At 41.0% G+C, this 72,089-nt stretch overlaps 1 protein-coding gene across 2 annotated transcripts; it reads right to left on the minus strand.

Annotated features, from left to right (window-relative positions):
- Window positions 1–15,153: 15,153 nt before the first annotated feature.
- Window positions 15,154–28,232, minus strand: LOC125706817 (sal-like protein 1). Of its 2 annotated transcripts, XM_048973658.1 has the most exons (4): window positions 27,448–28,232; window positions 17,937–21,307; window positions 16,371–16,853; window positions 15,154–15,637 (listed from the first exon to the last, which is right to left on the minus strand). In XM_048973658.1, the coding sequence occupies exons 1-3, from the start codon at window positions 27,518–27,520 to the stop codon at window positions 16,413–16,415; spliced, it is 3,885 nt and encodes a 1,294-aa protein (XP_048829615.1). In that variant the 5' UTR covers window positions 27,521–28,232; the 3' UTR covers window positions 15,154–15,637; window positions 16,371–16,412. The 2 variants fall into 2 exon arrangements, with proteins under 2 accessions (XP_048829615.1, XP_048829614.1); XM_048973657.1 differs by having other exon boundaries at window positions 15,154–16,853.
- Between the last annotated feature and the right edge of the window lie 43,857 nt (window positions 28,233–72,089).

The raw sequence follows: 72,089 nt of genomic DNA on the forward strand, positions 1-72,089 counted from the left end.
CCCCCTCCCCCCCAGAACCACTCTCGAATAAAACCAAACTGGGTCTTCAAGAATAATGCTGCAGTCGTTGCCTGGGAGTCCAGCCGCGCCACTGCAAGTCACACATCCCCAGCTGCAGCAAATACGTGCGTCAAAACACATGCATTTGCTTGAGGAAGGCCAGGGGAATCACCACCACAGCAAATTAGTAGCTCGAAAATGAACACCAAGATCCAGCAGCTCTTACGTTACGATTAATAATGTTAGGCCTATTTATACTTTTATACTTTGAGTGAGCATGCAGTATCTCCATTAAAATAATTGTTCAAGTTTTACTGTCAGCATTTTTCGATTCTTCGCCCTCCACTCCTATGATGCCGCTAATGTTTAATACTGATAACGTTTAAATATCGGCCACCGTTACCGGTACGTTAACCGATATATCGTGCATTTCCATATATTGTTCCTTTTTCATAATGAAAATATGGAATGGGAAATATGCAGCATTTTCCTCTTCACATTTCCGTTGCAGCTATAACGAGGCAAACAAGAACATCCAACGTTAACAAAATAAATCTAAATGCTAAGGGTAATAATAGTGTAATACGGAAAAGTCCCATAACGATTAAAATAATTATTACCCATAATTAATTACTGGATGGATGTACAGAACACACAGTATAGACATTATTCTCTCCCAATCGCAAAGCATGTTACTTACAATACTCAAACACCAAATAAAAAACTGCATGCCTATTAACACCCCCTATACACCCCCGGTCAAAAAGAAAATAATGTCACTACAAAGTATTCCTGCGCACACCTCTCCCTGGCATGGAAGTGAGTAATTTGTGCAGAAGTGTGAAAGGGGAGCAGCCGCGAGACCGGCGTCGCGAGGCCCTGCGCGCCGCCGGCGCCCTCAGCACCTCAAACTGCAACCAGCGTGCATTTCCAAGCCGGGTTCGCGTGCCCTCTCACGTGGAGTTACGAAAGCACATCCGCAATTCCCTTCCTGCTTCCCACTTGTACAAATCTGCTAATCATCATTAAGATCTCATTATAATAAATGATGCCTTGACTCTCATTCTATTCCTACTAATACATTATAATCAGGGATTCTAATGTTGTAAAACAAACACCACATAAACGATAGCTGTATACTTATGTGAAGAGAGTTTTTCCTAAATACATTTACAGGAACATTTTACATTAACCGTACCGGCTAACATTTGAGACTTCTGTGCAGATTAAATCAAATTGGTTGGGATTCGTTTTTAGATTAAATTTAATTTATTTTTTTTAGCAACTTAGGATCTCTGTACATTAAGAATATTATGTGAATTAATTCACATAAGTTTACACTATAAAAACTTCCCCAGGGAATAATAATAAAAAAAAAAACATCAATGAAAAGAGTTTTCATAGACACCACATAGACTGTACTCCACATGCAACATACGGAGCTGCACACACAGAGATTACAGAGAGGCTTTAGACAAAGTTTGGGATCTTGGAATGGGAATGCAAATACTTCTGGGGAAAAAAAGTCTCACAAATGCCTTCCCAGCAAACACATTTAAAAAAAACAGGCAAACCAACATCACCAGGAGATCCGTGTGAGTGCAGACAGGAAGCAGAGGCGTCGAGGCATGGGAAGGCAGGATTGCAAACGAGACGACGTGATTAACATTCGTTAATAAGCTGGGGCAGGGCCGTGCCAGGGACTGGCAGACTGCTCGCCCTGAAACACACTGTTCCACCAGCAGGGCCACACAAGACCACAACGCCCGAGCCCACCAAACACTGCGGAATTGCACTGCCATTGTCCCTCGTCACATGGCCGGCAGCTTACAGAGCTCGCATTGTCGTCCTCCCCCCCCAGGGTTTTGATACCACCAGACCGTGTCAGAGCAGCCACAAAGGGTTAAGAACATGGAGCAGCCTTCCTCCAGCACATCTGCCCCCACCCCCTCCCTGTGTCACAGGTTTGTTTAACTTAAAGCCGGTTCATTCATGTGGGCACTGCATGGGCTTGAATGTGATTTCCTCCACCATGCCTGAATTCATCTTTAAAAACATCCTGTAATACTAAACTTAGAGACCTCGAAGCCCCATTGAGAGCGATTTAGGTGTCGGAGTCTAGAACAACCTTATCAGAAAAACTGAACCCCGCAATTTAGGAGCAACATTCCCCTGTAGTTTCACGTCCAGGAGCAGCTCAGTTTAAACCCTTTAATCTTTAATTTAAGTACAAGCCATCTGCTTGATATTTCATATCTACAGTATTAGCAATTACTTTATCCATTACAATGCAGTCCTTGTCTTGTAGTAACGGTTTCAGGTCACAAACCAAGACAAAATCAATGGATCCTGCTAAAGGGCCTTCCCTTCATCTTAATGACGCCAGCCACACTGCAGTCTGCACTGATCTTTCCTAAACTTTCCAAACATACTTAACACTAATGCTTGTATGTCCACCACAATTTCTAGCTGAAACTGTCAAAAGGCCAGAAGACGTCTGTTTATCTGGGTCGTCGAGGCCAACGTTAATAGCACATAAATGTACACAGGGCAGATTACTATTGGCAATGCCAGATCTTCCGAAACGGACGCCCTCACACAAACCCAAATCTGACGGCTCAAGTCTCTCAAATATACAGGGGTGAAGGTTCTGGAAAGGAGGGCAGGTGGAGATATATGGGAGGGGGTGGCTTGGTCAGAATCAAATAGCATGGCCCCACACCTCGGATAGTGGTGGGGGCAACTGACATGCAGCTCCTCAAATTCCAGGGAGTTACTTAGAGTAAACGTGGGAAAATTCCCATAATTACCGGCACCCTCTCCGCTATGATCACCAGTGCGAGACCAGCCTCCCTGTATACTGCAGGACAGATTACTCCCCTCCAAATAAAAGGGGGCATTAAAAATGACAAAACCTTTGGAAGGATGGAAGAACAAAGGGGGTGTAATAGAAACATACTGCTATGAATGAACCTGTTTCTTGCAGTCAGTCTTACAAATAAATCCCTGAAACACAAAGCACACATCCCAGGCAGCAGCTAGGAGGCGCTATACACAGACGTGGCTGGTGTAGTCACTGAGTGTGACCAGCATGACTCACTCCAGGCACGTCGACGGCAGACCAACCTCACGGCTGTAATCTGCATGATGTAGGTAATGCTGACTGCGTGATGGGAGCATTGACAGGCGCCGACTTGGGAGTGTGTCTGCGGTCTGTTCTCCACCGTGAGATTACCAACAACCCTATCAATGTGCATGCGGGGACAGCGGCCATCTGGTCCACACACAAGCAACATGCTGCACGCCCCCTTGTCACGAGCATGTCCATATGACTGAGGCAGTGTTCCTCAATCCAATCCTTGGGAGACCCTCAGACAGACCACATTTCTGTTCCCTCCCTGGTCCCAGGACACCTGAATCAAACAATCAAGAACAAGGAATACCTGGTAGAGAAGAGTTGTGAGCTGGGAGGAGACAAAAATGTGGACTATCTGGGAGGGGGGGGGCACCAGCAGGGTTAAGAAACACTACTCTAAAGGGATTTGTTAAAAAGGGTCTTATTTGTGTATGGGACTGCAGGACACACAGGTAACATTTGATGGGTCTCTCAAAGCCAAGCGTCACTGTAACTGGAACAGCGAACAGTAAAATGCTGGCATTTGATTGGCTGTTCCTACGGTGTACAAGACCGCATCCTGGCATACCACCTCAAGGAGGTAATCCGAGCAAACGGCAAGTGGGAAGAGTTGTAGCATTCAGGAACTGCTGCTCCTGCATTGAATTCCTCTCCACACCACCACCTCACCTTCTGGATGGGTCACTCCATCTGTGGGTGCCTGTGGTGGGATTTTCTGCCTACCTCTGACATCTTCCTGGTGCACAGGCAGCTGGCTGCTTCAAAACCCCATTACCAAGAGTTCCGAATAACCACAGCATGTCCGCCCATAACCCCACAGAATGTCAGAGATTAGAAACATGCAGCAAAGTCACCTTGCACTCATACAGCCTGCGTTGGAAAATAAACAAAATGCTTTAAAAGTTCAGTAGTGCAAAGCGCCGAGAATGATATAAACTCGCATTTAACAGCAGATTCGATGGATTAATGCTGTGCGCTCTGAGCAAACATCCCAGCCTCTGTGCTAATTAATTACAGGCTCGAAAAACAAACTTCACAGGCACAAAAGCTTTAAATTCTTCTCCCAGAGAAATTGTGGGAATGTAGAAAAACATGAAGGTGCTTACAAATAAGGAAATGCATCCTATCAGTGACTGAGAAAAACCTGCCCATTGCATTAACAGGTGAGGAAAAACAGGAAACTCAAAGACGTGTTAGAAACACGTCCACAGTGCCCAAACTGAACACGTTAGGCACTGCATGCACATAACCTAAGAAGCTGCATTTTAAGCACATGGCCTGACAGATCTGTTATCAAAGCTGTGTGTAAAATGAGGGTGAGCGTTAAGCGGATGGTAACTGGCAGTCATTGTCAGGCCCCGGAGAGTCAGGCCTCACAGAGGCAGCTGTACAGAGTTACAGGGCTAATTTGCTGACCCCGAGCAGCGCTGCCCTTTTTTATATAAATGAAGGAGCTTTTTCTTTTATAGGATAACAGGAGGTATCGTCTTTCCCTGGGCCAGAATCATTAAGTATTAACACAATGTGTTATTATTGTTTTTTCGTATTGAAATGTAAATTCTGGGAGCAGTGTGACCCACATCACTCGGGAAGAAAAAGGGCAGTGTTCTCATTTTGCAGACCGTGGAAACCGGCACTCGTCACGTTAATCTTCAACTCCGGTCTTCCGCCCCAGCTTAAGCAACTCAGAAGCTCTGTCGCTGAATTTTAGTAAAACATTTTACCAGTACATTAAAAAAATAACTAAATAAAATCGGAGAGTCCCTTATGTACCTTTAGGATCTCAAAACACACTAAATAGTGGCTACGTCAACTGACCCCCCCCCCATGTTTTTCACAATACAGAGCTACAATTTAGTCATTAATCCAGACGAGAATTCAAAATCAAGTTTGCCAATTTTAACTAACTGATTTAAAACTAAAATTTAAAAAGGACCCCCCCCCAAATCATCAATATTGAAACAAAATAATGACAAATAACAAACAAAGACCACAGCTGAAGCACAGTCTTTGGATGTAGTGAAATGCTTGATCAACTGTACGCAAGTGAAACGGAGAGAGAGGAAGTGGACGTACTTTTAGATTGGGCTACAACGTAACAATACAGGGAACTTTATCATAATCACACACAATGCATGTTGTGGACATGGTGGCTGTTTTTCCCGATTTGATGAGCGGCTCATTGTGTGGGTAATCAGGCACTTGTTGCCTGTAAAAACAATGTTTGTAAAGCCGTGCAAAGTTATTGTACTTAATTCACTTGAAATTAACACACACAGGTGAAACCATCACAGAAGTCTCATCCAATACACTTTTATCGATTATTCCTTTATTGATGTGTCTTTACTGCAGATGTCGGCTGCTCCTTCACGATCCAAATCTCCTGTTTCACCACATCCCATAGCTGCCCTATTGGACTGAGATCTGGTGACTGTGGAGGCCTTTTGAGTACAGTGAACTGTCTGAGGCTGCCACGAAACCAGTCTGAGATGATATTAGCTTTGGACATGGCCTGTTATCCTGCTGGAAGTAGCCATTAGAAGCTGGGTACACTGTAGTCATAAAGGGATGGACATGGTCAGCAACAAAACTTGGGTAGGCTGTGGCATTTGAACAATGGTCAATTGGAACTAATGGGCTCAAAATGTGGCAATAAAATATCCTCCACACCATTACACCACCACCACCAGCCGGAATTGTTGATCTCATCTGACCAGGCAACATTTTTCCAATCTTCCATTGTCCAATTTTGGTGAGCCTGTGCCCACTGTAGCCTCAGTTTCCTGTTCTTAGCTGACAGGAGGAGAACCTGGTGTGGTCGTCTGCTGCAGTAGCCCATCTGCTTCAAGGTTTGACAGGTTCTTCATTCAGAGATGCTCTTCTGCATGCCTTGGTTGTAACGAGGGGGTATTTGACTTGCTGTTGTTGTTGTAACAACTTGAACTAGTCTGGCCATTGTTTTCTGACCTTTACCATCAACAGGACATTTTCGAACCGACACTCACTGCATGGTTTTTCCTTTTTGGCCCATTCTCTGTAAACCCTAGAGATGGTTCTGCATGAAAATCCCAGTAAATCAGCAGTTTCTGAAATACTTTCACCAGCTCGTCTGGCACCAATCATGCCACATTCAGTCATTTGAAATAAATCACCTTTCTGGTGTTTGATGTCAACATTAACTGAAGCTCCTGACCTGCATCTGAATGATTTAATACAGACGCTCCTCTACATATGAACTTTCAGACATATGAACGAAGAGGACTGTAAGTCCAAATTGCGTTCATCTGGGCTCCCGTTTCCTGTCCGCAGCATCAATTTCTTTTTTCTGCGCGCCAATTCCGCCTAGTATGACATCTGGCCGCTTGCTCCCGCTGCGTACCCTTAAAATGATGTTGAATAATGACTTACGAACATTTCAAGTTACAAACAGCCGTTCAGAACGTATCTGATTTGTAAGTAGAGGGGCGTCTGTACATTGTGCTGCCAACATATGAATAGCTGATTAGATATTGGCTTCAACGAGCCGTTCAACAGGTGTACTAAGTGGCCAGCGAGTAGAGTCCTAAATTAGATATTATACATTCACCCACACTTTCTTCCCTTCACACTTAAAATTACTGTTTCATCATCACTCACTTCACTCAGTTTTTCCGATATTTCACCAATTATTTTTCACCATCTCATTATTTCCACATCCATTCGACAACATCCGTTCACACTTTGCACTTTGAACAAAGTGACTTCATTTTATCATTTGAGTTGCGACCAGTATTATTACAAGAATTCTCTAAGAATGGACTTAAGGTAAAACAAAGGACTGGCAGTTATTTACTTAGTAACAAATTTCATACATCAAAAAATGAAGTGCTGAGCTTGCAAGTTCCGGAACCCAGACTACATGACGTACTCGGGGCATGTAGGACACCTCATGTGAGGACGAAGAGCGACGCAGTAGTGCAGGTGGCAGTTACAGGTCATGTGTGCTGAAAGGTCACTATTGACCTGAAGGAGCTGGAGAAGAAGCCTCGTGTTCCGTGTGCAGAGGTGAGGCGTCGCACGTGCTCCCTGACAGCCTTAGACACACGAGGGCCCAAGTGCAGCGAGAGATTCACTACATGCCACAGCTGCTCAGTATATCAGTGCCTGGTGCCCTCGGCCGACTGGACACTAATAAGAAGAGCCATGGGTACAGTTCAGAGAACACACACACACACACAGACACACACACACAAAAGGAATACTGACGTGTGACATACAAACCCTTAAAACATGTTATTTGGTTGAGGTAATCATCATAAACATATGCAAGAAATTATTCTAATTTTAGCAACGGTTCAAATACATTTTTAAAACTCCGGAGAACACCACTTTTGTCTGTGTTCTTGTTTAAATCCCAAGCTGAGAAACTGAAAATTATACTAAAAGAAACATACTACAGGTTAAGACTGCAGAACTTTAAAACTAAAGTCTTGCTTCAGTCAAAATTCTGAGCTTTCATTCATGTTGTACTCCCACATTTGCTGGTGAAAACATCACAGTAATTTCCCCATCATTAAATAGTTGTTGGATATACTGGACTTCTCCGCTTCTCCATGATCAACTCACACGTCAGTGGTGCTCACCTCTTCACTTTGCATTATCAGTAAATAACACAAATGCTTTCCCACAGTCTCTTAAACAGATTATTAGCACATATCAATTACTCTCTGTCTTTTACAATTATTTCCATTTTAAATGCAAATTTTACTCATTTTGTGTTTACAGCTGTTTCCTTGTTACATTCATAACAGGGGGGTTGTATTATCAGAAAATTCTCTGTACATCATGCATCTGGCAAATAAAGCATTGGATTATGTTTAAGGGATTATGATACAAGATCCTTAAATGTCATTTAATATATAGAGAGGGTCTCATTTAAAAAGAACAGACCAATTACAGTTTGGGTTGGCATATACCATTCAGGGCCTGAACAAATTAAATATTCATATATTACATTACCATACCCAAGCAGTCTGGGTGGCATTTCCTGGGCTAATTGAACATCAACAATTTTTTAAGCAGTTGATGGCAATTATAAAAACCATGTATAGTTTTTCTTTGCTAAAATTATAAGTCTCTAAACAATGGGAAGGCATATTGCTACAGACACACCAGGAGACGCAGTGTCCGATGTACACCTCACTAATGCTGTGTAGGTCCCACTTTTACCTCCAGAACCACTTCAAAGGATGTCGTGCTTTTCAGAGAAGACGTGTTGAACACCACTGTCACTGTTCAGCAAAGCCTGTGGCCCTGAACGCTGTCACCAACAACGCGTTTTGTACACTAACTCGATGTTTATTTGTTTATCATGCCATTCTCTGTATAGACTGCAGTATGTGAAAATCCCAGAAGGGTGGCCATTTCGGAGGTGCTGGAACCGCCAACAAACATAACACATTTAAAATCATTTGGCTCATGCATCACTACCTACCAAGTACCCTGCTGTAGCTGCTTTCATAAAAAGCTCAATATCACATCTGCTGCTAACTGTCTTTTTGCACGTTTCATAAGCTGCTTTAAAAACACGCCTCCTCACTCCGTCACTGTTACTGGTCTTTTGCTGCTTTTGCGCACATTGCACATTGTACTGAGGTTTACTATTTACTATTTTTAGTACTATTGATATTTATCTTATATCTTTATACTTTTTAAATATTTTTTATATTTTATATTTGTACTACGAAGATGAGTGAGAAACAGCATTTTGATCCCCTTGTATGTTATGGACATATAGTGTATTGCCAAAAAAAGGCTATTTGATTTGATTCGATCATAGTCATTTTAACATTTAGCCAAACAGTTACTGACCCTCTTGACTCCATTGGTGTGCTGTATGCATTCAATTACAGACAAATGATTCTGCGCTTGGAGGAACTGGCAGTCTCTGTTAAGGAGCAATGGCCGTGCAATCGTAATATATGAAAGACAGGATCTGGAGGTTTTGTTCAGTAAATGCTATACTGGCAGAAACAGATGTGAGGGTGAAAAACATGTATATATTCCATTATACATACCTGTTTGTGGGATCAGAGCGAACCTTAAGGACATAGCATGAGGCAGTGAACACACACCAGATAGCTGTAGACAGAAGTCTCACAAGTAACTAGAGCAGGCAGAGTAATCCCTCATACATGAGTATTCCACATTCTGAAATAATGGATCCCACCTAAAGCAGCACACGTGTACTGCATGGTTTATGAGAACAGCCCCAAAACAGTTTACTGTTACATTAAAAATTGTTATCATTAAAACATTGTCAAGTAGTTGCATGACTGATTTAACACATGCAATGTTGACAAGATGGATTCAACAGACAACAAGTAAAGACATTTCATTTCTCACGAAAAAAACAAAAATTGGGCGAACCCACCTAAACTTGCAGAAGTTCTGCGCATCTCTGTAAGGGCTGAAAGTGGCATTTTCCCAACACGCTCCAGAGCTGTAGAAGCAATTCTACATGCAGCACGTGTAGGGAGCAGACAGACAGGGAGACCGTCACTATGCCATCGTATTCGAATTCACAGCACGACAAACAAAATCATAAACTACACATTGTTTGCATAACACATGATTACAATAAAACTTAAAGCTGTCTGAAAGACTACTACAACCTCAGGGTTTTCAGACAAACAGTCCAAATGTACAATTACACACATATTATTACACACACTAATGCGTGCTGAAAATTAGATTATATTTCAGAATTTTGCTTCTTAACTTTTACATTATTATGTAAGTTATTGATGGTCTTTTTCAAACAGAGCACTGGGTAGGGAGCCGAGCAAACTAGATGACAGACTATCTTTCAACATTTACATGAAACACCTGTTATTGCAGAACGGAGAGCATTACAGTTCTCTCTGGTTTTTTTTTTGTGCTGAAAACATCCAAGAAAGCATCCAGTTACCAGGTTATAAAACTATAAAAAGATATCTCCCTCGCATAAATTAAAGTTAGATTGTGATGAAGTAATCTAATCTCCGAAATGAAACTGTACACTGGTCTTTGTGTGTTTAAGCTCCGAAGCAGACAGTTTGGGCTAAGGTTACGGGTTGTAATTCTGATGGTGAAAGAGACAAAAACCACCTATTTTATCTTCAACTGGGACTCGAGAAAAGAGACTAGAAAGAGGATCTCTCCATTCGACAGTACAACGACATACCATTAACTGTAAAATGGAAGTACAACTTTAAAAAGACATTCAGACAGATGGAGCCTTAACAGACAGTTGTAACGTCTCTCAGTTCGCTATGCCGTTTCTACTTTAGTACATTTCTACCTCACAGACTAGCCAGTTTTGAATGAATTCACCCACCAAACATCCCCCTCCCCCAATTTAACAAATTAGCATGAAAATGAAGGAAGTTTCTCTCTCACAATAGGAGAAAACGGAGAACACAATTAGAATGGCTCTTTAATTTTGCTGGTGATGATAAGTTGGGGACAGTAATGGCAGTGGCAATAAGAGAAGCACAACACGCACATTCACCTGGCCAGCGCGATGGGTTCCGCCTGGCTGTAGGAGATGGAGCTCTCTGCTCCACCTCTGCAAGACTCCCCTCCACCAACTCGGACACTTATACAACCAGGGCTGCCAGCTCTCACGCATCTGGCGTGACACTCACTGTTTCAGTCTTACACTCACGCAAGAAATCTTACAACGGATCTATATTGTTCCGTTATAAACCTAAAATTAGCTACATCAAAAGTCCTGGGGTACTTTGCAGTTACAAGGTAATAAAACTGTTACATACATGTAAATGCCTGTGCAGACTTGTCTGGAATTGAAAATCTCACGCCAGCCAGCTGACCGAAGTTGGAAACTTTGCGCAACAGTTCTTTAATAAGCCTCTGTGCTATAGCAGGAGCTGAAACTTAATGAGAGGGCATCCGATTTTTATTCAGTCACACTAAATGGGAATCGAGACACTGCAGGCGCAACAGCAAACGGACTTATTAGATCAACTGTCATCTGGAGACAGCCTAATACTCTATTTCAGCAAACGATGTTCATGTTGCCGTTGCAGTGTTTATCCATGAGCTTACGCGGTACTACAACAAAAAGGAGTTTTCAAGTTGTATATGTTGTGTTGTTTTCCGTCTGCTTTTTTAAACCACTGAACGAAGCGGTACCGACAGAAATCAGTTTGTCTTAAGTGCTTTGCGGACGTGGCTGCTGATCCAGAAAGCCAAAAGAAACATTACCTGCATTGAATTATGGCAGTTAGCTTCAATGTTCAAGAAAACGGCCTGACATTTGGGATTTCCTCCCCCGAGGGCTGCCGCTCCATGCTGCCACACGAGTGCCTGAGTTATGTGGCTTAAACGACTGCATGCTTAACAAGGCCTAGGGAAACAACAGGGGCTGCTCTTCCCGCAACTTAACAAGCATAATTCATGGTAATCCTCTGCTCCCCCTAATAATGCTCAGAGTCGCAATTCCCACCAAGTTTCCCGGAGCTAGACCCAGCTGTGATCGCTGCTCACATATGTATGCGGCGCTTCTTAAGAACTTCAGAGTAACATGCCCCATTAAGCTACAAGACAGAGCAGGCATTTTTTTTTTTTTAAAAAAGGAACAAAAATCAATACACATAAAAACGACACCCGAGGTGACTGACGGGATATTTTAAGCTTGCATATAGCAGCAGGGTCGGTGCACTACAGGTTACTGCTCATTCAGGAGATCTTACATACAGCAGCATCCCTGGCCACCTTTATACACTCGGCACAGGATCTGATGGCGCTGCGCAATCGCCCTACAATTCCTTCACCCCCTCCACCAGTCCGATCTGCCGGTGGTGGCAGCCCAGCGGAAACGATCAATTCAGTACATCGGGCCACCTGAGCTTGAAGCGTTTCTGTATTACTCTACAGCTCCTCGATCGATATGCGACCATACGTGAAGTGCAGGGGAATCGAGACTGGAGAAATAAGGGGTCATTCACTGTTAGTCACCCGTCGGAACATTCCTCGTCTTTTTTATATTTGTCAAATAAACGTTAGTAGTGTATGCACTAATCCCGCCTTTGTACATTTGTCCACGACTCATAAAATGGTCACATGTGCTAGGGGTAGTTACTGTCCATTCATTACCAAGTTCCTAGATGTAAAAAATATGTAAAGCCATATGTTGATGTCGTATCATGGGTCTCGAATAAATGTAAACATTTCAGGAGACAAACCTAGAAACATCATTAGTCCCTTTACACGATAGCAAACTAGACATTCAATATGATTTCAAATTAAGTTTACTTACAATCAAGGCTGATACGTACGTTCGGAAACACTGAAATTTCTTTTTTTTTTTAAAAAAAGTTTCTCTTGAAATTTAATTGCTCTGGTCCTATAACTGATAAAATATTGCCCAGGCAAGTTATAAAATTCGTCAGTTAATATCACAGTTACGCTCAACAAAGTAGGTAAATGCATCTTCTGTAGAGTTTTTCCCCCATCGTCTTGCAAATAAACTGCCTTTAAAGATATGAATTAAATAGGCATCTTGTTGTGAGTCAAATTACTCCTCTGCGGTAATTACATTTTTACTCGGACACTTTCCTGTTTTGACTGTAAAAAATGAGAGTAGGGGATATGGTTATGGACCATTACAAGAGCGGTACCCGGGATCATAAAACCCAGGGAATACTTAACACTAGCATTATGCATTTCATCGGCAGTGGAGTGCTAAACATGTTACTAACTCGCGGCCCTTCGAGGGAAATAAAACAAATAAATACTTAAAACTATAGTGCCATGCAAGCTTTTGCACAATCATTGCATGGCTATTCTGAAAATAGTGACCAAAGGCAGCGCGTTCGTTGCATTTAGTCAAAATGGATATGCGTTTCCTGCAAACCTTTCTTTAGTTTTAATACAATATAGCAAATAAGTAAACTGCATGATTGGTTTAACAGAAGCATCGTAATCCATAAGGATTCTACAAAGGACTCTACAAGAACAACATTCGGGTATAGTTAAAAATAAAACGAGGCCAACCCACCAAAACTAATTGACCGCCAGCGCGTCCTCGCGAGCTTTCCAGCAGGCGATCACCCACCCACCTGCTTCTTTCCTGTTGGAGCGACTCTGCATGTTACGCGTGTGTCAAATTCAAGCAAATTGAAAGATCAAATACATTCACTACGCCAAGGATCTTCCTATACAAAACCAGAACACAATAAACAAAAAGTATTACATTAAAGTTGCCAAAAATCAGAACAAATGTTGCTAAACGAATTGATGATGAAAGCTCCTGATAGGTTAATATAACACCGGCGTTTTAAATTCTGAAATGGTTTTTCGTATTACACAATCAATGAATCCTGAAATAGTGATTTTAAAAAATATATTCAATTAATTCGACTTATTACCAGATTTTTGTTAAATGTATATATTGCAATATATAATAACCCCCTAATTTAGTTTATAAAATGTGTGAAGGGACATGTAACGTGTTTCATTTCATCCCCTATCTTTCGGAAGTCATTTAGCAATTTCATAAACAAACCCTGCGACGCTCATATCTGAGGACGTTCCCGTACGTTTAAACTAAATAAATGAACGATACAGAGCAGGTATTTATAGGGTTGGTAATAAACTATGCAGAAGCTATGATCTGTACAAACAAAGCGGGACCAGATGTTATTGTCTAACTGAACAGGCTATGGGGGAAGGGGCTGAGGTGGGGGCAGGGGTGGATCTATCGGCAAAACCCCGGACCTTTACTAGGAGCATTTAGCATCTAGATCTAAAAAGTATTGAGAAAGCAGAAGAAAAAAGATGGTGAGGAGAGCGAGAGAGAATGCGGCCTCGAATCAGCAGATCCCGCTTTTCAGGAAGCGCAACGATGTGTAAAATTAAATGCAGCTGTTGAATAGAAAGGAAAATATGTCTTGTATATTTAAAAATATACCCGCTTCTATACTGATATGTTAACATGTCACTTATATCATACTATACTTTAAGGGTATGTATATGAATACTAGAATTCCTGAATTTTAGGGAGTGAATCTGAATGTTTTCAAATACTATGTATAGCCTAATGCTACGTTAAAATATCAAACAGTACTTTAATATATTCTTATATAGCGCGTTTACGTAATCTTACACACTGCAGCACATATAGCATAATGCTTCATAATAGTTATTAAAGTTGCAGATATTTTAAAGAAACAAAACAACGAAACTCCGACAAGGTAAAAAATAACTAAATATAAAAATAAGCAAATACTTTAACGTCGATTCCCACCGTGTATAGACTTATACTTGGTTTCTACTAATAATCAGTTATGCAAGTGTGGGTTATATAATAAGTCAAAACTATTCCACCAATACAATTACTTTACCTAGTTAATTCTGTGGTCTGAATTCAGAAGGTGATGACCTGTGAATATAAGTATGAAACATTCAAAATATAAATTTTACACAAAATGAGTCCTAATAAATGGGATTGTTTTATAAGACGCATTATTTCATATTAAATATCCTCCGTGCTGACAGCAGGAATGATGGAAAGACTTTAAAACTAAGCTGTAAAAGTTTTTTTTTTCTTTTTTTAAGCAGACTTTGATCATTAGCGAAACCCACAACCTAACTGGATGGAACAGCCAGGGTGCCCATCTTTTGAGAGGGCAGAGACTTAGCAACTCCCCACCTTCAACCCCCAAAGTGAAACTGGGTTGTGAAATTTGCTGGGGGGGGGGGGGGGGGGGTGACGCTTGCCTGTGGCACCACAGGGGCTGTGAGTGGCACTGCGCTCTGTAAGCTGAAACTAAACGCATAGGCCTGCGTAAGAAGAGCCGAAGACACCTATGCTGGAATTCCATGCAAATTCAACGACAATTACATTAACCAAATGCATTATATAGTACACGAATAGGGTATATCAAATAAAAGCCGAGAATTAAAAACTACCCACACAACATTTATTTTGCAAAACTGATGTATTTGACTATTAGAGTATAGAATTACAGTATTTCCGTTGTTAGTAGGTATTAAACTGTAGAGAAACCGGACTCATAAAGATCTTCCAACTTTCCAAGAATGTGCGTGTAACAGTCCAAGTATTTTCAGACCTTTCATCTATAATTGTGTATATATACTGTATATACACATATGTTTATAAAAACATGTATTCATCCCCTGCTCAGGAAGGACTTGTTTTGTAATGAGTATATGTACATCCATAACTGACGGTACTTACAACAGCATCTACACGTCCTTTTCATGTGGTGTCCATGGAGGTGCAAAGACATAGCAGCAACGTGGAAGTTCAGCACTTTATACACATGAAAAACACCGATAAGGTATTTTTTTCCTTCGTTCTCGGGTCAAACAACTATGCCAAGAATTCCTGAAAAATGTTCTCCTCTTCATGAAGTTTTTGTTTCTAAATCGAATGCACCCCCATACAAAAATGACAGTCAAAGCAACTAAAAAAAATCACAGCAAGAAAAATATCTGAAAACAAAACCATTGAAGGTTAAAGTTCAGCATAACCCATTTTTCTCTTTTTCTTTTTCAAATGTAGTGGTATAATTATTTTTTGGTACTAATATTTGAGAACTCTTTTTTTTCTCTGCAAAATGAAAAGTGAAATACAATGACAAATTTGTTGGAATCGGTCAATATTCATCTACATACTAACTGAAATAAGTTTTTTAAAACTTTTTTTTTTAATAAAAATTACAAACTTAATAAAATTAATGATCAGGTAAGTTTTGTTCCTTGTTCTTTTTCTTGCAAGATAAAACATGTACATCTGGATGGATCCCCAGAATCAACATATACTATGTACATCCTTTACGTTTTGTTTAATAAAGATCTAAAACATTATTTGCACACCAAATATTATGTATTTATAACAAACACACTACATATACAAAATAATTTATAGCCAAGGTGAAGTAGCCTAACCTAAGCAGATGTATATGGAAAAGTTGACTTTTCTAGGGATATTTTCAAATTCTTCATACAAATCCATTCAGGACATGAAACAGGAAAACCAGTGGGACTGTTAATGCTTACACTTGATTCCAAGCGACATCATAATCATCACTAATAAATAAGTTCCGTAAAACCATAACATGTTGTACATTGTACAAAACGTTAACAATAATGTTGTACATTGTACAAAGGAAATTAACATTTTCGTTTGTTTCAAAGGCAAAAGACGTTCTTTACTGTTCCTTACATGTATTGGGATACACATCTGGGACTGTCACTCTCCGCGGGTCTAGTTGGTGACTATCTCTTTGTTGTCTTCCATGAAGCGCGTGAACCGGAAATGAGCTCCACTTTCCACACCTGCCATCTTCTCCAGGCTGGCGAGGGCGGCATTGGGTTCTGCGCTGCTCAGCCTGTCCAGGCTGCCCGTCAGGCCGCCGACGGGAGAATTCCCTCCGTTTCCAATGCTCCCGGAAAGAGGAGCCAGTCCCCCGTTCTGGATGACTGAGATCTCGTTGGTCTTCATGGCCAGGCCGTTGGGAAAAGCCGTGGCATACTGATTCCAAAAGTTCCCTGGTTCCCCATTGCTTGCTCGGGCTGTGATGTCCTTATGGAAGATCTCAGGAAATTTGACAGGGTTGGTACCCAGGAAGGCCATGGGGCCATCCACAGAGAGCCTGCGACCCCGACGGACTTGGGCACTATTCCACATGTGCGTTCCCATGTGCACCTGTGCAATGAGACAGCGAATGGGGCAACATATTAGCTACATTAAAAATAAAACACAGACACTTGTGTTACATTGTCTGTAGTTTGCTTATATTTACATAATCTGTAACATAAATTCATTTCTAAGTCTCTAAAATTTGTATTACGAAACAGATGATCAGTGAATCACGCAGCATCTCGATCAGATGATCAACACGAAAACCTAAATATACAGTGACAGTAAAGCATGTTCAATTGTTTCTTTTTACAAAAATTATTTGAAATTGTATTGTATAAAGGGTGCAATGGGCAATATAAAACAGGACCTTTAAATACAAAGGGTATTCATTTACATTGACTGAGGTAAGCTCTTTAAATAGACAGATTTCCCCTCTTTCTCCTCTATTGATTGTTCTGAGGTTGTGCCGCATGTTAATAACTTTAATGAGTGCTTGCTGGAGACACCAGCAGACAGATTCAAACAAAGGTTGTGTTACGTGTCTGTGGCTAAATGCTCAGGGCCTGATTATTAATTTTCCATTAATTAATGCCACACTGACATGCTATAAAATGTAAACTGTGACTAAGTCTTTAGTTTTACCCGTACCACCCATTTTATACTGCTATTGGAAAATGCACCTGTTTTAATATCTGCTGTGCAACCCAACAATACTATGGTTAGCAACCGCTATCGTAATTATTATTAATAATAACAATTCATTTTTAGTTAGTTGCACAGCTGCATGCTTTAGTATCCAGCTACTTATCCATCTGTCCATTTTCTGAATCCATTTGTCCTATTCAGGGTCACGGGGGATCTGGAGCCAATGGGCACGAGGCAGGGAACAACCCAGGATGAGCCGCAATCCCATCATAGCACACACACACACACCATCCACTCACACATGCACACCTACGGGCAATTTGGTAACTCCAATTAACTCCAAAACAACCACGATGCCAGCATGCAAACTCAACACACATGGAGCCATGGTGGAGGCTAGGACCCTGGTTCTAGAGGTGTGAGGCAACAGTGCTGACCACCGCACCACCATGCCACCTGCAGCTACCAGCACCCACCAGCGCCACAAAGAGACACGCTAACCTTGAGATTGCCTTTGGTAGTGAATGCTCTGCCACAAATGGTACAAGCAAAGGGCTTCTCTCCTGTGTGCGTGCGTTCGTGGATCTGCAGAGCACTGGAGGAAGAGAACATCTTCCCACAGGTGTGGCAATAGTGCTGCTTGGGTGTACGACGAGGTGGAGCGGCTGGGAGCACAAGGGACGTGGCACCTGAAGAGTTCACCACACCCACTGCAGGGTCTTTGCCATCATGGGAGGAGCTGTGCAGAAAGCCATTGACCTCTGTCTTGATCATGGATGACAGGGACCCAACAGAGAGGACCGACGGGGTGGGGCTAGAGGTGAGGCTAGGATTGGACGGCTCAAAGAGCTGGGAAGGCAGGTCTCTCATCTGGTGCGTCAACATGTGTTGCTTGAGGTTGCCCTTTGTGGAGAACCCCCGATTGCAGGCTGTGCAAATAAATGGTCTTTCTTTGGTATGGCTTCGGTAATGGATGTCCAAGGCACTCTGACATGCAAATGTCTTGCCGCAAATGTCACACACCGTGTTCTTGAGGGTGCCACGCTCTCGGAAAGGGAAAAGCATGCTTAATGGGTCTTTTGAGGGGTTGCAAGACGTTAGGTCCAAGGCTGTCACACTGGGGAATTGTATGAGCCTGGTGCCTGAGTGTTCTAGCAGTAGAGCTCTCTGTTGCCTTTCCTCATAGCTGGGGGATGTGCGCTGGCCAGGGACAGAATTGGTAGGGGAGGGTGCTTGCATGGAGGAGGTAGATTCAGAGATAGCGGGGCTCCCAGTACACTGACTCTCAATGTCCTCTGCAACAGGTGATGAGTCATTACTTATGCGATCTCCCTCCATTATACCATTTTCCACCAACTTTTTAGCCTGCAATTCATCAATCAGCCCCTGCTGGGTGATCCGCTTCTGGTTCTCCAAGCTGGCTATCCCCATTATTTCCGGTTGTATGGGAGAGGAGCACAAACTCTCCTGGGAGGCATCCGTTGACTTGGGGGTGTCAGGGATCCCGTTCTCAGGGCAATCCTCCATGGTCTCATCCGAAAAGTTTTCAAAATCGTCAAAATTTGTCTCCTCAAGTGATCCTGTGTCAGACTCCATGGATTCTGGGTAATTTTCTGGCAGGGGGGTGTTGGGAATCTGTCCGCCCATGTGCATGCGGATGTGCTGCTGCAGGACCACAGCATTAGTGAACTTCTTCTGGCAGATGGGACAGGAATGTTGGACCCTTAGTGGCGGCATGGCGCGATGCACGCTATAGTGCGTTTTGAGGTTGCCCTTTGTGGTGAAAGCACGGCCACACACCTTGCATTTGAAGGGTCTCTCCCCTGTATGTGTGCGGTAGTGCATCTTCAGGGCACTCTGGCAACTCAGCACCCGGTGGCAGACGATGCACTCGTTTGGGTCCGTCACCTTCTTGTCGATGTTCTCCACTAGCTGCTGGAGCTTGGACGTCTCAGATGATTGTATGGGGTCCAGAAGGCCGGCAAAGGGAAACTTAGCCTTGAACTGCTCTGACATCAGAGGCATGAGTGGATTGGTAGTCACAGGGAGCCTATTTGGGGAAGTACAATCTGATGTATTCTCTGCTGTACAACTGGTAAAGAGACTAAAAGTTTGATCACCCTCTTTAGCTTTTCCCTCTGAGGTAGGCCAGTTTCCCCTGTTTCCTTCTTCTGCTACACTGTCAGTTCCCTTTGCGGAAAGCTCTGTGACTCCCGAGTCACTTTTAACAGGACTGGAAGGGTTGGTAATTGCAATAGAGTGACACTCCTCCTTCTTAATGAAAGGGGGCAAACACGGAATCGTTGACGGGAGCAAGAGGCCTACTGAAGTGGTCAAAGTAGACAGAACAGGTTTACTGTCCAGCCAGGTGGTGACTGGTTTTTCCGGGGGCATGGACATGCCATATGGGATACCAGTACTTGTTGGAATATTATCCAGATGTTCAGGGACTGGGTATGGATTCATCTCGATGTGGGGGTACTTCTCTTTATGCCGTTGAAAGTGGACCTTCAGGTTGCCGCGGGTGGAGAAGCGGTTCCCACAGATGTTGCACTTGTAGGGCCGCTCGCCAGTGTGTGAACGCAGGTGGATCTGCAAGGCACTGTCGCTCCCGAACACCTTGGCGCAAAACCTGCACTTATGCTTGAAGAAGGCCTCCTCCGGGGCGCCCTTGGGCTCAAAGGCGGTGGATCCGTTTGGCTTGCCTTTCCTCTGCTGTGCCAGGGCGGACAGGGAGCTCAGGTCTTCCACCATTGTGCTGATGCTAGGTAGCGAATTAGAGAACAAGGGGGTAACAGAGGGGGACTGAGGTAGAAGTGGGTTTGCCCCAGAGTTTAACAGGCTACTTATTCCGAACGCCTGTGTATTTGTCAACGGCAGGTTGCTGGGTAGAGGATGCACCGGCTGTTTTTCAGAGGGCTGCTCGCTAAGTGTTACTTCTGCCATCGTGCCAGTGTTCTGAGAGGATTCTCTGCCAGGGGGGATGTAGCCGCTACCAGGTTTACTCTGTGGTAGCTGTGCTGCTGTAGCCATTTGCTTGAGGCTGCTTATGTCGGCCGACTGGCTTGCCAAGCTTTGCGCTAATCCTGCAGCAGCAGCCAGCTGCTGGGAGAGATGAGAGCTGAGGGTGGTCAGCGGACTCCCGGGTTTCGGTATCGCACCTTGAGAGGAGATGAGGGGCAAAGGTGTCTCAGGGTTCTGGGAGGCCAGCAGTATTATTTGATGACGGATTTGCTCGATTAGCTGCAGCTGATGGACCTGCTGCTGCTGCAAGGCCAGGAGCTGCTCCATTAAGGCCGGGGCCTCCATCTTGCTGCCGCCTTTAGAGCGGGTCTCCTGGGAGAACTGGGCTACAGCGACTTTTGTGCTCTGCAGGTTTTCAATGATGACGTTGCTGCTGATCATGGAAAAGTTGCCCGGTTTAGTCAGGTTGTCCATTTGAGGTGAAGATGCTGATGCCTCTATGTTGTCCACGGATTGGCTGCTGTGGGCGATGACACCGCTGCTGTCGTCAATGATGGGACTGCAGTTATTGCTGCTATGGTTACTCGGAATTTTGGGGGCTTCCATATCCATCGACTCCTCTTTATTGAGCACACAGGGCTCGAAAAGGTCCCGGCAATCACCATGGTCTGCTTTAATAGCCACGCTGATCATCTGCTCGTCTGGGTAGACAGAAGGTGAGCTTGGGGAGAAGGCATCAGACGGAGATTCTGGATTCTCATTCACTATCAGGACTAGCTGGTTCTCGGTGCAGTTCTTCTGGTGCTGTTTCAAATCGGACAGCTCAAAGAACTCTGCACAGCAGCAGCTACAAACGTGTGCATCAGTGTCCTTAACAGGGATGACATCCGAGTAGGGTTCCGCGTCCCCTGGAAACACAACAAAGTACAAAAATATTACTCCATAGAAATATGCTGTAGTTGGAGATGTAGCCTCTCCTGTTTACATTCCTTTGCTAGTAAACCTATTTAAATTTAAACTTCCCACAAGGACAGAGAGGAAAACCTAAATACTGTGCTTCAAGTAGAGAGATTAAAAAAAATCAATAGCACTTCACAAGTATTGCTTAAAACGGATCTTTTAAAGATGTATGTCATTTTGTCAATCCCACTATTTTAGATAATCATTTTTCTTCAGATAATCCATCAAAATATAAAGCATTATGAAGTGCAGACACTGGGACTTAAATTTCAGGAGGGGTATTGATTTCCAATTTTTCATACTCTTCATTGTTGACTGGCCCACTGGGTGCAAAACAGCCATCTGAAGGATTTATTAGACTTTCAAGCTGCTGTCAGGTCTGCTTATTTTCAACTATTTTCAAGTATATCCCTGTTACTAAACTAATTTGTAACCATTCAGGCTACAATCAGGGTCTGACAGGAACAACCTTTGGCGTGGAGATTGCGTCCTGTAGCCAATCGGACATTTTAAACAACTCGGCTAAATCTGAACCCAGGGGGGGAAAAAAAGACTTAAAAAAAAAACTAAATCAATTTGAAATGATTATTTTTCCAACCTACAAAGCTAAGTTACACCATATAAATAAACTGTTAAAATGTAATTATAAAAATCTAAATTCCTTTTAAGAAATATAGTAATACTTATTACGTAATATTATTCAAGATTATTTACAATACTAGTGTAAAGACAAAGTCAGGAGAAAAATATTTCCATGGGGATCAATAAAGTCATATCATTATTCTATTTTATTCTAAAAATATATGCATCTGGTCCAATCAAAAGGCAGACTGGAGACTGACTATCAGATCAACAAGTTCAGCAGCACAATACTACACGGTCAACTCAGTGACCCCTCAAAGCAGATTTTTAATGCTAGGATTACCTTGCTAGATTTGGCCTGCACTGAAACATCAGTCATCCAAAAGCAATCAAAATGCAGCTTTGCACTGTCAAACCGCACAAGAAATATATCCAGACACCTTTACAATATTACCATCAAACTACCTGCATAAATGCTGGTTGTGAGAAAGAATTCTTGCAGATTAGCAGAAGTGCACTGGTTGCATTACAAAACTTGCGTTCATTCAGGTTACGCAAGCATGATAAATTCAAAATAGAATCAAAAATCACGGGACAAATCAGGAAAGAACAAACAACATCACCTAAATATTTAGAAAATCCCACATTATCAAACGAATATTTTTGGGAAGTTTTCCAAAACAAACATTACATGTTATGCATATGTTATACCTGTGAGAGGACATTGGAAATGGTACCTGATGTCAAGACAGGTTTTAAAAAATGAATAAATAAAAAATAGTGTCCTCAGTATCTTAATGAAAATGCCGTGTGAATTTGAAAAGAGCAAGTTGCGCAGGTATTGGCAAAAGCATAAAGCAGTATTTTCCAAATGCACAATGCACATAAATTCACACTAAATTGTGCTTTGTGATAGAAAATACATGTAACTAGCAATTCACAAAAATTACTGAGTTTGATTCGTGCAAATTCACAAGTTAATATTGTCAACTACACTTTTTGTGGACAGAGACTTTTAAGAATAAAGGACAAGGACATATAAAAGTGCGCAATAAAGTTATTTGTCCAATAAATCCAGTAATATACTGGTAAATAAGGGGCAAACTGGACAGCCCGACAAACGAAGCGATCTCAAAATAGTTTAATGCTGTTTAGCTGAGTCAACATTTTGGAGAAACCTGCATTGCAATTTTAAATCTGAATGATGGATTCAGAATGCAAAACAACCTGCTTAACTCAACCAAAAAACATTATATTCAGACTGCTACATGCATCGTCTTAAAAATAAAAAATCTGAATTCATCAGCTGTTTAAAATCTGCCCGTCATCAATGGAGCATGATTATGAAATCTGACGCAGGGCAAATAGCTAACACAAAAAAATTTCAGCGTTTGTACACTTGATTCTGCTTATAAACACATTTATTTTCTGTTTCAGACGTACTGACCAACGTCTCATAGAGTCTGGGGAATAAACTTCACAGGATTATTTTTTATATTACATCGCTGTAACGAAAAAGATTAAAGATTGATTTCATTTTTTTCTGATGTAACAAATAATTTCAATATCTTCCTCATGCATGCAAAATGTTTAATTCTACAAAACTCTTCGTAGCAGAAAAACTTGCTTAACGCATAGGGAATTTGGACAGAAATCTGTGTCGGTCCTGCAGGAAAACATCACGTTCATTATATTTCCATAAATACGTACTACACAGAATATTCAAATACTGTTTTTCTCTCCAAGGAAAATGCAGCGAACGATCATCGTTCGGCATCCCTGCGGATGAAAGAGAATTAAATGAGCATACGGTGTAAAGAAAAGCCTGCCCATGGTCACCAAGAACACGCCATCGTAAAAGAGGAAGGTGAAAAGGAATCTGTGGAAAGACTCAAGAAATTGTTGGGATGTAAAATAAAGACGTGTTAAAAGGAAGAGCGGCCTTCCCCAGCAACGCTGACATCACCTCGGAGTCGGCCAGGTTAGGGGAGGCGAGCCAGCTGGACGTCGGACCCCTGATTCCGCTCCGGGCATCCGTCGGAGCTACCAATCTCTGCCGAGAGAAACCCGCCGCCTGCCAGCTCTGCTCCCCCCAGGCTTTTGGGGACGGGGGGAGATGAAGAAGAGGAAGCATAGAGGGTGGCCACAGGGCTGTACCTAATACTGCGTTATATAAATAGCCTGCGGAGAAGTAACCAAAACCTTCACTATTCAACAGGTAAAAAAAAATAACAGAAAACAAACGAACGCTAAGTTTCACTCACTGTGTCAATCATGCTTTGACATAGGGGGCAAAGGGGATACAGGGCTAAAGATAAACGAAGAGGCCGCTAAGACCCCCCTCTCAAATAAAGTACAAGCTTTCTAGGAGGCCGTCGCCCGCCCGCAGTGTGGTGCCTAGGGGTTAACAGCCCCTTGCGGGGGAACCCCGTGCTTCCCCTGAACTCCCATAATCCCCATGTGAAGCGGGGCTCACAAAGGTTAAAACAGCAGAGGGGCAGCAGCTGAGCCTGCAGGACGAGTGACTGCAGCAGGGGCCTGGCCTTATCCCCCCCCCCCCCCCCACCGTGAACCCCATAAGCTTTTGGCCCGAGTTGTCTGCACTGCCATCACGACCACATCCCCAACACCATGCTCACGCCCTCGTTGTTGTCTCCGTAACAAGGGGGCTTCCCGGGGATTGGAGGTGCGCCAAGAAAGGACACCCCCAGACTCGGCGAGGGTTTCCGTGCCCAAGAATTATAGCAGTTTTCACACCCGTGGCAACAACTTAAATGGGCGACTTCTCCAACAACGGGGCGACAAGTCCAACGCTGAGCGCATCTCAGCTTACGTCCTGTGTTCAACGTTTCAGGCCGCTGTCCATTGAGACAGGGCGACAAATGTGGTTATTCACGAGTTATTAAATTTAAGGGAAAAATGTCCCGCAGTCACGACAAGTATGTCCGGGATACACTGGGTTTTGTATCGATCCGGCGTGTGTGTGACATGACCCAGCGCAGGCACGCAAAGGAGGACATTTACAAGACAACAAAATGTCAGTGTGTGGGAACTGAGCGTTATAAAACCAATACAATGTACAAAAGCAACTTCTGCACAGTATGGAAAAAGACAACAGTGATCTCCTGAAATATAACACAAAAAATACAACTGAATCTACACTGCATTTTTTTTTTTAAAAACACTATTTAAATATATTTACTGTAGATGTAAAATGTGTCAGCAGTACTGCATAATAAGTTTATATTTGTGTAAAACACCCAAGCAGAAGAGCACCCATCTTAAAAATATACCACACGGAATTTATTTTAAGGTATTTTGGTAACTTACATAAAGTTAAAAGATGTCTGTACAGCAAGTCAGCGAATATCATAAAATTGACATAATTATTAAATGAGAAATGTACTAGCGATTGCTGGTTTTTTTTACATTTTTCATTTAGAAACTTTGATTTATCAGCTAAAGAAAAACATAATTTTGATCTAAATACTTACAGTTATAGTCTGCATTTTCTTTTAAATATACCTGTTGTTTCAAAACAATCTCTGTATACTTAATTTTGAAACTAATAATCCTAAAGTTCACTATTGAAGCAATAAAAAAAATTAAACAAGAATATTGTATTTTATCCTTTGGCGACATAAAAGACTATATTGAACAATATACTGTGCACCACTAAATAATATGCTGGTCAAGATACCAAAAATTTGTTCATTGTACTGTTTATTAATTAGAAAAAGCACAAAACGGCATTCCAGTAGTGAAAGAGAACACATGTATACTACATGTATTTTTAAAGGTCTAATGTTTGAATAAAATAGGAAAAGTGCCACGCAAGTCATACGTATATTCTTAAAGTAAGCGAAAGATCTGAGTGTGAATAGATGTTGACCTGCAGACCTTTTTAAGACAGAGTGGTAGAGAAGCTAACATGAAATCATAAGGATTTCGGATTAGGACAAATTTTAAGTGGTCCCTGTCGTAAGATGCAGTAAAAGCATTCTTCTGGACAACGCAATCTCTGAAATGCTAAAGATTAGGAGTAGGAGCTTCCGCGAATTCACCAGCAGGCCCTGGTATTTATTAGAAAACAACATTGCTGCAATGCATTTAACTTTATATTATGGTAAACTGAAACTTTATAAAGCGATATCTGACTACAGATTCTACATTTACAGCTCGTCAAATGTCTACAGTCACTAAAATAAGAACTTATCTTAAATCTCGAGTGTATTTCGTGTATATTAAGAAATGTCACCTTAAAAAAACTGTTTTGGGGCGTTAAAACGAAAACGCTGAACAAAGTTAAGGACTGACTGGCTGTGATCTGAAACATGCTTCGTATATTATACAACTATAATACAATTTAGACCCGGTTTTGATAATTTATTATTTCATTGGTTTGATGATGAACAACGAGTGAATGTTCCGTGAACTTATGTCCGTCGGAAGCACATCTTTTGAAGTAACATTCCAGCGAAGATATTTCACACTTACGCGGTTCTGCATCCGATGTTCCCCCCAAGAGACTGAGGAGCTGGTTACCGGATAAGATCAGGTCGACAAAGTGAAAGGGATCGTTCTTTTACAAGTTTTATTAATTGCTCACGTTTACGAATATAATTTGATTGTAGATGTTGCGCTGTCTCGACAAATACCCAGTTTTCAACAAGGACATCATAATTTACTCGTTGTAAAGGAATGCCCACAGTACTCCCACTTCATTTCAACATCATAAGTAGACTGAATTTAAAGTATATCCATTATTAATTGCGATATATTACTTTAGTTGAGCAAACGACGCACACTATTCTGCTTTGCGAAATATCAATTCGCAGTGTAAAACAGAACATTCATTATTAAGCTTAACACAGGATCCTTGTATGGTACAACGAGAGGAACAACCAGTTTATAACCGTTTAAAACTATATATATATATATATATTACACTTGGACTAACCTAGCTGAAACAGTGAAAAAGATCCAATACTACAATGTGTGCGAGAACTATACAGTATTCCTATAGTGAAGGACAAAAGCTCATCTTAAGTAATCTGAAGAAGCAGCAACTCGTGAAAAACTGGTAACAACGTATTATTTATGTAAAGTGCGTTTTTATTATGCAAATATGTTTCACTATTAGTTACCAATAAAGGAACTACATTAACTTCATTATTCTGAGAGTTTATTCATAAATAGCCACAGATATGTTTGGTCAAAGTTTAAAAAACAGTGAAACTGGTCATTGGCACACCGACTGGAAACAGACACACAATAAAAGTAACCAACCTAAATAACATCAAATTACATGTTGTGGAAACTCCAACACGGCTGACTTAACTACTATTTAAAAAGTTACAATTAAACACTTAATCCTGTCCAAGTTGAAAACCCAATCAAACTGATTAAAATATAAACCTCGGACGACATCGATTTATGATTTGGGTTTACGGTTAATCCTCAAAAATGGGGGAGTGTATTTGATTCTTGCTCGGCTATAACTTACCATTGTGCTCGGATAATGCCAGATGCGGGTCCGACTGGAAATGCTGCGGCTTCGCTTGTTTCCTCCGCGACATGCTGGTTCACACATCAGCCAGGGCAGAATAAAAAATTACCAAAAAATCTTCTCAGAATTACGGAAATCGAGCCCATCCACCGCGCATGTGTCCTGCTATAATTATGATTATCAATAATGCTTTGCGATTAATCATACAGGGGTTCTTTGAAAGGCAATTGGCACATCGCCAGCCCCCTATTCAAATGAAGTCTCTTTAATCAATTAGCTCCTGATTTGCTGGGGAGTCTTGTCTCTCTTTCAGCTCCCATCCAATGAGTTGATCCGTGTGGGGGAAAGGCAGGATTCTCCGACGGCTTTCAGATACAGTTTAACCCTTCTTAGCAACCAGCTGGGAGCCACGCATAGTTTATCTTGGCTAGTACTGAAATGTTATTTGTAGTGTCGCTCCCAGTCGTTCCGCTATATCTCTTCTATGTATTAAAAAAGTTTCAATACTTCAACCTGGCCAGAGGCGATACTAAAACGCAACTCTGTACAAGTGCTTCTATTCCACACATCACCTTTTTCGGATCTCTAACGTCAAACACCTCACCTACCATAGTACAGTATGCGATACGTGAAAAAAGGTAAATCGACAAGTGAAATTAAGTTTCGTGTCTAGTCTTGATGAGAAAAAATGGGTGATCCATGGAATTCCTGAAATATTCCGAGTCAAAGTAATCTGATCATCGCCGTACAGTGTAGCTAACACGTTTTCAGTAGGCACTGTATTCCGCGAACAAACAAACTTTAAGATCCCCATGCAACTCTGTGAACAATCTGGAGCCCAACCCACCTGTGATGCTATTGGTCACCGGTCTGTTCTATCATAGACTAGGAGCGCGGGCTCGCGCGCGTGGTTGCGCGCGCACGCGCATGTGTGAGGGAGCGACAGGGTGCATGAGTGCGTGTGCGTGCCAAGCAAGTGGCCGATCGCTGAAAAAGGGGGAATATCGAGGTGTCCCGTTTTACCAATGGAAACAAATGCATTACTGCCTTTGCGCGCATATTTGGTAAAAAATGTCATTTGTGTTTATGAGTTCGTGGTTTAACTTGTCAATGTATGTTTTTTTCAGGAGTGTAGATATTAAACAGTTACGGTGAAATAAGATACTGAAAACCGATCGAGAATTTAATTTGTAAATGTAAATCTCAGGTCTCATAAAACAATCGGCACATGCGGTACATTTTATTAACCAGTTGTAAGATTGTTTAGTGAGCACAGGATTGCTGTCGGGGAAGTACCCTACTCCTTACAGTTATTAGGTTAGTAGTTATTAGGCTAGAGTATATCAGTTTAATCAGAAGTAAGAAAGTAGCCTAATATCTGCAGCCGTGACGGGACTTTGAAATACATTCAAAAGTTGTACCTGGTAATATAGGCCTAAATATAACTATTATTAATGGAAACTTGTTAAACTGAAGTTATCAGTGCCTTAACAGCGAAACGAATCCGAAATTAAAAATAGGCTACGTTTTTGTTGAATTCGGTTATTTGAATATATTAATCAGGAACTAAAGTATTCTTTATTTATTTATATATCCCTTTATTTATTTATGGCGAAATCTAAGATTAAAACAGTTATACATTACGATGTCAAAATAAAACAATCATGGCAGTAAGAAGCAATGCAATTTTCTGTTATGGTAATGAAAGTTGTTCTTTGGAAATAATTCAATAAAAATGTCGCATAATTAATAATGTGTGAGATGCGGTGGTTTCGTAATAAAAGTCCCTGGAGAATCCCAAGAAGCATTCAGTATGTCGGCAGATTTATTATGTGGTAAAGACAAACGAAGCTATCAGTCGGGGTGATTTTGAAGAATGAAGATAATAACGTTACTATAGGTGATTCCTCAGATGCCATTATTTTTCACTGAATATTTAAAGAGCAGCTGCAGGGTAGATGGATATAGTTCTTTCCTGCGTCAGCTACCTACTTAGAACGTCTGTTATTTATTTATTAATGACAAGAAAGAAAAAAAAACCCTTAGTATTGTTTTGTGAGTGGGAAACTGATATTTGTGGTTCACAAGCAGTAACAACCCTGGTAATTTTTGGGCAAAGGTGCGTCGTGTTTTATACATTAATTATAGTACAATATATAAAAAAACATGTTTATCACCTAGATTATTATTATAGTCCAAGAACGCACACCAGACCCGTGCAAAAATAAGTAAAACATTTTCTCATTTGGGGTAAAATTACCATTATAGTGAGGAAGGGCTCTAAATAACCATGATAAAATTAACCAATCAAAATTGTATTTTAAAATTAATCTACCCGAGATAAATTCGGCTTTCTTTTGAGCAGGTATAACCTCTAAACATGGAGAAGAAATAAAGGAGAAATAGCCGCAGTATTATAATGTCGCTGGCTGAAAAATCAATGGCAACTTAATTGATGTGAGTGTTGGTGTGAGATTGTAAACAGGGTGATTTGCAGAGCAGTCAAGCGAAAGGCACTTTGAGCGAGATTCACTTCGGACGGTCAGGCTACATTGTGTTAACAATCACAGAATGAATGGCACTAACGAGAGAAGGACAAAGAGATGGAGAGAAGTCAGGTGCTAAGGATAGGACCCCAAAAGATCATCACAAACTATACGTGAAAATCAACATATATGGTATTTCACTGTTCTTAAAAGTAATACACAAGTTCTCGATTATCTAATAACGTTAATAAAAGACAGCATATATACAAAGTAACACATTCTGATGCAAACAAATAGACAGGATGAACGTGCAGGAAAATGCTACATTTGAATATAACTACATGTGTAGTGATTTAACGGATAGGTTTTATTTGTGGTAAAAGGCTAGTCCCTCTCAGCGTATTTTTAAATTGCTATTGGAGAATGTGACACAAGTCTTGCTCCGTGGGCATGATGCGCACACATCTGCGATACGCGCCAATCAATACAGGCTTGAAGGGTTCAGGCTGTGGAGGAACATCTCTCACGATCGTTGCAGACATCAGATAACTGATTACTGTGCGAAAATACATAGCGTTTGACATTATTCAATCGTGTGTGTATATACATATACTTTGCACGAAAATGTATAAAGTGTTTCTGTCTGGTGATCTTTTCACATTGTATTAATATTTTATTAAAAGTTCAAGCATCGTTGTTTAACAACGTAGACGTGCTTTTCGATATCTGCTATTACTAAATTAAATTAGTAAACTATTATCCCATACTAGGAGGCAAAGTAATTAGGCTATAGGGAAGTACCCATGTATAATACGACAGGCAATATGTTAAATATATACATAAATATATGTTAAATTAAAAAAAATAATAATAAAAAAACGTTCTGTTTAGAGATGGCGGTGTTTTCTCCCCAGTGTTGCGGTACCCTGTTACCCATTCTTTGCACTTACATTGTCCCGCTCATTATACCCTTTGCGGTGGATAATTTCCTGCACTTTATCAACGTGATCTACATTCGAATAGACGGAATAACTTGCGACTATTTTAAGGCGCCCTGTTTACTCCTATTCATTCAGAGCAGAAGATAAAGAGCGAAAAAAACGACAAAAAACCTCGTAAAATAAGTTAAATAATTACCCACTGTAATTCACGAACATGTAACATATGGGACGAAGCAAGAAGAAAGTATGAGCAGTTGCTTTTGATTAAAATGAATATCTTGTAAAAATTAGAAGCAAAACATCTAGGCTCTGGAGTTTTAAAATAGAACTTGATGACGATAAGTGTATCTTTAATTCCACTGATCGATAAAGTACTACTGCACCATGCGTTAAGGATTATATTTCTAGATTTACTTTTTAGGTGTTATATTCAAGTTATCAATTATAGGCCTATTTACTATGATCAAATACACAGCCGGTTAGTGTTTGGAAAAAAAGTTGAGCGGTCTTTAACAGTTTGTAAGGACACGTTTTGGAAGTATTTTAGGCAAAACAGTTCCAATTCCTTGTACTTTACTTTAGTGCTATCCTACATGACTGAAATATTAAAAGGTGTACAATACAAAACATAAGAAAGCCTTTGTTGTATTCCACAATTAGACAGGCCTATAATCATCATGTTCTAATGTCAGTTAATTTAAGTGATGATGCATTAACCGTGTACCCAAGAGTACAATAACGTGATGTAGATTTTTAATTTTGATTTTTAAACTGCATTATTTTGCTTAAAATCCTTATGGACAACAGAAGCAACAAAACTCTCTGAATAAATGAGTATTTTATTTTCATTTCATCTTATTTAATTAGGGTAAAAATTTAAATGTACACTCATTTAAAAAGTAAATTTCACACTGAATAAATGTGACATTTGTTGAATTAAATCAACGCAATACATTTGCAAAAGAACAAGAAGTAATTTGTTGAATTATTTATTTAAGAAACAACTTTCGAAATATCCATACACACCAACATAGTAAAATATACAGTTCTGCTCTATTACCCAATTATACTACAATAAATAATAACCTTTAGTTTTAGATACTCAAAATTCTAATTTTAATAAACAAAATCGGAAACACCGCATAGTAAAATGACATGTGCAAAACTAGAAACGTCATAGGTAGAATCTTGGGAAAATCATCTACACTGACATTTAGAACAAACAGAGAGTGGTCGACACTAATTAAATGATTAGCATTGCTTCGCCGTCTTCCTATTATCTGCTCAGGGATTGTCTTGCGCTCCTTGTTTTATCATCCACAACTTCCTGCATTGTCAATCAGCATCAATAACCCTCACCTGTTTTCAGACTATTAATACATTTTCTGTTGCTTTTAGAAGTTATTGAGGTATATTGCTTAAAAACTGTAATAAAAGTGAAAGACATGACTGGTAGGTAATATATACAATATGTGCTTCTTTCTATGTAACTATGTGGTTCCCTCAACTGCAGTAATAGCGAGAGGCAGTTTTGGAGGTGACCTCAAATAAGGAAAGCAGGCGGAGATGTGAGAGTGCACTGTCCGGACAGCCAGGTGGGAGAGTCAGCCCCGGGAGCGGGCGGCATGGAGCAGCCGCAGCCGGCGTGAAAGCTTACACGAAGTAGATTCATACACACCCAGACATCCCGGGGTAGTTTAACAAATCAACTTTACCGATGCACTGAAGGAATTCTGCTACAGGGCTTGCCTCCTCGTACCAAGTTAATGCCAGAGTGAGTGACAAAATGCGCCTAACTGAATGGGAAGTGGCGCTCGTTCACCCGGCATTTCCTGAGCGCTTTTCTCCACGTCGCTTGTCCCTCGGTTGTGTTTTGGTTTCGTCATGCTAAAGCTTCCTAAATTGCTTTCATATTTCTAAAACGCACCCGCATCATTGTGTCTGGAGATGCGTAATAAGAATATTAAGAGATCCAGCAACTTTACATGCCAGCAACGGTTTAACTGGTGAGTCTTAATTATTATCTGTCTGTACACTTTGAATGAACGATAAACTGCAGATACAGTTAAGGAAAATGCTCTAACAATTAAACAAAAGAAATGGCATATGTCAGTGACAATAAATAATCACAGACAGAAGCATCTGTTGTGGAGACTGGCTTTGGAGGAAAGGCAAACACTACCGACATCTTAGAGAAATCAAAGTAATTTCGCAGGGAAGCATGTTAAGTTCGGCTCAGAACATAAATACAAAAATAGGTAAGTAAGAAGAAAACATTTGCTTACACTTGCAAGCAAAAAGTATTTCTATTTCAAAACTGCTGCATTAGAGAAATAAACGATGGTATGAAGTGTTTAAGGAGCGTTTCGTTTTCTCACACTGCTCCCGCTAGCCAGCGTGAAGGTTCTGGCTGGCAAACGGACCTGCTGGCTGCAGGCTGAGCTCTTGATCTTACGCTGATTCCCGCCTCTCTGCAGCGGAGGAGTGGGCGGGCAGGCCGGCTCTCTCTCACCGCGCTGAGCTGCCTCCGCAGCGGACACACGTCCGTCACGAGGGTCTTCACTTGCTTCCAGTGGTGGCAGACCCTTGGTGATGTCAGGATGCCGCCATAAATTTACGCTTGTAAGGCGGTACAGTTAATGGTTCAGTGACTCTGAATGGCACAGTTACGCAATTAATGGTATAAACATATTTTATTAAAAAATAATCAGTTCACATATATTTGTTTGCTTAATCTTTATGATAAAATGTATTGCCTATTGTATTATAGTTTGTGCAAAATATTTCTGGAGGTCTTACCCTGATATAACTGAATCTGAGACAACTGCTTGAGTTTCTTTTCTCCACTGTGCAGGGTTAGGAAAGACCTGTTTTAAAAACGCAAAGAGAAACTGGTCGCTTCACCATTAAAAAGCATCTCATGTCTGAAGTATTTTTCTCCTACAGACACAGGTCTCCTTTCAATGAAGTTTGCTATCCCCCCCCCCCACACACACACACACAGACGCACACACACACATACACAAACACCACTTCCTGTCCCATTCAGCCCTCCACGGCCGCCGTTCCCCCCTCCCAGTGCCCAGAATACCCCGTGAAAGAGGCTGCTCCATTATCAGCCCTGACACTCAAACCGAGCTTTGTTTTGTGCTGATAGCCCCCGGCTCTCGTTAATATTCACGGGGAGAGCCTGGGCTTCCACAAGGCTGCCGGGGTTCACAGTGCCCCCCCCCCCCCCCCGAGAATGGCCAATTGTGGCCCTTCATTTGTAAACACGGTGGAGGGGAGGAACATCTCCTGACAAACACCCCTAGGGACGAGCCGCCGCGATTCCCTCAGTCAGGGCCCAGCACTGGACCTGAAGTGGTTACTGTGGGCTAGTAAGCAGTGGGGTCCCACAACTTCTGGGTCACACATGATCTCTCAAGCACTTGTGTGTGAGGGGAAAAAGGTGTGTGCATGTGTGGATTAGGTTTATATTACATTATGGGGACACAAATGTCCAACACAATGTAATAAAACCCTATTTTTTTATGTTGTCATGGCCATTTTTCGGGTCCCCACAAAGATCTTTCAATGCAATCAAAAAAGTAAAAATGCCAATCTTGTATTTTGCTTAGTTACTTATGGTTAAGCTTACGGCAGGCTAGGGGTTAAGGTCAACGTGTTGGGATTAGAGTTTTTCCCATAGGAATAAATGGAGAGTCTCCACAAAGATATAATTGTGTGTGTGTGTGCACGTGTGTTTGTGTGTGTGTGTGTGTGAGAGAGAGAGAGCTCATGGTTTGTGTTGTTGTGGGGACAGGGGTGAGCACAGTGATGCGAATCACCTCTACCCACTTTTTTGTAATTTTTGTAATATTTTGGTAGGAAATTAATATTGAGGACTACAAAAAGACATGGATAAGCTCTGCATTTTACATATTTTGACATTCAGACAAAATTTTGGTCCTAAAATATTAATTGTAAATATTACACATAATTTCTTCGCAAATAAAAATCTACTACAAAACATGATAGGCATTTTTCCACATATCAGGGAGTGGGTAACATTTACTGCAGCATCATGGATTTGGACCCCAGGACCTGCGACATGACCTGTTGGGGAGTATTTGCAGGACAAAAAAATTGCTAATTTTATAAATGTCTGAAATGGCACTTTAAGAAATCCTATAGAACCGAAATGCTACAGGACAAAAGATGTAAAACACTGACGTGAGAAAGAGTGGCTTCGCGTAGTGACCTGCTTTGGGGTTTGTGGGGTTGATGGGCGAGCGACATATAGGGGAACAAAATCAGGTCCCAAAACAGCATGCAAATCAACAGATCCATGCACCATGTATGGAGATGCGTGATCAGAAGGACTGACCACGTCCTTTCCAAGTGTGAATAAAACGAGCGATAAATACCTGGACTCTATGATTAGCTCAGACTCCAGGATTTGGATCTGGCTTCTGACTGAGGCTTCTGACAGCTTTTTGGTATCCATTCCATACAATGAACAGGATAATGGACCCTAAGTAGGACACAGGCCTAATCAGACAAACGTAGATGGTCTCAAGATCTGATGCTCTACAGTTAGCTGTTACCAAAGTAGCATGAAACACCATTTCCTTCTCTTGTCCATCAGTTAACTTTGAACATGGAGATGGATTTCGTAGTGGGTTCTGACCAACGGCTCTCAATCGTATGTGAATGGAAATAATGCTCGGCCTGGCTAAAGGAAAATAGAGTCACTGACTCACACAGGATATAGTAGACATCTAATTTGGCATCGATATTTGTCATTTCAAACATCAAACGTTAAACAAAGGGGAGTGAACAAACATTTTATGTGTGTGGAGTTTTAAGAATGATCTGGGAAATTCCAGTCCTGACTTATCAGTCGTGACTCATTAATGAAATTAAAAAGAATGACCACATGGATGAAGATTTGGAGGATTAATTTGCCCTCAGCATGCCTTTGTATTATTATTTTTTTCATATAAACCCCTTTCTAAAAGAATGGGGCCTAGATGAGATGAAGGACATTCTGGTGAGATAAAGAACAGATCTGCCAGTTTATAAATACATAAAAAATGCAAAAGTTTATCAACAATGCTGTAGCGACATATTTACAAAATTTTCTAGAGATTTAAAGTGCTTATCGACGTTACAGCACACTGTCAACCAGATGAATGTCACTAGTGAAAGTTGGCAGCCTTTCTGATTCTTAGCTGTAGCACAATAGTGTGAGATCATGCCGTTAGTGACATCAGAGGGGCTACATCAAAGGTCCCACCGGAGCCTTGGAAGGACACGCAGAAACACACCCCAGGGATAACAGCGGCTTGTCATATCCCTAGGACTGGCAACTGGGGCAACAGAATATCCCAGACACCCCCCTCCATGGCCGTAACTCACAGACACAATGCTGTCCAGAACTTCACACCTTAAAGCTTTTCACAATTACCCATCGCTATGGGTCAATAGTTGATTAACAAATGTTGTCCCTTTTTCTTACTGGTTTTGTCCTTAGATTAACTGTCACGCCTTTTCCATTCTTATACCCAGGTTAAACATGTCGTAGTTAAACGCCTTATAATACTATTATTCAATTTATTAATCATGTAATGATATTGTAATGATATCGCTCATTTCATATCTATTCTGCTCTTGACCGCTGGTCTTGGTACCAGGAACATTATAAACATAACATTTTTGCACGGCATAAGTTTTTACCACTTTTCCATTTATTTCATAAACTTGAGATTATTTATTCTTCTTCAGCATTGGAAAGTTGTGTGAACAACTATAAATGAAAATATAATTAAAATAAAACAAGATATAACATGATAAGAGTACATGCAACAGTTCAGGTTACTTTGAGGAATCAAAGACATCACATTCTCTTCCTAATAAAGGTACTCAAACGTGAACATACTGTACATTTATTTGTTAGCAACGAATGTTGAGTGTATTTTTAGTAAATGTTAAGTGAGTAACATGCAAATGTAAAAAATCTCATTGTGGGCAAAAACTTTTGACTGGTAGTGCATTTTGACTGGTGATGTATATAACTTAGTCTATATTATATAGAGTAAAACAGTAATTGTACAGCTCACCGTTGCATGACGATTTTTCCCCCTCAACCCCTAACATGGTACCGCAACTACCAACTTCTCTCATTTGGTAGATTCAATTTATTTGGAGGATTAAAGAGAAAAATCTCCTCTCCTTTTGATACAATTACCCCTCAAACCTTGTCTGCTCAGTGGGCCTGTGAACAAAAAAGATCCACAGTGGCACGATAATGAAATTTACTTTATCTCCAGAAGACTTCCGCGTCTCAGAGCCGAGTTGAACGTGTGCGATTTAAGAAGCACATTGTTCCTTTAAAAACATTCACTTTTATATCCACGGGAAGATTTACGTCCCGAAACTATCAGTTTTGCTTAGTTTTTATTCTTGTATTTATCAGCTTGAACTAAAACCTGAAACCCAGGCTGTAACCGTAAAATCCTACTCTCAGGAATTTAAACGCGAGCTGCAATAAAGCACACAGCAGGTAAACTCAATCTTCAAGTCGAAGCGGGAATAGGATTTACCCTGACAAAGCCGTCAAAACTCACAACAATTGTCTCTTTCATCTTCAGTCTGAGAAAGAATTACAAGTCAATATTCCGGAGTTTTAAACTGTATGAATGCCCCATAAAGACTGCCGACCAAAAATACCCAGTACCAAATCCAAAATCTATTAGGTCTGTTAAAAAAGGGCCAGCGTGGGCTCCCTTGTGGCTAGTCGTACATGGGGTCATGGGGAATTTCCCACACAAACTTCTCATGAGGAATAATGCAATTTGGGAGCCACGCAGGTCTTCTGCCTGCTTAATACGAAGTGGGACAGCATTTTAACACACGTGCTGCAAGTCGGAAAGCAAAAATCCCACAAGCAATGGGCTACCACAGAATAGTTTGTAGCTAAATGCCAAGAGCATCCCGAAAGAAAAAAACGTATAAATAAAGAGATATACAATGGGAAAACAATTCATTCAGTTTATACAGAGTGCATATCTATAAACAGCACATTTACTTCTCTTGCACTCTATAAATCCAAGAAGACTTATTTCACATAACTTAATACAAGCATTACAATATATTGAATTTTATTCTTAATGATGATAGAAAGGAAACGTACTCTTTAATTAAATTTAGTCCACACACCAGATTCTTATAATACCGTGTGAAAATTTTTTGAAAACCTCAGACAGCAAACTTACTTTCTTAAACAGCAATTTATAAATTCAAAGATTCACCAACAGTGCACAGAAAATGCATAGCTAATGAAACACAATAATTATTAATTATATAAAACTCTCTGTATACAGTCCAGTGCCATGTTTGGAATTACTTGTTGCACAAACATCTGCATTATGCTTGTTATGGCAACATAATTATTTTAAAAGCATCACATATAGAGGTAGAAAGAAAGAAAGAACAGGAAAAAAAGACTAGATTTAAATATGGAATAGAACAGAAAACAATAGAATTCTTTATTATCATTGTTTTTGGAAACAACAAAATATCATTTAGCAGCTCTACGGTTGTCAGAAAATGACATAACAAATGTAGACATAAATATGAACAAACATAAACAACATAACACACCCATCCACTTGCAACAGTCTGGAGCGTTTGCTAGTAAATTAAAACTCCCAGATATACAGATGTGGTCTCTAATGTCAGTGAGCTTGGAACAAATGACATGAGGTGGACAGTGTAAATGTATGTGCAGCGAAAGAGTCCTGCATTTTTCCATGGACAGTGTAAATGTATGTGCAGCGAAAGAGTCCTGCATTTTTCCATGGAAGCAGCTGCAGTTTTTGCAACGGTCCGGAAAGTCATCAGTCTGTGCTGCATTTAGAGGCAGCCAGATATCTCTCATGCCTTAAAAGGATTAAGGTTCAACGGGTTACGAGCCATTTCTCTTTGTTATCAAACGAAATGACTCTGCAAATATGACAATAAATCAACCGGCAAGTCGATGTGAGAGGATGCAACTGCTAGGCACTGATAATGCATCAATCAATATTTAATGTTTGGACTTTAATTAATCCACAAGCAGGAAACATTCTTTCAGTGACAAAAAGAGGTAGATGGAATAAGTAAAAAGTGCTTGAGTCCAGAATAGGTTTTATATCAAACATGGACCAATTACTTTGTGTGTCTGGCCTGACAGAGACCCCATTAGTCAGTTCTCTCAAGATTTTGTTTATTCCTTTCATCTCTATTTTACAGAAATCTGACAATTCGCTGTGGAATCATCATGTGTTTAACAGGATTACCGTACAAAAGATAAGAGAGACTTGAATTAAGGACTTCAGCTAGTGATTTTCTGTTGAATTTCATTTTTTAAAATTAAATTCTTTTTTTACAAGCATCATTTCTCAGATAATTCCTGCTTGATTGCAGCTAGAAGATTAAAGATCTTTTTTCCTTCTTACACAATTGCATCTTAAGCCCTGTCGTGTCAGTAACATGTAAATACTGCAATAATTTATTTATATGGTCCCCTTCAGGTAATTTGATTGAAATTGATAATGGATGCAGAATATTTGCCATTTAATATATGGCATGTGTAAAACCATACTGACCAAACTGAAACATTACGGCATTAAGAGTCCCTCTTAATTTCAGCCAGACTGTTGCTCTGATTCACCATTCTGCTGTCATCCTCTCTATATTCTATATTCACATTCCATGTTTACTGTGAGACGTACACCGTAGAATGAGATTCTCACTCGCACAGCGCCCGCGGACTGTCAGTTACCGCTATGTTAAAGAATAGCGGCAATTAGCAGCGGCTAACAATGAGGACACAGGAACAATAAGTAACACACATAATGAATAACACAGAACAATAAAGCAGTAAAACAAAACAATAAACAATAGCTTCTGAGAATACACCCGTCAGTGCACATGATTTCATATGTCAGAAACTGTGCAAGACAGAGGAACATTAGCATCTATGAAGGACGTCAGGCCTTGTCATTATGTCCCCCCCCACCCCTCAGTTGCATGCCACAGCTCTTGATTGGGTCGCGGGGGACTGTGGTCACCAGACTGAGTGCCAGATAGTCTTTCTTACTCACTACCTCATAAATAACAAGAACTGAATTCACTGGTTAGAAACCTCTAGTTGACAACACAATAGCATCACCATGTGCGTGATGCTTAACCCATCTTCACCAGTGGCGGGGCACACTGACTGACCCTGTGCTCTGACACCTAAACTTACATATACTTGTGTCAGTCTCTCATGTGACAAACTAAGGAGTTCTTCTGCATCTGTAATAATTAAGTGTCTTTCATTTCTTTTTCATTCTTGGCAAAGCCAAGCTTGTTATTCCTTATTTTTGTCTTATTTTAACTGATGTCTTAAGGTGAATGAAATTAAGTTCTAGTTGTTCACTTTCCAGAGAAATTAATTTGAACACACAGACTTTAACATAAGCTCATCTTAAAATTACTCATCAGGCCAGCTTCAGGAGGTATTAAACTGCGTCACACCCCCAGTCACACAGTTACGCACCTGTGCTGCCAGCGCAGGCCCTTCCAGAGAGAGCTGTCTGCGCGTGCAGCCCCCATGCAGCGAGCCCCCTGATTACGGAGACAACTCAGATAGGTATTAATTACAGGGCTGCTGAAGATCAGCTGCTGTGGGATAGCAGGGGGGCAGGGGGATGCTGGGATACCTGCAGGATGGTGATGCTTCAAACGGTGGGATGCCATTATACCCCGAATGAGCGAGGCCACGGGGGCGTGTGAGGATGTGTCAGGCACGAGGCCTCAAAACCAGGGCATGGTGTGTGACTGAAAAACATGAGCCGCCGTAACCTTATGGATATGTTCCGTTTTACGCACTCTTTCAGCCAGGATGCCTCCTAAAGGTTGTGACAGAAAGTTGAGTATTACTGGCAGCATCCACAAGCTGTGCTTTGCAGCGCATGGGAGTGTTACTTACAAAAAAATGTTCTGAAGGCAGAAATGATTGATCCTGACAGATAACCAATCAGATTGTAAATGAGGTGGGTCCAAGATGAGGTGCGACCAACCAATCAGATGTCTTGGTCCTGCCTCCTCTTGTTGCTTGGTCCCACCTTCTCGACAATCTGATTGGTTATCTCTCTGAACCAATCATATTTCCTTCTGCCCTCAGTACATTTTTGTGTAAGGAAAACTCCCACGAGCTGCCCTGCATAAGTCTATGTATGACACTGCTTGGCTAAAACTCATAGCGTGCTTGATTATTTATATAGCTGGATATTTTAGCTGGAGAGGTACAGGTTAAGCAGCTGGCTCTGGGGTAATGAGGCATGGGATCGCCAGGTGCCTGGAACCACAGCCTTCACTGTGCATTGTCCTGCAGGGACGGAGCTGCCTACGGACGGCTTCATGTTTGTTACTCTTGTGTGTCTCTGAGTTGTAATCTCTGTGTGTTCTGCTCCCTAGAGATGCCACTCGGGGACTGCTGCATCCTGCGGCAGAAGAGGAAGCCAGGAGGCCAGCGTGTGGCCTACGGCCCTCCCTCCGTGTGCGTCCAGGGTGTCACAGCAGCCCTGGGGGCTACATGTCTCTGAACACTGTGCTAATTCACTACACATGTCCCTAATACTGTGAAACTACCCCCCACAGCGCACCAAAGGAAAACCGCACTGTGAAGCTAATGCTAATCACAAAGAAACAGAAAAAACCTATTAACAACATATGGTTAGGATAATATCAGCCATTATTTCTATAATATTCTCTCTATATTAAAACTTATTAATAATATATCAGCCATATTTTCTAGGACATTCTCTCCAAATCAAAATAACCTATTAAAAACATACAGTTAGGATAATATTAGCCATATTTTCGCTAATATTTTTCCCATATCAAAGTCACATTACCTAGGATTTTGAAGACGTTGGCTTCATTCCTGTTAACACCTATTTTATTCTAGGTAAATACTGTATTTCGACGACCTCGTAAAACGTGGCACACAGATTTTTTTTAGAGATATTTACACTTAACAGAAAAGCTTTTCAACTGGTAATGTGAACTAACCTTGTTAAAGGTAGCATATATTTTAAAATGTGTGAGACGTTTATGAATACGGTGTGTTCAGGAAATGTGTTTTCTTTAAACACATGCTATATTAAATTAAAAGGAACCAAACAGTTCTGTATATACATTTTTCTAGAGATTTTTAACCGGAGTATAAAACATGGCATTAGTAATATTTCTTTCAGTGTCACTAAGCTTTTATAGTAGCTAAAATGATTAATGTAACAAAAAGGATCATTTAAATCCAGGTAGAATAACAGTGTAAACCCTCATTTCCATAAAGTACTTCAGAATGATAATTGAAAACTGGCGAAAAAGTATCAGGAAACGCAAACATTTAAAGAGTATTTAAACAGTCTGTGTGCTGGCCACAAGGACATTATTCAATATTGTTGTAAATCAGACTCTTTCCTTCTGCCATGAATCAACAGAAGTTACAGAGTTTCAGTTGACAAGTCAACACTAAGACTTACAGCTGAAATCTTGCAAATATTTGAGCGGCCTCTGTCTTGTTAGGCATTTCTGCCAGCTAAAATAAATCAGCACTAAAATAAAATCATCATTTTGAGAGAGGAACAACAACGAAGATGCATGAACTGCCTATTAAAAACTGCCTTTATGTATGAAAATATTTATGTCTTCATATGCATGCTGTCACGCCCAGCTCGTACGATCCTCGTGTGTGCCACGCCCCCTGATTATCCATGTGTGCTTCCCTGATCGTACCCAGCTGTGTCTAGTTATTTTGCTCCGTCTTGTGTATTTCAGTCCGCGTCTTGCCCTGGTTCCTTTTCTGTCATTGATGTTAGTCTGCGTCAGATGTTTCCGAATCCCCGATTCCGAAATAAATCCCCGTTTTTCCCCGTATCCTGCTTGTCTTGCCTGTTTCCTGCCCGTCTGACTACCTGTTCGCCGCACCCGTTAACCGGCGATCCTGACAGTTTGCTATATATGCAAAAATAATTAGTCTTTTTGAACCACAGCATACTAGACAAAACAGTGCTAGGTAAACGGATCATCCTTAAAATAGAACTGACATGACTATGTGTAAATTATAAGTGAATCACTTATATAACTTCTTATTTGCTGGATATGACCTGTACAGGATAAGGGTGTCACTCATGGACGGGTCCGATCTTCATGTAAAGTGCATTGTCTAACTATTAGTTCTTTCGGTACCACTTTACTTAAGACAGTAATCAACAGACAGTAATTTATAAACACATTGTTAATGCATAATAATGCAATCATAAAGCATTATAAACATGGCTTTAAATATGTGACAAAAGTCGTAACACATTACAGCCTTTTATATAATGCATTATGAATGTGTTTATAAATTACTAAAAACATTGCCTTAAGTAAAGTGTTACTGAAAGAACTATAGATACTTTCATATTGCATCATAATCATCGGAATAAGCATTAAGGATGCTGTGTACTGCATTTTAAAGGTATTATAAAGCTTCATAAAGCATTCCTAATGCATTTTAAAAATGGCTATAATGTGTTATGCCTTTTTAATAAATATTTATATCCATGTTTATAATACTTTATAAATGCATTATAAAGGTATCTATACTGCATTATAGATAAGAGCTTCATAAGGCAGTCAAAATGCATTATAAAAATGGCTATAATGTGTTATGCTTTTTGATACATATTTAAAACCATGTTTATAATGTTTTATGAATGCATTATAATGCAGTTTGAACATGTTTAAAAATCACTAAATACGTGGCCTTAAGTAAAGTGTTACCAATCTTTCACTGCACTATGGCTCATCTATCGTGTGTAGTATATTTATTGTTTATTCATTTATGTGCTTTAATTGTTAACTGACCATAGCTGAACGAGGAAGCATCACAATGCACTAGCAGCACATGGCTGTAAGAAGAAAGACATTTAATAAGTTTTTAATTCTGTGATGGACAGACCTCCATTTAGTTGGACATGTGTAATATCAGAGAGATACGCAGTCAGTGCAAGGGGTAATAGAGGCAATGGCTTTACAAAGCAGTTTCATATGATGGGCCAGGAAATCTTGGGTCACCAAAAATGGACACACAATGTGACACCTCGAAGGACCATGTGCTCCAGTACACAATCTTTTTAATCTCTGGCAGCAGCTTTATCTGTTACTGTGGCTCTGGAAATTCAACCAATTGGGATGCAAGCTGATTGTCTGCAGAGCCATTGATTGGTTACTGAAAAGCATGGGGCAGGGGGCGGAGAGTGTATCCCTTTAAAGGTGATTTATACTCATTATTTAACGCATGTAAAACATATCTACTTTTGGCACATGTTGTTTTACAATAAATTGATCTGAAGATCTTACATCATGCAATAATAATGCCTCAAGCAGTGTGATTTTAAGCAGGATCAAGTCATTCCACAGAAAACCCTACATCACCCCCAGCACGCCAGAACAATACCCCTGCAACTTATCTGCTTGGTTGCTTGCTCGGGTTATTGTCCCATAAAAGGTGTGATTTTGCTCAGGGACATTCAAACAATTGTGCTCATTTGCTAATTGAAGGTGAAGCGATAAAAGCATCAAGGCCCGGCCCCCGTTTATTTGCTTGTTGTCTGGCAGTTAATGGCCCCCTGCTCCCAGCATGAATCAAGCCAGTTTGCCCGGCTCTGACCTGCTCATTGTTGCTTTCCCACTTCACATTTTCATAAATCTCAGGTGGTAATCTCTTAATACCATGCACCTCAGATGTATATATTTTTCTATTTCTATGTAAAAAAAAGAGTGAGCTGTTGAACAAAGGTCCCTCTGGCTGATGTTATCTCCAGGACACTGACAACAAAAGCAGCCTCTCTTTACCTTTGGGCATTCTGAAAAAAGTGACCCCCCCCCATGAGAGAGCCTTCCGTTTACTCAGTCTCCACACAGATCTTATCTAATAACACTGAAGACTGGATTTTGTTTAATTAGTCATTTCTGTGAAAAATAACACTTTATTATTAAGCATATGTGTTGAAGAATTATTGGTTGAAGCCAAACACCTAAATAAACACCGATCCAATGGAAATGCAGCTTTTACAATCCAAATCAAAACAATCAAAATGTAGCCTGCGGCATGTGTGAATATTTGCTGTGGTGTTAGACAGACGTTTCCTTTAAGGGATTCCATCTGCCCATATGTAAATTCGGATTGTGCCATATTTAACAGTGCTATGCCTGGAGAATCTATCATAATCCAGCAGGTTGTTAACTGAAAATGAAACGAATTGTTTAATTCTGTGTATCACCACGGCCATTTGTCTGTTCCCCACTCAGCGCTAAAATTGCATCAATATCATTAGTAGCTATTCACCCAACAACAATCCACATTCAAAACAATTTAAAATGCTAAAGGAATAAAGCAATTTATAAGCATTGTCTGCCATGTCTATTTGATGCTCTCATTATTTACAGACAAATTGCAAAGTATCAGACATCTTTCGGATACCACTTTTATTTTTCCTTACACAGCTTCGCTACAATGTTTTATTTTATCGTTATAAAACATACATCAATAGAGCCGACTTGTCAGCCCCTATCCAAAAGGCTGTTGGGTTAGCCATCTGGGTTTGAGTAAAAACAGGCAGGGCTGCAGACCTGCAGGAGGGGCCTGACTCCTGGGCTTGGGGAGGGTCTATGTTCTGTATTTAGCAGAGCAGAGATATTTCTGCCACACGGAGACAGGATCAGCTGAGGGCCAGCAGTCTATATGATTGTTCCAGGAATAGTGTGATACTTCCTGGTAACTGCAGAGCCATTTAGGCACACGGTTGTCAGCATTAATGCCTTTACATATCCCTCCATCGGCGTTTTACACTGTGGCTTTAGTAGGTGAAAAGCGACTTATTATCCGAACCCCCAATTAATTTATCGACATGACTTGTTAACTGCACAATGTCAGTAAGCTCGCATCTCGCCTCTTTCCCAATCACCCATCCTTAAATATATAATTCATGAGCCTCTGTGCCTTTTATCCTCGCTTCGAGCCTCCGCTGTAAATGGTGAATGGCTACCAAGTTGCTGAGTGCCAATACGATGTCATGCTCTGAATTGCAATGGGCCCCGTTCACCCTTCCATCCATCACGCTGTGCGGACAACTTCGGTTGCAGTATTATACAAATATTATTAAATCTTTGGACCCTATCCTCATAAATTATGAGGAAATGTCCCTATCTCCATTACGGGGTGAAATGTATGGGCTTCAGCCGCTTCAGAATAATTATGTGCTTTAAAGGAAACGTGGTTGAGCATTTTTGAACAAGTGGAAAAAGTAGGAGAGAGGGAGAAAAAAGAGTATCTTATGCACCATTATTCATACATTTAGGTCAGTCTAACCTGACCACTGAACCACTATCCAACCCAGACGGGCCAAACATCTGCTGCAATACACTCTCAGCCAATCCCGTGGCACATTAGTGATCTTGTCCTTTTCAGATGTCTGGCTTGCACTGGTGCACTTCAAACACTTGGCCTTCATCTGCTGGCCCTCTCCAGCCCTCTGTGAACAGTGTTGATTTCAGTCCCAGCATTAATATCTGCTGATGACCGCAAGCCCAATGCTTCAGTGCCTTGCAGGAAGTAATGTTACTTGTTGATGAGAAAGCTTCTCACAGCACAAAGCCATACTGCAGATATCGCTCCCCGCTTCGTAAACCGATGAGCCTGGCTTGTCTCATCAGCGTGTTTACAGCTGGCAGAAAACCGGTGTGGCCATAAGTCCTGGGCCTGCCTTGAATACCTAACGCACTTCATAAACTTTTTATGAATGATTATTTCGAAGCCAATGTGTTTTCTACTGAAAGCTGTTCAGAACCCCCATCCTTGCACCTGGAATTCTGACTTAACCGTGAATTGAAAGTTTATCCTTACTAACCTGGCAAGACAACTCGTGCTAAGTCTCAAAACACTCAGTTTGATTCCATTGTCAGAGCAGGCCAGGGACGGATTACAGACCGGGCCAGCGGGGCCGCTGCCCAGGGGCCCTTGGGGTGCAGGGGGCCCGTGGGGCCCCTAGCCCAAAACAATTTGCAACGCTTATCAACAATGTATTTTCGTTTGTCTATTTTAGAGGGCCTACATTCTTTGATCCTCTGCCTACAAGGGCCCCTGACCCTATAGGGAGGGCGATTGGCTGCCAAGGGCCCTTGAATTGTGGTGGTTGTGCTGGTGGTGGTGGGGGGGGCTCGCGAACGTTTTGCCCAGGGGCCACACAACCCATAATCCGTCCCTGGAGCAGGCTTCCTCACTGCATACGCTCAGTGAACTCTACTTTAAATAGCAATGCTAACAAGCCAAAAATAATATATATTTGTAACTAATAAAATACAATGTTAATTACATACAATAGAAGTGGTTGTGTAGTAATGAAAGAACTGAGATACTGTGTTTTTGAGATATTTAATATGTGTCGCTTCGGTAAAATATCTATCTGACTTTCAGTTAACTCCATGAGTGTTCTCTACGTCACTACAGTCAGTACGTTTACACGCACAGCTAAGTCGAGCTCCGGTTATAGCTCAACCACACCATTTAATCGGACTACTGTCCTTGTCCCAGTATACATGCACAGGAGGGGAATTGATTTATTAACCGACGTATGTCCGATTCTGCTACCATAGGTGGCAATATGGCTCCTTTCAGCTGGTTAGTATTGTTAGTACTTTTTCCCATTGATCTATTACGTCACAGACGTAAAAAATAAAATAAAATAAAATAAAATTAATAATAATATATGTGTGGACAAATGAGGTGACACAAGCTATCTGGTCGGAAGAACAGACACAACAAGATCAGTATAGCATAGCAAGAAGTAAAGTATTTTATATTATATAATATGACAGCAGCCCTGTGATGGGCTGACCCCCCATCCTGGGTTGTTCCCTGCCTCATGCCCATTGCTTCCGGGATAGGCTCCGGACCCCCCGCGACCCAGTAGGATAAGCGGTTTGGAAAATGGATGGATGGATAATATGACAGCAAGGTTTTGGATATTTTTCAAACATTGCAAGGTGATTTTGTTGTAATAAATATTGGGGTATTTATGAAACAAAAAAAGGAGTTCAACAAACCCATCTAGGGATGATTTAAACGGCAAGGAAGAAAATTATTATGATTGTCTTGGAGAACTCACGCAGCTCTCATGCAAAAGCAGTGGAGGTAAACTTTAAACTGATTTTTAAACATATACTAGATAATCTTGAAAAGGAAAAAGCTATAATATCGGTACCAAACTGAAGGTAAGAAAATTCCTCATCTTAATCTAGCTGACTAGTGATGTAAGATTTGCATGTGCACAACATGTGATGTTGGTATTAATATTGCACATCGAACAGCCCTATAATATACTTTTCAAATTCAGTACAAAATACCCCACTTCACATTGTGATGTCATTGGGTGCCGGAACCAGTTTTTATGCCACTGGAAAACCAACATCTTGAAGTACTGTATTTTCGGTACCTTCTTGAAGTGCAGTACCTGGTGTGGTGTGAAAGCGTCCTTTAGTTGAGTGGTGAATTTTACAATACTGTACATTTTGTACATGTTGTATGTCCTCTGCTATGCTCCAAGCTTCTCCCGTTACTTCTGGGTCAAAGTCCAATAGCAGAATATGGGTGTTTTAGTCCGACTTCGAGAAATTTGATTTAGTACGATTTCAGTCGGACTAACATGTTTACACGTTAAGTCCGGTTTTAGTTGGACTAACACAATAATTCCATTTTCTTAGTATGCATGTAAACGAGAGGCGACAGCAACAAAATCATGTTTCCTCACAGCTACCGAAGGACACACTCAATAGCTGCTTTTATCCTGGTTGCATAAGAAATTACTTTCTAACACAGAAAGCAATTAAATACTCAGCGGGATGCCATAAAAGCATGTTGTACTTATGAATTTTACTGCTAAATGAATAGCTAATTGGTCTGGGCATCACTCGAGTGATGCTGTCATAATCTGAATGAAACTGAAAACGAAACACTTCTGCTTTTATTGCACTCTATTAAACCTAGACACCACATTTTCATTCTATTCTTTGAATGGAATGCTTGCCTAACAGAACAAGGAATATGTTTGGCAATTACTATGATTACAAGTTGCCTTTTTTTTTTACGAAAATATTTCTGCCATTCTTCTGTTGAAAGGACATTTGGCACGTAACATGAAAGGATTGTACAAGTAAGTGTTGCTTAATGATAAGAGAGGCAGGGAGGGGTTCAGCCCCTCATCAAAGAGATATACATGTTTCTGTTAGTTCAATTTCACTGACCGCTCCCCTTCTCCCGCCCTGTCCCATGTCCTACTCGCTAAAAAACAGAGAAAGAGTTCTGTTATGTTGCCTTAAAAACAAAGCACCTCTTCTTAAAGAGATTTTGAATATAGCATTTCAGTCCTTTGATTGCTATCTTGGGGCAATGCAAGGCAATTACTTGTTGGAACCATTGAAGTGCCTGATTGCACATATTCCAGACTTTACACAGTGTTTCCAGGCACAGGTACGGCAGACATCCCCAGACACTGACCGGCCACACGTGGCTCCCCTAAGGTACACACTCACAATTACCCATGTGCACCGCAGACAACAGAAAGCTTCCCCTCAGCACCATGCTCCAGTCATCTTGTCTGGCCTCTTCAAACGGCCTTTGATTTTAACACTCATTGGACTACAAGTGACTCTCCTGCCCCATGTCATGTGACCCGTCATGCGTGAGGAAGGTCGGCCGTAGGGTGGGCAGGAGGAATCGACGGGCAGGCTCAGATGACGGCTGGGAGTCACACCGGCCGTGACCATGCTGAAGAATCCTGGGAAAAGTTGTGTATGATTTATGGGCACATCTCTGGCATCTTCTGAGTCCTGAGTGTGCAGTAATCTGACCCCCCCCCCCCCCCCCGCTTTGTGAGGCGCTGGCCTTTGTGAGGAACGAGAAAAGGGACAAAATGGGGGGGGCAGGCGGTAGGGGGTTGTTGGGTGGAGGTGGGGGGGGTGGAGTGTTACTTAGCAGTTTTTATAGCTTTAGGCCCTGTGGTCCCACTGCTCTTGATTTACTGCCTTTCTCAAGAAACCACATCTAAGGAGACAAATAATTAAAAGCCTTAAAAACGTGCCCGTTTAAAGTTGTAATGAAATTGTTGGGCTGCTGCGGGGTGGGTGCGGCACAGATTGAGACGTAGCGTGGGTTATGGACACTAACAGCTAACAGGGCAGCAGCCCCGCGATCTGACTTGCAGAGAAACCGTCACATTGCTCTAACAAGGTCATCTGTCTGTACCCACATCTCGTTGCATTGATTAAACGTATCCTGCTGTAGAATCTGCCAGTTTGTGGCATACATTTGGCTGGGGAATACTGGGACAGGGCCTTTTTAACACTGTCGTCCAATGCGACAAAGTTCCAGGTCAAAATTGCGACTTGGACCAAGGACTGAAACCAGAGGCGATTCGAGGATTTTTTAAAGATGGGGTCATAAGTGAGGCCATAACTGACAAAGAGCAGCTAACCTGATCATTAGCCAATGACATGTTTTGAAATGGTAAGTGACAGGGGAGGGGGCACACTGAAGGCCAATCAGCTTTCAGTAGCCCTGTATCCCCATCCTGGTATTCAGTCCTGAAACTCAATACTATATAGCAGTGCAGCCAATAATTCAGTAGCGCAGTGGCACTAGATCTAGGCTCAGACCTGAAGCTAAAGCACTGCAATTAGATCAGTAAGATGGGTTAGAAGGAGAGGCGTTTTAGCTATGCTGAATAATCCTTCCGCTGGCTCCAACATTAACAACACGGTCTCTATCTATACATTACTGGTGCCACTCTCAAATCCATGTACATCTGTAGTTATGATGAAATTAAAGGATTGGACAGTGTCTTACACACATAAAAATTACGCTAATATGTTTCATTCAAGATTAGCAAAGGGAGTAGCAGTGTATCTCCACGTTTTGTGAACTTTACCCTTATTCCTTAAGACTGAGACATACTTTCCGGCACGTGACTGTAGTTCACGCACTGTGTAATGGACACGGAACTGTTCATTCTTCTGTGGTCAATCCCCCACAATGCACACGTTCTAAGAGAATTTACAACAGATCATAAACATTTTGGGACTTCTGATTTAGAATAAGGAAAAAATAATTTTGAAATTAATATTATATTTTGGTTAAATATTTTATTCATAACCACAAACATCTCCAAAGACACGTGTATCGCATCTTTCACATTGTCCTAGTATTTTATATTTATGATGTTTGAAGAAACCTTGTGATGAAAATGCTTCAAATTGTCCTGTTTGTATGTATGTGCAATGGTTCAATAAAGTTTATAAGAAAACCAGCAATTAACACATATGCACAATGTGCAGGAGGAGGAAAGAAGAATATTCTGAAATAGACACATGCGCAGTGTGCGAGGAACAGTGCGGTCTGCGGCTGCGCAGACACAAAATCTATGTGTTTCAACTGCTCAGCTGCAGAGAACTACATTTACGTCAATGTCGTTTAAGCGTACACTTGTGTCTGCATGAGCCGAAATAGGAAGCGGCCTTTATGCGCCGCTGGGAGTCTCTCACCCCTCAGCCCTTCCAGGCAGGTGGTCTTGGCCATGCAGGTACCTCTGGCAGTCCTCCCTTGATGGCGCTGAGGACTGCGGTGGTCGGCTGCACGCGGTTAGACCTCAATCAACTCGCCTCTGTCTGCTCATCACCTGACCAGTGCAGCAGAGACTTGGGTGAGATAGAGAAGACGAGAGAGTGGGTGGCTCCGAGATTCTTACATTGAACATGAAGGAAGAGCAAACTGCATTGGGGGAGCTTGGAGGCAGGAAGCCCACATTTGCAGTGGGAACGTGGATGTTTCGGGGGGATACAGGGGGAGGGGTAAAGATGGCGGAGTACCGGCCCCAATGCTCACGTTTTTACCCTCAGAGCGCAAACCAGATTATAATCCCAATTATAATACAACGTGGTTAGAAGCAGCAGTAGATTAATATACAAAGAAACAATAATGATTAATATCATGACCAGGGATCTGTGTGGCAAAATGATTTGTTTGAGAAAAACAAACAGGGTTGTTGACTTTCGCACATCTGGCACGACACTCAGGCTTTCAGACTCTCACGCTCCTGTAAGAAATTCAATGGAAAATCTATATTATTCCTTTAAAAACCTAAAATGACATCAAACGCGTTGCGATAGTTTGCAAACCCGCCAGACTATTTCCAAGGTAATAAAACTGTTTCATACATGCATATGCGCGTGCAGACTGGTCTCAAATCAAAAATCTCCAGCCAGCCAGCTGACCAAAGTTGGTAACAATAAAAAACTATGTAGGATACATTTTTAAATACCATATTTAACATCTCTGCAGTGCATCTGTGATGTGGAACTTAATGGTGTGAACATAGAAACTGGAAAGGCCATTATCAACACGTAGTCAAAGCCAAATAAACCCTGTTATTTTCCATAGGCTTAGTATCAGCATCACCTTGTTTGTGAAAGATTTGGATTCATTTGCAGACACAAGCTAATATCACTGGAGCTAACAGCACACAGTATCGTCATCTGGAAACAATTTTTTTTGGTCCCCCAGTGATGTAAATCAGTGCATCATCTATAAAAATAAATCAGTTTAAATGTAAAATGTACACACGCTTTTGTACACATCTTCATTTCCATGCTTTCTTCCTTCCGCAGGACATATCTGTGTTTAAATCTTCCTGTGCGATGGTACTGGGACTTCTGTCCAGACGGCGTTCCTCCCGTGCAGGCAAATGTCTGTGAGACAGACAGGGAATCAGGAGCAGAGCGTGGGGCTGTGTACTATCTATAAAAATAAACCAGGATGCACACAGGAGGATATATACTGAACAGCTGCAAAAGCAGGCTTCCGAATAGGGCTGGCAAACTGGTGAAGAAAGAGGTTCACACCAAGATAATGTTTGATTTTCTCTGACACAAAGACATCAAGGACAGGTTTTCTCGTCTAAATCGTAAGGGACTGTAAGCTAATTTTCTCTGCTCTCCAGTGGAAAAATCATAAAAAGGATAAGTTATTAATTTTACCAGTTGCATCTGTTGTAATTATTTTGCGGTGTGATTATCTGGATGAATCAAACATTATCTTGGAGCCCCACTCTGTCTGTCTGATACTCTGATACTGAACCTTTGCCAGAAGCCCTTTGCAGGTAACACCTATTGCCAGTCACTGCTCCACCACCATTGTTTATGAGTCAGTGTCACAGGAAGTGACATCAAAGGACGAAATTCATTGTTAAGTCACATGATTTCTGAGCAATGGTTCATTGAAGCTTCCTTTTACGGGAACATCCTACATCTTAAAACTTTCATTCACAAAAATATCCCTCAGTATCCAGCACAGGGTGACTGGGAGTCTGCAGCCTATCTCAGGAAGCCTAGGGGAGGGCAGAGTGTGGATGGGATGCCACACAATGGGCATGTCACAGCAAGGACATGCAAACTCCACACAGTGCGGGGAAGGCATGTGAACCTCCAATCCCGCAAGTTAGAAGCTGCGATATTACCCGCTGAGCAATTTTACGCCATCAAAACAAACAGATGGATACACTATTATGAAGTACACCCTGAGTGTCTGTAGGTGCCCTCATTTCCTAGAGGCTGATGGGAAGGGAGTCCCAGTGCTGTTTGGGCTTACCTCGACAGCAGGCTTTCAAATTAACGGCGCTCGCTCAACTTAAAAGTCCCCTTTGAGGCGACTAATACAGCTGAAGGGCTCAACTGTGGGATAACCACTTATTTAATGATATGAAAGAATGCATCCCTCGTTAGGCCCAGCTCTGAATGTTTCCGCGCCTCATCTTGCTCCCGTGCATCACTCAAAAGGAATGTCATCTCGTCTTCTAATCATCCCCAGGACTCTTATCCTGCAATTACTTACAATTTCAAGATACAGCCCTTAGGTCATATTCTGGTCTGGGAAACAGAGCGACGTATTGCTCTCTCTCCTCCTTATTTCACCCGTTCCGACTCGGCACCATGGCCAGGTTTCCTCCTGCCTTTGCCAAGCAGATCTGTCTAGCAGACAGACCGAATCACCCGCGCCTGCGTATTCCGGAAACGGTGAGAGAGATTCCCGTCAGAGCAGCGTGCTTTGAAACGTTCACTCTGGTTCACACGTGCGCCGTTCCTGCACCTCCCGGCGCCAGCGTGACTAAATGGTGACACCGTGAAAGAATTCCGGTTGTGCAGCCACGGGGGGGGGGGGGGGGGGGGGGGGTCATAAGAGAAGCAGGAGACTCCCACGACACTCCTTTCCATGAGCTTTGGGTCAGTTTGTATTGTATCTAGCAATTATGGCCAATAAGTCTGCCCAGAGGTCACCTTTGCTAATCTGCTTACGGCTTCTGAGAAATGCAGCAGTGTGATTATAGGGACATCTGAGCGCGTGCATGTGAAAAGCATGGATACGCCAAGTCAACTGTACATGACGACAAATCGGATCAGCAGATTACCCTGATCGCTGACCGCTGGCCATCAGCTATGTGACACGCCACCTTCTGTCCTCAGCTGTACGGTGGCATCCTGAATGGTCTATAATGTGTTATGCCTTTTTGATGAATATTTATAGCCATGTTTGCAATGGGGCGGCATGGTGGTGCAGTGTTTATTGCTGTTGCCTTACACCTCTGGGACTTGGGTTCGAATATCCGCCTGGGTTACGTGTGTGGAGTTTGCATACTCCCCCCATGTCATCATGGGGGTTTCGTCTGGGCACTCCAGTTTCCCCCCACAGCCCAAAGACATGCTGAAGCCAACTGGAGTTACTAAATTGCCCGTAGGAGTGCGTGTGTGAGTAAAGATGGATGGAGGGATGTTTATAATGCTTTATGAATGCATTATTGTTTGTTATGAATGTGTTTAGAAATGACTAAAAACATGGCCATAAGTAAAGTGTTATTAATGTTTCTGTAAGAGGAAAGGTCCTTCACCAGACAATACTGTTCATTAGATTACTATTAAATATACTTTAAAAAGTCAAAAATTTAAATACAAGCTGGCATGAGCGTTTTAACCACATAGGAGCAAAAATGACAAAATAAAATACCCAAGATACAGATATGGGTTATTGCTGTGGCGCTTTCTGCCAGACCCAATTCATAACAGTTTGCTAGTATTCAGTAGCTGTTTTTTTTCTTTTCTTTGAGCATAAAAGTGCAGCTATCCAGCCTTTGATCCAAATCACTTCCTTCCACACACCGCAAATTTAATTATGTGCTGGGAAGAGAAAACAGGTCTGACAATTTGTAGTAAGAAATCATATTTGTATGGGAGGGCCGCTGACGCAAGTAGTGATTTACAGGGGAAACGTCATAATTATTTCTTTTTTGCACGAGCAGGGATCAGGTTTCTGCTAATGGGGACGCAGCTGAAAGCACTAATTAGTTTCTGTAGTCTACTGCTAACAGCCGAAGAAGAAAAGGGCCAACAGCAAATAAGTTCTAACAATTGTCTTGGAGCCTGTAATTTGAGTCGACGCTACGACGCTACTTGGAGGGAAACGTAAACTTGCTCATGTAACGCAGATAGCGAGCTGCTTCGGATCTGTCTGTGCCTTCAGAAACAGGAACATGGCTTTTGTTCGGCGAAGATGAAAAGCTACTTAAATCATTGCAGTAAACGGACTAATCTTTAAGAATGACTTAGATATATAAATGTAAACAAAGCTCTTAGCTGGAAAATTACTATCAATTAATGGGTAACACTTTACTTGACGGGTCATAAATAATATAGCATTATGCTATTACTTCTGTATCAATTAACCATAAATGAGGTCTTAGTTATGTACTGATCTTATGTTAATTCATCATTAATGAGCATGTTTTATGTTTTAATGATGCATGTTTTATCTCAAGGAGTTAATATATTCATCACTATATCTGATAATTCTGTTAACATTTGTGAACACTCAAGAAACAAGTCTTGATGTGTCTGTTCATCATTAATAAATAGTGACGCATCGTTTATCTCAAGTAGCTACTATATTTGTACATGATCTATCACGAGTTGTACTTCAGTAGTAACTGTTATTACTAAGTATTTGTGCTCCATCAAGTAAAGTGTTACTGACTGTGATTTTGATTCTTCAGTAATATTTAAATATGAAGAATATCAAACAAATCACAATCCCAAAACAGTAAAAACCTGTCAAACATAATTTATTCAGTCAATTGTTTTAAGTTTTTCACTACTTGCAAATAAATTTAGCAGAAATAAATAGGCTTCTGTCACTGATTAAGTTGATGGCTGACGTACTGTAGGCTACCTTTCAGGTCTGGAATTTTCCATCAATGTCGTCTTTTGATTCGTAGATCATTCAACAAATTACTGAAATACAACTATATGTCTGGCTACCTTCCTCTGAAGGAGAGGCTGCTGGGTCGCGTCCCAGGTGCTACATGAGTCACGCCCCTATCATTAGGCGTGAGGGCGCCCCCTACAACAGCCCCAGGCCTCAACAACCATGTCACTCTTCGTTGGGGACAAACAACAGCTGTCCGTCTATCCTGAAAGCGGCACAGAAACGAGTGTCATGCAGCAGTCATGGGGAAAAGCAAAAACGCTGAAGCGAACAATTAGAATATTATTAAACACAGACAATGTATCCAAATTTTGGAAGCTTGGAGGCAGAAGTAAACATAATAATAATACGAAGAAATAAAAGAAGATGATAAATGCTTATTATTATTATTGTTATGTTATTATTGCTGTTGTTGTTAAGTTTGATTTGGGACCCCCTCTTTCATATTACCTCATATGCACACATAAACACACACTTCCTTTTACTCGCTTGTCTCAGCTGTGCTGACTGAGGTGCAACAGCATGTTTTTTTTATAACATCTCCACTTGTGAGAAAATAGAGATTTGAGAAGCCAATCTCAAAACAAATGTCTTAGCCTTCATTTTGTTTGTGTATGGATTTGATTTACAGTGTAACAGGCTATGCAAACTCACACGCATATACACACTAATTGCACTTCTTAGATGCTGACACATACCCCGCTCATCACAGAGAGCAAACAAACTGAAACGGATGACATCGCTTAGCAGAAACGATGGAAGGTTCCGGAGATGAGACGATGTGCCAGAGGACAGTCTTTGATGGATGTCTCTCAGGCTCCAGTGTAGGGCTTCACCTTACTAAGCGTGGAGGGTGGCCATGTCACTGTCCGACCTCTCATACACCCTGTCTTTCCAACATTTCCCTGCTTCTCTGCCCTCTACTAGACAATCCATCCATCCTCAAGGAGGACAACAAAAGTGGAGGGACAAAGCAGGCCTGTACTTGTGCTCCACTGAGGCAGTTACCGCTGCCCTTGAAGATTACAGGCATAAGAGGAACCATCATGATGTATGATATTATCGTCTCGGCCTGCATTTTGGTCACTTCTTTAGCAAAAGAAGATTAAAGTACATAAGCAGGAAGTCAGTGAGGTAAGCGCCCAGCGCCCAGGGCAAGTTCACCGCTTCTTCTTTGAACACTGAACTCCATGGCATCAAAACCAAGCTGTCACCCCTCCCACTTACCGCAGAAATACGCCTCCTGAACTGCCGGCAGAGCTCAGGTGAATGCCACTACTCATGTCATTAATAAGCCAGAACGATTCGATTAACATATTTCGGGAAGAATTTAATGGCAATGGCAATTAAAATAATAAGCCCAAAGTGAATGATAACTTGATTCAATTTGCCATTATTCATTTGCTGTCCTTTATGTCAAAGGACAATATTTCTCACCATTTAGGTAGGCAAAGGCTGGGTAAAGATAGTATGATTCCAAGGGCCCTTGAGAGACAGGGGTTTTAACAAATTTGGAACATGACTGGATTGGTGTGGGTTAGGGGTCCTCAAAATCTCTAGTAGCACCCCTGGGCAAAAGTACTGGAACGTTTCCTTAAATGACGAGCATACACTACATACATTTGGGGTGGGGGGGGAGCATAGAAACAGACCCTAAACTTGGACAGTGGGTACAATTTTTATGGCCAGTTGATTGTTCACCACTGAATGCAGTCATTGCCCCAACCAACAGCTCGAATTACAGTTAAATGGTGCTTAGCAGCGTGGCAGAATCATGCGAGATCTAGTCCCACATCTGTGGTAACACACCATAATTAGGAGAGTGCCAGGGAACACTAAGTTTAGAATACTTTGCGCCCCCCACCCCCACCCTGATATTTAACAAAACATTAATCTTCTTGCCATGGTTTCCAAAGAATACTGTGATGTAGCTGGTCCTCACAAACCGGGTGATAGTAATTCCATTGTTCTCGCCTTTATTTATGCCTTGGCTGTACCAGGCAGATGAGGTAAGTCTTTTTTTCTATGTTATTATACAAAACTAGGGGGAGGTGGCGCATAAAGTCTGATTACACAAATGCCTCTATGAGTCAACGGTGTTGCAAGTCCACACCTCCCACCCTAACGTTCCCCTAGCTCTGCCACTCTGCCCCCCCACCATATTTGCATATGAATTCATGTATATTGTCTTTCATATGATACACTGACAACATTGGCATCAAAGTCCCCCCTCCCCTGTCCCATCCCCCAACAAAACAAGATGGTACTTCTAGTGCTCTCTGAAGCATTGCATTGTTCAGCATAACTGTTGAAAAGGATCACGCTGTGTTTTAAATATAAAATTCTTTGTTGGGATAATAGGCACTCTGTTGCTGTTGTTACTGTATGGGTCAGGTCCCTGAATGCTTCTTTCATTGCATTTTCCACCATCACACTTGTTGGTCAAGCCAGGATGCATCTTTGTCATTTTATATTTCAATTATCACTTTCACCGACTAGATTTTGTGTTTTAATTAAATATAGCCAAGTCCTCATAAAAGCCTCACAGATAACATTATATGTGAGCCTGATGTGTGTGTGTGTCTGTGCGTTTAATAGCTGCATATTCCAGTAAGTCACATGTATTCTTACTCACACGTTGGATGGTGGGAGTGACTCATGCTGTGTCACTGGTCAGCACTGGGGGGGGGGCTTTCATTCATGTAGAAGTATTCATAAAGCCAGGCCATTTCCAAATATTTCAGGGAAAACATATGAACACAAAGCCCCCCATTACCTTCCACAGGGATTAATCCCAACAATCGGTTGCTGGAGCGAATGGGAAGGTGACTGAGTCCGGCTATAGGAAACAGAAGCTCAGGGGCCCCACAGATGACTATGAAAATTGCTCCGTACAGGAGACCAAGCATAAATGTTGTTTTAGTCAAAGAGCAGTCTGCAGATCAAAGTCGACATGCTTGCGGGATGCTTTTTTTGACATGAACTTGACGGCAATTACGCGTCTTGCCACCTGTGCCATGCATCCGGTGTTTGTCTGAAGTGTTAAAGTGCACTGTGGTGAATTTCAGCACAGGGCAGAGATCCAGAGATCTCTACATGTTCTAGCAGCGCTTGTTATTGGAGGTGGGGGGGGGGGGGCAATTAAAGGGACATGAATGAGAAGATAAAAGCATCCGAAAAACTGACGAAAAATGAAAACTTGCAGAGCTGTCATCACCTGAACAATCCTGTGTGTGTCTGAGCATCTGGGTTCATACAGTTTCTTTGAGAAGGCTTTAATGTCCCCTTGGATGTGAGGTCGAGGCCCACTCTCAGTACAAATCGTTCAAAAGGCCCAGAGAAGCACAGCTTCTATTTAAGAACAGCATTCGTAGACTTCAAACCAATTAAAATCATTGAGTGTTCCTTTAACAATGACGATAACAGATAATTTGATGTTGTGCAATGAATGTTTGATTCTGGAAATGAAGGAAACTTCATATGAAAAAATACACTAGTGGCGAAAATTGTGGAAGCGCTTCAAATTTTTAGAGATTGCAGAACTTTATTCAGCTGTTGCTCCAGTCACTTACTTCATCGTCTGATATATATTTGTAACATTCTTTGATTGTTTATGAACATCACCGGCAGTATTCGTTCAGTAGTTTTTAAAGCGTACTGCCAAAAATGCTAGGTGTTTCCACAATTTTGGCTACCAGTTACAGTGGTTGTATAATAAATTTAACACACGAGACAGAGCTTGGTGATGGTTCTTCTGAATTCTACCTCTGAGAAGTGAAGGCTGCAAAGGCTGCTGGGACACAACAGGGACATTCCTACAGAGCATCGCAAGTAAATTAGTTTCCCAATCCTCGGACGGTCGCTCATGGGTGACCTTCACATTTAAACTCTGGTCTAATTGTGATGTCACTAACTTACATTTTACCTTCTGTAGAAAAGCTCTCAGTTCGTGAAACATCTTTAATAAATCACCCCAACAAATGAGAAGACTATTTATTTACATAACGACCATTGGACATTTGAATCTTCAGACAGCTTGGTATACATTAACAGGAACAAGATACCTTTGACTCAATGATGCGCCGGCCGGACAAAATTTGCCAGATGGTGTCCCTGCCTAGTGACAAAACTGTTGTTTCTTGTACACTGCAGTGGCAGCTGACATGAACAATGTCTGTGGTCATTCAACAAACTGGAAATAGCAAAGAAATAATATGAGTATTAAGCATAAGCCGTCTGTAATGAATGGTCCTTTCAGTCGGTCCGAGGCTGTCTCTGTCGACTCTGGCGCTGATGGGGAGGCCAGCCCTGTAAATCATACTATAGATGACAGCCCAACAAAACCGTCGGCCCTGCACTGGGAAGCCTGGACAACCAGTGTTCGACAAATAAGACCTCCCTCCCCCAGTATCCACGCCTTGCCAACTACAGCAGCAGGACAATTCAAACCAATTTTGCCCCAGCTCTGCTCGGGGGGCTCATTCTGTGTTTCTGGTCACCATTTGTATTTACTAGGATGACATAATTAATCTCCTGTGGCGATCAGCAGGAGTGGGAAGTCTTGCTGCTCTGCAGCTTGCCTGGTTGTTCATCTGCAGTCCACGATGCACTCGGGATGACTTGCAAATGTCGTTTGCCTAAAATGAGAACTCTAGGCATACTGATAAGGCTTACGTGTACTAACTTGTATACAATTGTGAATGTAGTGTTGATTTCTAGAGAGTACAATGATGGCATCCCATGACCAAAGCAGATCATTTGCAATTGATTTATAACTGTTTGTCACTTATGACAGTTGCGCGGATTCTCTGAGCCTCCTGATATATGACTGAGAATTCATTCACATTTTGTTACGTGGCTTGCAATTCAAGGTAAAAAGTGTTTGTTGAAGTTTAACCTCTGAATGCAAAGATTTAGCTGTTCTAAATGCATATCTGAAGAAATTTTATGATCACGTTCCTGGGAAAGACACATTTAGGCTAAATTCATAACAATAAAGTTTAACCCAGAAAAAAACAATAACAATATTATGAAGTACCATGTAGTGATTCAAAATTACGTTGCCTTCGTGGAGCAAATATACATCATGATATGATTGATAATTGCACGTCACAAACTGATTGTGCACTTGTTTATATACATAAGATCTGCTCATTGACAAAATATTAGCATGCTTGTTCAACACTAATCCAAAGATGAATTAAAAATCAGTAATGTGCATGTTTGTCTCACTGGATACAGGGAGCCAATCACAAACAGAGTCTGTTGACCACGAAGGATCAAAGGCAGCCAATCACTGCTCTTTTCTTTGTGATGTTAGCGTCTAACTTCTTTTTTGTGTCACTATGAAACCTTTACATAAAGAGGCCAGTTAGCTGGCCCTTGCCTGCCAGAGCATTGGAATATTCCCACTGTTGGTGCTGGCCAAGCGTTCCTGCTTTCACACGGAGCCTGACAATGAGAAGTGGACAAGCTCCCAGCCATGAAATAAATCAGCACATACAGGAACAGAGTGGATCTAATGGAGCTGGGAACAGTTTAGGGGCACACACACACCAGACAAGAACAAAGGGTAACACTTTACTTGAGGGGACACAAATACTTAGTAGTAACTCAGTTAATACAGAAGTACAAATCATGAACAAATATAGTTGCCACTTAAGATGGAAAAATGTGCCATGATTCATTAATGATGAACAAATATTTGATCAGTATTTCGCTTGTGTTATTCATTACTTGTTCCTTTAGTAGTTCACTAAGTTTTACAGAATTAACAGATATAGTAACAGATATAGTAACAAATATAGTAACTGTTTGGGATAAATGATGCATCACAATTAATTAATGATGAACAAACATGAGATCAGTATTTTACGTGTGTTATTCATTATTTATTCCTGCAGTACTTCCTTTATTGGTTCCTGCAGTACTTCCTTTATTGGTTCCTGCAGTAGTTCGCAAAGTTTTACAGAATTAACGAATATAGTACATGCCTGAGATGTGTGACAATTCATTAAGATATACAAACATGAGATCAATTAGTAACTAACACTTAATTTGTGGTTAGTTAATACATAAGTAATAGCATATTACCATATTTGTGTTACGGAATAAAGTATTGATTCAAATTTATTCCATAGTACGGAATATTAAGGAATTCATTGGGAGAGAATGATTCTCTTCTATACAAAACCATAATTTTTAAAATAAAATGTGTAAGTTCTTCAAAACAAGCATGAGTACTGGATGGTCCAAACCTGCACACAAGGAGTATTCAAGGTGCAATTGGACGGGGCAACACTGATTAACAAAAATATTCCCATCATGCGCATTTCAACATTAAAACTCATCAATAACTCATTTATACTGAAAAAAGAAAGTCAAACTGTTTCAAGTTATCTTTCTGACAAAAATAAATCAGTAACAAACATCTCTTAAACACTGATATGGGCAAAGCTGGTGCTGGCCAAATCCTTAGTTACTTAAAAAAGATAATTATACAGTATAGTCAAAATAGCATTGCCTCTGGGCCATAAGAAATGATAAACATGCCTTCCTATTACTAGAGCTGTTTTCTTTTGCTGAGGACGAAAATCGGTTTGTAATCGTTCAGCATCTGCAGGAGCCCGGATGAGCAGAGTGGCCTTTTCCTAATGTTCAGCCCACAGATCCCGTTCTGGCACTAAATATATTATACAGAACAGAGCTGTGCTTATTGTATCACCGTGAGAAGGTCTAGCTAACATTTATGGGGCTTTAACCGGTACTGATAGCAAATGCAGAACTGCATGTTATCTATATGGTGGAATACTTTTATGACAGTATTTCACAAATACTGTCATGACTATTTTAAATACAAATTAGCTAAGGCAGTGAGAGCGTATGTAGAATTGGTGAGTTTGGGTACATGCATAATGCCTCTGGTCTGTAATTAATACAGGAGACTGGTTACAACTCTTGAATAGGGCCAGTTAGAAAGATAAAAAAGATTTATTTTTCTATTGTATCATTTTTCTATGTTTTATAAAAATGAAAGAAAAAAATACAGCAATCGTTCCTGGTTTCCACCATCATAGGCTGGTCTGGGTGATCTATATGTTTATTCAGACTATTAACTTTGCAGCATGTATATTATTCAATGTGCATTGAATTGATAGGGCTGGAATTGTGGCACCCAGAGGTCCTGTTTCCCTGTGAGTCAGAAGCTCACACTCATTGATACGGCGGCAGACATACTGGCAGTCATGTGTTCCTGCACCTGGTTCCCGCTCAGCACTCGTCATTTTTACCAACTTCAAAACTCGACCCATAAAATACAAAAAATACTACTGCCTTCCCTTCCCGCTGTGACACACAGCCACTCATTGCCTCTGCCTTGACCTTTTTTGCAGACAAAAAAACAAAAATCAAGATGACTGTTTAACTTCAGGCCATAGTAGTAAATTCAAAGAGCTATGAAATGAATCCGCCAGGGTTTATAAAGTTGCCGTATTAATCATACGTAAAGAAAGGGGGATCAAAAAGAGTCAGATTAGAACACGCTTTTTCAGGCAATGAGTCACATTGTGAAATTACGGTCCGTAATACAAACTGCTTTCTTGCTGTTTGAATCAGCTGATTGTGTATATAAACCAGGGCCCAGGAGGGCCTGAACACCAAATGGATGTTGCAGTTGCCCAGGTTAAACAGAGATCGTTTGCCTACAAAACTACAGACTGAACTACAGGTTCAAAACATCTCACCAGTGCCCCATAAAAGTACTTAAAGTGTACAAGAAAAGCTTGGCAAAACAATGTCAGCCCGTCCTATAGGTGACATAGGTGACCACATAGGGCACCGTTTGACTAGGTGGGGCAAAAAAGCAAGTGAAAAAATCTGAATAAATACTTCTGGTTCCATTCCATGACATCACACTCATTCACTCTAGTTTTAGTATCTCGGTATTTTATTGTGAAACCGATGCTAACTAGTTAGTTACTCACATCCCCAAGCATGACAATCTCAATGCAGAAAAGATGATAATCATAAGCATTTTTAGGAAGAGGTAACCTAGTTCAGAATTGGGTAGAGTCTGAAACAATTGTTGTAAATGAGGATATAGATGGATATTAATGAGACCTTCTCAATGGTTGCTGTTTTCATAAAACAGATTTTTTATGAATTAAGACTGCAAGGAAATGTTATTTCACAAGAAATGGTATAATGGTGAACTTAGCAATAGAAGGCCAATCTAATGGTATAGCAGTAGGGACTCCAGGCAAATTTACGGGAGGAAAACAGAGGATCTCAAAGATTTTGAGTGTTGCAGAAGAAGAAACCCTACAGGACGAAATTTAATGTGTAATATTCAGGGAAGGAGCTTGCATGTTCGGCTGGTGTTTTGTGTGTTTCCTCTGACCAAAGCCATGCAGTTAATTGGTACCTCTAAATCGCCCATAGTGTATGAATGGGTACATGTGCCCTGTAATGGACTGGCATCCCAGCCTTGTGCCCTCTGCATTCTGAGATAGCCTCCAGGGTCCCAGTCACCAGGATGACCAGGATAAGAGGTTAGATGATGGATGGGCGGACACATTCCAAGGATAAAATGTGATGTAAATTTCAATTTTGGAAAAAGCCTCAGTCTAATAATAGATGTTAAAATATGACTTAAGTTTCTGGTTTAGCCTGATAGCTCAGAGAGCTACAGAACCGGCCACACATTTTTCCTTCAAACCCACAGATGAAACCAAGCCTGTGACCTTTCTTATGTTGACTTTTCAACAACGATAAAATGATGGAGAATGATGGAGATTAATGGAGAAACTCAGACCACAGATCCACATACCAAGAGAAGACTAGAGGGCTGTAGCTGAACCAATCCGAAGCACAAACAGAACAGGAACTACCCAAATGCTAGAAAGAGTTAATGAAGGCTAGGTGTCCCTGTTCCTGCAGGGACGTTGATCACTGGGGACAGGCACATTCACACCCCCTTGAACCCTCAGACGCTGGAAACCCTCAAACCTCTCCTAGCAACATGCCAATATGGCCATTGTGTGTCAAGGAGAACTGTCTACTACTTTCTCATGCTTTAGGTCCTCAACATAAAGCCTCTCTTGCATGAATATTGTGTGGGGGGGGAGGGGCGTTTGTCCCGATGTCTCTTAGGGGGTAGAATAATTGCTCTTGAGATTTGGGGAGGTGTCGACCATAAGCATTCCTAACTGAGCAAATCTGACAGCTACTGCGCATGAAATTCGATGATGTCGGAGCATGAAAAACTTTCTGCTAAGTCACTTTTTTTGCCAGGAAACAACCAGTTCAAAGTAACAACACTTCCTGAAAGATCACATAAGACGTCTGGGGAACATTTTCAGCATGAAAATAATATTAGCCAAATACATGTGCAGTGTACTGCGATTTAAATAATCTATTCTCGACAAATGGAAATAAAAACAAAACAAACAAAACAAACAAAACAAAACAAAAATAAAAACAAAAACAAATATTGTGTTTTGACAGTTTTTTTAATTAAGACTTGACATTTAATGAGCATATCTCAGTGTGTGATCAACCTTATGGAATACTATTCTTATATTCTTATGGTGGGAGGGCAGTCAGTCTTTGACATGCCAGCATATGTTTCGCTTTCTGTTTGTTCTCTGCCCCTGCCCACTCCAGTACCACTGGACAAATGCTAATTACCTCCAGTTGCAATAGGTCACCTGTGATTACAACCTGGGTGCATCTGCTCTTTTTCTACGCAGCTTGCTTTTTGATTAGGGAGGGCAAAAGTATGGCTCAGAGGGTTAGGTCTCTGAGGAAGATTGTCTGTTCTAGCCTCGGCCTTGGCAGAATAGTCACATCTCCTTTGGGCCCTTGAGCAAAGCCCCGGAGTGCCGGATAAATGGCCTAACCCTGTGCTCAGACCCCAGGCTTCACTGTTATAATTCTGTATGTGTATGTGCATGTGTGTGTACGTCTCAGCGAGAGCATGATGGAATATGCGAAAAGAAGCAGTCCAGTGCACTTGTGCAAATGGCAAATAAAAGATCATTTCATTTCAGAAAACATTTATGGCTATGAATTAGTGACAGCATTTTAATTTATATTTATACTGTATTATAAGTCCATACATTTAGGGTCAGGTGTACTTGTAATTTAAGGTATATTCCAATGTGAAAATTGCATTGATACTGAGTGTTGTTGATAACAATATTTCTTGCATTTTATCAGTACGCTGCATTGTGGCTTCCTATTGTTGCACAAAGTTTGTATCACCTGAGCAGCACACTTGCAGAGTAATATCCGCCAGGAGGATACGATACCTACAGGCTGAAAGTGTGTGAAAGGGGCAAAGATAGAAGGATAGAATTTTTAGAACAGTGTAATTGGTTGGGGTGGAGAGTGAGGACAGGTGTGGAGCTATTGTTCTCTTTGATGGGATTATTTGCTCCTTTCCGCAGTGGAAATCAGGTATCATTAAGAGCAGCCAACTAAATTTACTATACATGGATTTCTTCCTTCCTTTCTCCTAAGATTGTGTAATTAGGCATGGTCTGTAATTAGGAGCAGAGACGATAGCCGTGGCCCTCTCCTGTGTACTCCAAGAGCATCTGCTGAATAAAAATCTATTTTTTTTGTGTGTAATAACTCATCTGTTAAAACTAGTTTAACAGTCAATTATCAAATACTACCTCTAAAAATGAGAAGCACATACCAGCGCCTAATATCTCACATGGTCATCTTAAAATTGTATTTACTGTGACAATGCTATGCATCTTAAAATACAGGCAAAACTGCAGTCAATTATTTACACGGCATGCAAAACAGGCAACCAGCCAGACATCTCAATATCGCCATCTTCACAAAGGGGATGTCATACGTTTTTTTTAGATGTCTTCAGCAATTCCTGTAACTTTACGTTTACTTATTTCACAGACCGTTTTCATTCAAAGTGACGTACATTTCTGGGAACCCAGGGTCAGTCAGTCCCTGGAGCAACTTCAGGGCCTTGCTCAGGGGCCCAATGGTGAAATCAATCTTCTAACCATGAGATTTGAACTGACCTTCTGATCAAAGGATAATATTCTAGATTTATTAACAAAAGCTGTAATGAATTTACCTGAACAGATTTTGTTGAAGAAATAAATGCTTAATTAACAATATATTAAATATGAATAATTATCTAATTTATAGAAAATGCAAATAAATGAAACCAGTAAAATAAAACAAAAAATCTTTTTTTTTTATGCCCATCACATTCCTCTTCGGAGGACAACTTTATTTTAAATTAAAGTTACAGTGTAACAATATTCAATTCCAGCGTGGCCACTCCGAAGTCACCCGCCCAACTACCACGATTATACAAAAATAAACAAATTAATTAATTAATCAAAATTTTTAAAAAGGGGGAGGAGGAGACAGAAACAATAATCATAAAAATAACAGATATTAATCACCATGAGGAGAGAAAAAAAATCGTAATAAAGGTGGGATAGAGAAAACAAAGTGTAGGGGAATGCAGAGTACAAACAACAATGACACACATAACACTCATTAAAAGGACATCAAACAACAAAACAAAAACTCTCTGGTAGAGTTTAAAACATCACAGACCACAACATACTACTGACATGGACATTTGGGTCAGAGACAATCATTGCCCATCTTCTCTACCACAGGTGCTCTTCCTCTCCAGTAACAAATGATTTCAAAATCATTTCAAAAATGTATAATTTTTCCTCCTCTGTGTTTTCTGTCAGTTACCGCTTTTCTACATATTTGCTCAGCATGAATACCGTGAATCTCCAGATCTTCAAAGCTTTGATGTTGAATTTAAGTCTGAGAGCCGCAGACATGAAAAAGCCGATGTAATTCACTGGTGACCCTCATTACCGGGGCACACCGTGTTTAATCTGAGGGAGATTTGCACCAGATCAACATTAACACCATATGGATGCTTTATTACTAACTAATAATGCCTGGAAACGTGAATGTTTTTCCCTCATGCTACTTTGAAGTAATTTAAAAGCCACACTGTCAGTAGTCTGTCAGGTGATTTTGCACAGATCCAGTGGGAACATATTTCACAGCTACTTCAACCTGAAGAGATTTCTGGTAAACAAGGTCCTGCTCAGACGTTTGGTGTTGTGCATGTTTCACTCAGGGGAATCTGGAAATGAAATCTGTCCAGATTCGCGTTGATAAAAAGAGTTTAACCTCCCTAATCTTGCCGTAGTCCTTTAACAATGAAACATCATTGTGACTATATTCTGTGAGTTTTCCTTTCAATGTGTCATGTGACACATTTTAAAAGATAGGGTCTCAAAACCTCTAATTTTGTCATTTATTTGGTTTACTTGGTTGAAGTTACCATCTGGCAAAAGTGTGCTTTGGTAAATTCCTGGTTTTAGTTAGTTTTTATACACTGGCTTTCATACCAGGCTGCATTTGTACCATTAAATTACACGTGACTTTGGAGTTCAAGCTATTACCGTGTTTAGATGTACAGCTGCATGTATTAATTAATAACTGAGCTTAGCTGAGAAAAATGCGCAAATTAATCAACTTTGCACAATTAGGCATCTACAGGAATGCAGGGCAAAGCCGGTTTGGCCCACTCGCTTAGGGCTCTATAGGGGAACGATGAGGCATAAAGAGCTCTTTTTGTAATTTTCCTATAATTTTCTGAAGATGGTCCACAGCATGTAGAGTGGGGGGGGGGGGTTGTACTTTCTGATCACACAAAGAAATCTGGCTAAAGACTTGGAAAAAAGGTGAAATTGGAGCGGTTTTAGGACTAAAGCCAAATGTTTGCTCTACTTTGCTTCCTTTATTAGCTCTAGAGGTATTTCAGACTCTAAGAATTAAAAGTGAGGGAATCATTTGCAAATGAATACAGCTGCAGTTGTGAAAATATAACTCTGAGCTGAGTGTGCGACACTGGAACAAACGCTGGCTTTGTTGGGAGAGAGGGAAGAGAAGTTCTCTGTTAATTTATAACAATCTCACAGCATTTCTACCTTGATGCCAAGGCAACAACACTTTTGGGTGCTAAATTAAATTTTGTTCTTCCACAACAGAATCCGGGCCCTGGCCTAAAAGAGTCAGCTTCCTGTTTTGGTTGTTCCTGCGGCTTTTCCGTGGCGTGTGACAAGCATGCGGGAGGCACAGTGAATAATTATTTTGCAGTACTTGTCATGGTTGATTCAATTCGTTTGTGACAGGCCTAGATTACGGCACAGGGGACGCCGGTGCCCCGAACTCTCCATAAGTGGGCTGCTGTCGTCCGCTTTACATGCAGCGCCATGCGTGCAGAGAGCTCAAAGTCTACGAGACCCTCCAGGGAACAGCACTTATGCATTTCTGCAACATATCAGTTGTACATTATGCGCTTTTGTATGTGTAACCGATTGAATTGCTCCTCAATTGCTCTCACTTGTGTATGTTTTTGCTAAAAAAGAGGAAGCCGGCACAGCGTTCCACTTTTAAGCGCTGCCTTATGAAACCAGTGCAGCAAGAGAGGAAACAGATATTACATAATCAAACTTGAAGGCAATTCAATTACACGGAATACATAAAAAAATAACTCATAAAGAATCTCCTGTCATCAAAACAAAAAGAAACACCTACATCACAAACAAATTGATAACAAAAACTATAAAAATAAAATAAAAATAAATTTATGTATGGAATTCTAGCACAAAGGAAAATGCATGTTATAAATTGTGAACCCAACAGAACACAGATATATGGACAGTTAAACTGCGCTCAAAGTGTACCAAAAAAGCACATACTTAATATCATTTATGCCAACACAATATAAGCTCGATTATTGGTAGTAAAATAAAATGACACATACAGAAACAAAAACAGAAAAATAAATAAAACATAACTATTTATTTATTTAATAATATCACTCGCCTGAATAATACCACTGACCCTGTTTAATGAATAATTTAGGGAAATGAGCTGGCTTTGTTTGCGTTTGTTTTTGTGGCTTCACTGGAAAAGTTCCACATATATAATTTGCTTTGAGATACCTGTTGCATTTTGTTATACAAAAGCATAACAAAAGCATTGTCTGTTCTTCATAAAAGAATTCATAAACCGCGATAATATCCTAAATGCTATTACACAGTAATATTTTATTACAGTGTACAATCAATTAGCGAATGGGAAAGAGACAAAATCTTTATCGTGCTTTTAGATACCAAAACGCTACAAGTATCTCAAGGCAAAAGTAGCCCCAAGCTTCTATTGTTAAATGAGCCACCCAAACCATAGTCATGCCTCTGGATGGGGGGGGGGTGCCTTGCTGGGTCTCAGCCTTCAAAGTCATAGGCATCATGACATCATCACCAGAAGGAAGCAAAATGATTGACCATTTTTACTTTTGGCAAGCTCATGAATATTTATGAGCATATTGACTTTAACTCTGTTTTGATGATTGGTGATTGCAGTACACTGGGAAAAAAAAGTTTGTAGGAGATTTGCAGTTCACATATGAGTGTGTTTTTAAGCATTAGTGGTAAACCTTCCTGCAAAATGACCTCAACATACACTTGATTTAAGTTAACTGCTTATATTGTCTTTAAAGTCCAGCATATGCTAAATTGCTATAGCCTGCACTGCTGGACTTACCAGAAATAACACTGTTGTGTTTTAAGCGAGAGCACGTGGACTGCATTTTGAAACTGTCGCTTCGGAGGACACATCGCTTCTTCCTTCTCATTCGGTACATTTTCGTGATGAGTGCCCTTAGCCGGGTGCTAATATCTGCGATGCCAGTGAGCCCTAGAGCGGCCGCATTCAGAGCTGCAGCAGACCCCCATGGCTCCCTATCCCCACCTCCAGGCACGTGATGAATGAATGCGGGTTCTATTTCCCCTGGTGACTGACACTGCTAATACAATATAAAATGTAATAAAACGCTCTTGCTCTGGGGATAAAGACGCATGATTTACATGCGTGGGCATGAAAAAGCAAGCATGCCATTAAAAGCACAGGTGTTAGGAGCCCACTCCGGCTTTGGGGCCTGATCGATAACACTGCTTTAACACGGCTGGCCACGCCGCCATGATCCATTACAGCCACTGCAGCACGGGGATCTGGAGAAAGGGGCCCATTTATGCAGTACATGCACAGGAATGCTGCATTTAGAGTACTGGTGTAGACCGTGACCCTTTGGGGCCAGCAGTGTGAGTGCGGGGCCCCTCAGAGGCTACTGTCTGTCTGTGGTAAAAGTTATTACTTTAACATGGCTATAACAATTTAGCATATTATTATTATTATTATTATTTATAATAATAATAACAACAATGACAATAATAATGATGATACTGATTACTGTAATTATTAGTTATTATTATACACATTGTAAATAACAAAAAGATATCTGGTTTCCAAAGTTGGTTCCCTTTATTCCCCCTGCATTAGTTCATCTTTCTTTCACTTTGGAGTTTGTGGTTAATGTTAAAAAGTGGATTTCTGCTCAGCAAGACCCAGGGAGGTATAGAGGTGCATCGCTTGATAAGCAAATGAATATTTCACTCATTGGCACGACGGAAGCCTCAACAGACAAGTGGTTTATTTTGGTGAATTAATGGGAAACCCTTTTGAGTGCATTGCCCCTTTCCCACTAAGCCACTGCCATGAAAATGAACTATTAATCTGCTTCCCAATGGAATTCCTCTCTCGGGACCCGGGGCTGACAGCCTCAGTACTATAGTTGTTGTGTGGTCAACAAACAATTTTCCTGGGCTTCAGTGGCTTTCAAAAGCAGTTTTTCTTCCCCCCGAT

The sequence above is a fragment of the Brienomyrus brachyistius genome, chromosome 13 (assembly GCF_023856365.1).
Source record: "Brienomyrus brachyistius isolate T26 chromosome 13, BBRACH_0.4, whole genome shotgun sequence".
NCBI lineage: Eukaryota > Metazoa > Chordata > Actinopteri > Osteoglossiformes > Mormyridae > Brienomyrus > Brienomyrus brachyistius.

Coding starts and splice junctions, on each gene's coding strand:
- LOC125706817 (XM_048973658.1), bottom strand. CDS start 27,520: ATGTCGCGGAGGAAACAAGCGAAGCCGCAGCATTTCCAGTCGGACCCG. Junction 21,308..27,447: donor GGCATTATCCGAGCACAATG/GTAAGTTATAGC, acceptor TTGTGTTTCCAG/GGGACGCGGAACCCTACTCG. Junction 16,854..17,936: donor CTACCAAAGGCAATCTCAAG/GTTAGCGTGTCT, acceptor CTCATTGCACAG/GTGCACATGGGAACGCACAT.